Source organism: Dioscorea cayenensis, chromosome 2, assembly GCF_009730915.1.
Source record: "Dioscorea cayenensis subsp. rotundata cultivar TDr96_F1 chromosome 2, TDr96_F1_v2_PseudoChromosome.rev07_lg8_w22 25.fasta, whole genome shotgun sequence".
Lineage (NCBI taxonomy): Eukaryota > Viridiplantae > Streptophyta > Magnoliopsida > Dioscoreales > Dioscoreaceae > Dioscorea > Dioscorea cayenensis.
The window spans coordinates 20,744,517-20,816,605 of NC_052472.1; the positions used below are offsets into that span (position 1 = coordinate 20,744,517).

The window sequence follows — 72,089 nt, forward strand, 5'->3', positions numbered from 1 at the left end:
ATAGATAGTAGTGACTTATTCATTTCATGACGGCAATAAGCCACGCAACGCAATGACCAAATCACTCGGTCCAAAGTCATAATAAGAATGTTCCACTCCCGAAGGATGGAAACGATATATATATATATATATATATTTCTCTCCTAAGACCATAGTAAGAAAGACATTTCAAAAATGATAATGAAATATGCAATGTCCTGACAAAGCACAAGCAGTGGCGAATCTCAAGGCAATAACGAGATCTAAAAATGGCAATAAGGCATATGCAAACTGTGAGCAACGCAAATGTGAGACAGGCTGCAATGCATGATAATGATAAATATATATATATATATATATATATATGATGTAATAAATATTTTTTTACATAATAAAATAACAAGTTTCATAATTCGCGAATCTTCTTGCTTTTTACTTGTACTTTTTTTGCCCTTAATCGGAGGTTCCCAAGATTTCTAATCTAGGGGTAATTAATAATAGAAAGCTTGCCTCTATTAGGAATGAAAGAACCCACACAAAAACAAAATATGATATTTGTGCTCGATATCTGTCTCGAGTGTCTTTTTCATGATGCCGGACGCATATTTTCGATCCCACAAATTCGATCATATGCAAATAACTATAGTGGGGTGAGATTACCAAACTACCCTTCGTGTCCCACATGATTAGTTTGATCGCCTTGGCCAAGGTCTTCTAATCTCACATACTTATAGTCGCATGGGATCTTGACTCGCTTTACTCGAGAGAGCAGATTCCTTCTTGGTGATCACTCACAACCGCTACCGCCTCGACATGAGTCGCACTTCGAGGTCGGCCCTACCAAAAGGTGAGCCGAGCTTAACAACTCTAGTAATGGATCTAGAGCGTCACAAGTACATTGTGATCATGACACCTTAGGTCTAAGATCCACTCATATGATCATAACCAACAATCCCAATCATTGACTGTCAAAGAGTAAAACCCATGTGATTGGATTGTTGCGAGTCATGTTCGAATACACCAATTCCCAATGATGTATTTATGACATATGCTCCCCACTATTCCATAGTGTTCAACTAAGCACTCTTTGTCAAAGTATATGTCATACAAATCCTTACGAACCTTTAGCGTCGATTAAAGATTCTACGATTTGCGAACTATTTAAGTGTATAAGTACTCAAACTCTTCTAATGCTCTTCTCTTTTATCCCACAAAGAGTGAGAAGGTTTAACTTAATACACATGGACTATGATATTCAAAAACTAATTATAATGCCATCACAAGATTTATATGAATATCAAAATAAATACCTACTAAATAAGAATGTATAATACAAATGAAATGCCCTAATACAAGTATCCTCAGTTGGCATTCGAGGGCATAATCCTAACAGTAGCTATGAGGAAGCAGTCACTTCGGCAAAAGTTTGAGATGCTCCAGATCTAAGAAGGTGAAATGATAAAAGAGTGTCTCTCAAGAGTGGTCACTATTGTGAACCAAATCAAAGCTATTGGCCACAAACTAACAGAGGAGGAAGTTGTTGGAAAAGTTCTTCGAAGTTTCTCCTTTAGATGGGATTATGTTGATGTAGCTATTAAAGAGGCCAAGGATATCGCAAAGATGTTCGTGGATGAGCTTAGTGGATATCTCCAATCTTATGAGATTCACATCAACCGATCTTCTGAGAAGGGGACTGAGAAGGTTTCTGTATGAAAGGTGATGCATCTAATCTGAGAGATGTTGACAAACGAAGCAACAGAGGAGGGTTTAGAGGCTTTGGTCTGGGACGTGGTCGAGGTAGAGGCCATGGTGCAAGTCCTGAGCAGTGGAGTTCAGGAAACCAAGAAACAGAGGCAACAAGAGCTTAGTGCAATGTTATCATTGCAAAAAATACGGGTACGTCAAGGCAAACTACTGGCTTAAAGATGAACCAGTAAAGAAGGGCTCTACATTTGTTGCAGAGGAGAAAGAAGTGTCTAATCTTTTCATTGCCTGCTGCAGTGATCATTCTAGAGACGATACGGTGTGGTTGGTGAACAGCAGGTGTTCCAATCATGTGACCGGTGAGAAGAAATTGGTCTACTCATTTAGACGAGACTCACAAGCATTCGGTGAGGTTGGGAGGGGGAGGTGTTGAAAACATTGACTGAAAAATTAGCAAAGATGAGGCTTGCATAGAGTTGGGATGGCGCATAGTTTGAGGAGATTGAAAAGTAAAGGCGTGGAACCCAACCATTTCTTGGAATGATGAATTGATTTCTTAAAATGATGAATTGATAATGATTATGATTATGATTAGGTTGGTTTGAGAGTAAGAATGCAAAGTAGGCTGATTATATTAAGAAGGTGAAGTCAGAAAAGTGGAAACATGAAATTGATAGATTGGGGTGGGACACAAGAAATATTAAAAAGTATGGTTGAATTCAACTGTGCAGAAAGTTCTTGACGGTCTCATATTCCGCTTTGTTTCATGAATGTCCCCCGAAAATATAAAATTGAATTTGTGTGCTTTGGTGGGGCAGAGTCATGTGCAGCGGCGGAAGTAGAAATTATAGCCCATGGTACGAATTGGAAAAGAAATTTTTCAAATTTCTAAAAAGCTATTGTTACTTTATTAAACATAGAACCTGTAATTCATTTCAAAATTTAATATCGAATTTATAAAAAAAAATAAATTCGTTTTATAAATTCTGAAATAGTGGTTTCTACATGGATTTAAAATGGTCATAAACAATGATTGCATTTTAAATCCGTTGTTAAAACAAAAATATATAAAATAAATATTATTTTAAAATAGATTCATTTGTTGCCATTCCATTATTAAATTCTAATAAAAAAATAATTTTTTTTATATTTATATAAATAACATCTGTATCCAAGGGCATAAGGAGGGGTAGGGGGTGCTCAACCATCCCAAGGGATCCAAACCAATGATATATATATATAGGAAAAACATCATTCAGTGACGTCCTTGGGATTTCAAATCTGAGTGATGTTTTTAAATCTAGCTCGATTGATCATCATCCGAGTGATTGATTGATTATATAAACATGTCAGTACACCTTTTTCACTGCTCATCGATCGACTTTACATACACCGCAGAACCTGCGGTTTCATCTGTTCATAGCGATAAGAGTGCCGATACCATCCGACATTACTATGGACATCTCTAGATTTGAAATCAAGGGACGTCCCTAGATGATGGGTTCTCATATATATATATATATAGAAGTTGAGGATGGCATAGTTGAAAGCACCCCATCTCTCTTTACTTCTCTCTCTAACTCTCTCTCTCTCTCTATATATATATACATTGAATCTTTATTTTTTATTTTTAAATAACAAGATTATATAAATGAATACGGATAGTTAAAAAAATAAATGTGTGGAAAAAATAAAAAATTATTATTTTGATATTTTACATATTGGTTAATATAGTATAATTTTTTTTAAAAAAAAAATAATTGTTTTGACCCTTCCATTTATTACTAATCAATTTATATACAATAAAAATTATAATTTTAGAAAAAAATGGGTAAAAATGTATTGTTTCACCAAGTAATTTTATAAGCTTGGATATAGCATACAAATATATATATAGATGAATGTTTATAAAATTCTATTGTTTGGCCATTTATTTTTTTATTAAATTTTACATAAAAAAATTATTAACAGGAACCTATAGTCTCTTTTGTATTTTTTGTTTTTTAATCAGGCGCAAGGGCGTTTAGTCATTTAGTTCAAGGCTCAAGGTATAAAAGCGATTATTCCTTCTAAGAGCTACTGCGGTTGAGGAACAAGCCGTCATGGTTGCACGGGTCAAGTTACACGTTCAACTAATATGATTATATATATATATATATAGTTTTATTTTAAAAATCTTCGAAACTTATTTTTAATTTTTTGAGTGAGCACCCTTTTGTCTTTCTTCTGGTTCCAACTCTGTCTGTATCAATCAATTTGTTTAACAAACAAAGTGAACAAATTGCATAATTCCATTAATTTATATAAATGTTATTTGATCCACACTGTACATGTATGTGTCGTGCTTTTAAGGATCGCAAATAAAAGCATAATGAATTGCTATAGTCATCCTCACAATGATAAAAAATAACCCTCTCTAAATTGCCCGATGCCCACTATCACTCACCTTTACCCAAGGGACTCTCTTAAATTTCATAGCACAGTCTCTTATATAGATGTCTCCATGACCCAACCATAGTGGCTCCCTCATTTAGAATTTTGGCGGCTTTCTAACTTGAATACTTTCTAAAATTAGACGTTTCAACTCCTGTTGTAACCGAGCTTGCAACGTGGCTCACCTACTGATCCTGACTAACTTCTAGCTTCATTGCAACATGATCTTGTGATGCCCTCGCCTTCCTACTATGTACAGTCAAGTGCACCAACTCCTCCAAAGCATTCATTACCAGCAACTAGCTTGCCTCCTCACATCATATCAGTAAGTCCTTCTCCTAAGGGTCGCACCCACCTAGGTGCATTTCAATCTCATCAAAAATGGTTTCAAAGATCTTCAAAATCATCTTTCTAAACTTAATTTCCATTCATCCAAGTTTGGTCTTCACAATCTTCAAACAAGAACTTTATTCATCCAAGTTTGGTTTTCAATATTTTGTTACTAAACTTGATGTCCTTTCATTTAGCTCTTCAATATCTTCCAAGCATGATCTTCATTCATCCAAGCTTTGGCTTCAATCATCTCCAAATATATGCTTTTGCCCAAAGTAGCTTTATCCTTGAATAGCTTGGTCTTCAAATAGATATGGCCAAAAATAGCTTCATGTCTTCCTTTGGCTTTATCTTCATGGGGACATGATCTTAACTTGTTTGCACTTACCAAAAATAGCTTGTGCCCTTCTTTAGGCTATCGTCCACATGATCTTAAAGAAAGATTTTCTGAACAAGATATTATTGCCAAATATAAACTCTACAAAGATAGGCTTCAAGGCTTCTTGTCTTCATTTATCTTTGTTGCATCACATTTTGCCTTGTCACCTTGCCATGTCCTCTTGTTTGCCATATCATTTTTTTTTGCCACGTCGCTGTTGACACATATCAAATGATGCTAATCATAGAGTTTAGATCTAACAAAAATCAATCAAGATGTGCAGAACTAGGATATGAAAGAGGAGGGAAAAAAAGACAAAGAATAACATAAAAAAGGGGAAAAAATTAAAAAGAGATATGGGAAACTCTTACACAGCTACACAATTGATTTGTTTTTAAAAGGAAAAAATAATAGTATATTTCTTTATTGTTTCAATTTTTTTTTCTTTTACAATGGCGATAAGGGCCATCCCACAAGAAGGTGTCAAAGGATTTATTAATTTAACCAAACGTCACATGGGACTATTAAAGTGGGGTGATTAAAGTCCTATTATAAATTTTCTCTGTCATGCAATCTTGGAGGGGCGGAAAATGACATCCTCGCATATGATACCTGTAAACAATGAATAAACAGCATTGCTATAGTATTTATACAATAAGCTATAACTATGCATAGTGCTATAACAGCACTGCCGACCTAGAGATTTGACCTTGAATTTGCCCCTTCACTATTTTTAAACATACCACTGTACCGAGTAGTGGTTGTTTGTTTCGAGTATATATGCATGTGTATATAGATGGGTGAAATGGGCTTTAAATAAGATTTAAGAACATGATTCTAGCTGCTAAAATGTTTGAATAGGACTTTGATAATCATTGCATGGCATGAAAATCAGAAAAAAAAAATTGTTTAGCAGTGAGGTGAGGAGAAAAAAAAATCAGAAAAATTATAATCTAACAAGGAAAAAAAACAGAGTTTAAATTTTAAATGGGTTTATCTTAATATAAAAATTTGAATATCTGAATATAAGTAATTTATCTAGAAGATAACCTACTACTCTCAAACTTTATTAAAAAAAAAACTACTACTATACAACTAAAAAATGGATAAAAGCTTGAATTAATTAATCTTGTCCATTGAATGAATCTCAACACACGTAGTGTGGCCCTTCTCTTTGATAACTACGCCTTTCCTTTTAAAACAAGGGGAAAAAAGTACTGAATCGACAAGCATAACTTGGACAACCACTATAAGCAGAACATGTTATATATATACACATATAAATCATAGAACTGGAAAATAAAGAAATTACATGTCCACCAAATGGGGATAGTTTCATTGGTGGCCACAAATGTTTTTAAGTTATAACGTTATGGCCACAAATCTTTTTTTTGTAACATCATGGCCACTTATCTTATTTCCGAACACACTCATGCCCACAATGGCCGATTTCGAGGCTGTTTCTAGTGACTTTGATGAAGTGGAGGCCAGCGAGGTATATTAAATTTATAACTTGTTTGACATGGTAGTCCAACTAATGCTTATTTTAAACCTTGCGCCACATCAGCGCTGACGTGGCGCTCTTTCTCTCCTTCACCAACTCAAACTCATAGAACACTCCTTGCCTTCCCTTCTCTGATGATTTTCTCGACACTAACGATCACACCCACCTCCCTGACATCTCCTCTTTTTTTGCGTGGGACCCTCCTGTCTCTCCCCTCCCACTCCACTTCCGCCTTGGCCAAGAGCTCGGTCGTAATGAGTTCGACGTTACTCGCCTCTACTCTGATCCTGGCACCAGCGAGACCCTAGCGTGCAAATTCATCTCGAAACGCAAGCTCCACACCACCATTAACATTGAGGACGTCCGTAGCGAGGTCTCCATCATGCGCAGCCTCCCTAAGTGATCTTATTAAGATAGAAGGAATGCTTAACACACTCCCTGATAACCACCTCCACGTCTTTCCCTGCTTTCTTCATGGCTTACAATATGATGTCATATAACAAGTTAAATGAGTTTACATAATAATTTAGGGATTAAATGAGTTTTTTTTAATTTAAATATCATCATCATCATAATCATCACATCATCATCATCATCATCATCATCATCATCATCATCATCATCATCATCATCCATTTAATTTGGGTTAGGAGATAAATATATAAATCTAAAAAAGGTTGCCCAAAGTCTTTATTCACAACAACAACAACAACAACAACAACAACAACAACAACAACAAACAACAATAATAATGGCTAATGGGAACTCCAGCACAACAGAGAGCAAAGGGTTATGCATGCATAATGCTCAGCCACGACGGTAACCACACTGAGATTCCTGAGACCACACTACTGGTGTATGGTCAGATGCAACTACTCCACAGCCACAAGGAACTTCTCCGCTTGTTCCGCCAACAGTATCCCCCTCACCAGCTCATTCATCATCTCCAACCTCATCCTATCTGCCTTCTTCACTATCTCCCCATTACCTCTACATGCATACTCACCGCCTTTTCCACATCCCAATTCCCATTGTGTATCCTCCTCCCACCACCACCATCACCTCCGTCGTAACTACCCACACCAATCTCCTTCAAAATTGAAACAATGACTTATCCACCATACCCTCTTGCAAGTTCCCCATCTTGCTCGAAAGCTTGTCCTTTGCCTTGATTATCTTCATCTACTACTCATCTAGCATACAGAGTTGTATTGGTGAGAGAGCTGCCATACAGTTGATTGGTGTGGTAGCGCTAGCGAGAACCTGGTTGAAATGAGCTTAGATATCAACACCCGTAAAACATAAAACCAAACAGGCAGCCATGGATGGGCTGCGGTGGAGTCTTTGATACCCTATATTCTAGGGTTTCAGTGAGGTAGTGAAAGAGAGAAGGGGCACCACATTAACGTTGATGTGGCACAAGGTTTAAAATGAGGATGAGTTGGACTGCCATGTCAAACAAGCTATAAATTTAATATGCCTCGCTGGCCTCCACATCATCAAAATCGCCGGAAACAGCCTCAAAATCGGCCATTGTGGCCATGAGTGCATCCAGAGAAAAGATAAGTGGCCATGATGTTACAAAAAAAGACTTGTGGTTATAGCGTTATAACTTAAAAACATTTGTGGCCACCAATGAAACTACCCCCCATCAAATGTGGCAAAGAGAAGAAAACTACAAGACAACGGGGTTGGAATACTTGTAAAATAATAGAATCATTTGACTCACTTCGTGAATTGCTAGATAATTCAGTAGCAGAAACTAGGTGCCCAACAAAGTGAAGCCTTTTTTTGATTTGCAAAAGTGCTTCCTCCAACTTGGCTTTCTGAGAGGTTGACATTGTATTTATTTATGCAATAAACATATGATCGATTTTGCATATAAATGAAAAATGTGAAAGTGTTGTGCAAGAGAAAAGGTGATTGTTTCGTTCAATCTAGATTGTCCAACATATTGCCAGAATAATAAGGTTTCCCATACCATGTAAACTCAAAGAACTATTTAACCCTCCAAGAAGAAGATCAAATCTCCTTGAGGGAAGTCAAGCTGTTTAATATGTTGAACAATGCTAAGTAGTAAGCCTGAATTCTTAAAGTGAAAAGGCAATTTTGGAGCATATCGTCCACAGTTTCCACAGTTGTGTGGCAGCATACATAGGTGATCATAGAGTTTTTGTTGCAGATAAATTTTGCCAAACTTTTATCTTGTTATCCACGATAAGCATGTGAAAATTTCAACTTTGGTTGGGCACGCTCCTTCGAAAGTAGCAATCAGTTTCAAAAATTTTATTTTGTTATAAATCAAATTCTAAATTTAGAAACCAAGTTGAAACCAAAAATATTCTATTTTAAATTTAGTTTTATATTGGAAAGAGAAATGATTCCATTTTAAATCAGTTTCAAAAATTTTATTCTATTATAAATCTGTTTCTAAATTTAGAAACCGAGTTGAAACCAAAAATGTTCTATTTTAAATTTAGTTTTATATTGGAAAGAGAAATGATTCCCTTTTAAATATATTTCTAAAATTAAAATATAAAAAATTAAATTATATTTTAAACCAGATTTATCTATTACCAATCCATTGCTAAATCACCAATAATAATAATAATAATAATAATAATAATAATAATAATAATAATAATAATAACTAGGTTAATTCCCTCGCTTTGCTTCATTGGTTTTGCAAATTTGAAAGTTTTAAAATGCGTGTATTTGTGAGAAATAAATATTGATAATAATTTTCATAAAAAAATCAAAGAAATACAGAAATATTATTTACTTTATGTTCCTGTGAGTACAAAAAACACACAGTTAAGAGGATTGGATAATAAATTCTAAAAGTTTCTTATGGGAAGATCTTCATTGTCATGGCCTATGCCCATCAATGCTTATCTATTCAAAACAATTGTAGTTAGATATAAATTATATATGTACCACTTTGCAATTTGGAATTGTACAACATACATGTAGATATCCTGCTACATAACATTTGCATTAAATTTGTTAGCATATAATCAACCTTGAAGTAGCACATACAACCCTATTTAATAAACCGAAGTCCTCCATAAAGGACATGCAAGCCATCACCCTATGCATATTTTGACAATTAGTTACATCTAGTAAAAAAATTGAAATGAAAGGTTGTTTAATTCTGCTATATATATATATATATATATATATATAAAGGGATATACAATGTGAACTAGAAAGAATTTTGAATGTCAAATTTCTTCTCCTTTTCCAAAGGTTGAAGCTAATTGTCAATGAGCATCTAAAAAGGGGAAGATACTCTTTGATTGCATCATCTTCAATTATTTGTTATTTCTTTGACTTTTTCTAGAGCATGGAACAATTTCAACCATTCTAATTAATTCTGTGAATGAGAAAGCATTAATTCGGCCACTGTAGTTTACTTCCTTGAGTCCAATTACGTGTTAAGTGACAAATTAAATATCTACTTTGAATATACAACCTATTAAATTACTTGTCTAAATTAAGTAGTGATTAAATTCTTTCAATGGCCAAATAATTTGAAGTGAAATTCAACACATTACAGTAAGCCACTTACTAATGAAACAACCAATTTAACAAAAGCCTTCTTGTCTCGTGTTCCAATTGATTTCAAGGCATATTTATATTCCAAGAGCACATTTTCACCTTTAGAGTCATTTTGTAGAGCAAAAATACATATAAAATTTTTTACCTACTCAAAATAGTATGAGTTAGAAATATATTGTATGTGTCGACCATAATGCATTTTGGAATTATGAAACATACCTACAAATCTCTAAACTATATAACACCTTTACATATTTGAAATAACCTGAATTTAGAAAGCATTAAATTTGGTATATATTCAAAACAATTGGAGATACTTGGTTGCATTACACCTTTACATATTGTGTGTGTTGACCACAATGAAATTTAGAATTATGAAACATACTTGTAGAAATCTTGGTTGCATAACACCTATATCAAGTTGGTTAACATAGAATAAAGGTTTGAGTTTGGGGATGCAATCATTATCTGAGTGATGAGTATACAATGTTCATGTATTTAATATCATTTTGTACACTCATTCGGCTTATATGAGAAGTATATTATGGAATTTGATGCTAAATCTAGTGTGTTTCATATTCTTAGGCTTTGGGCAACACTTAACAGAAGAAATAGAACAAAAAAAAAAATTCCATATCCTAAATGAAGAAGTTAGAGCTCTCTCGGCATCATTTGAACAAGGACAAGGCAACCTGGGTGGCTTATACGCAGATTACGGCCTACCTTATAACCATAAGTACTTTCCAAAGAACCTTGCGGGCATGATTATGAATGTAAAGAGAATTCAGAGCCAAATCAGAGAACCTTATGGGCAAGGCTTATTGCTGTAAGGACCATCCTAAGGAGCTTACGACTATAACTTATGCCCGTAATAGGTGATTACAAGAAACAGAGCAGTGGAGCTTACGGTCCAGTGCTTACAGTCGTAAGCTAGATCGTAACACAAATAGAAGACCTTACGGACGTGACTTACGAGCGTAAGTGTTCCCTTATGACCACGTTCTTATGCCTGTAAGCAACCCATAAGTAGACGGGTATAAATATATCTGATGAGAATTTTTAGGGTATTCTTAGAGGTGAAGTTAGGGAAGAAAGGAGATGATTCTCCAAGGCTCAAGAGGCTATTTTACGAGAGATTTGGTTCCATATTCAAGGAGATTGAAGATTGTAGCCGTCAAGCTCACCTTGGCGGCGTGCATGGAAGCTTTTCTAGGGCTTCTCCGGCGATCCTCTTATAGCATGATTGAGAAGGGGATTTTCATATTTTCCATATTTCCTCCTCTATCTTGCATCATGAATGTTTGCTCTCCATTAATGGTGAGCTAATTTGTTAGATGTTTAGACATAGTTGAACTCTAGGGTTTATTTTATTAGTATTGGGTGTTGAATCTTATTATTTAATTATTTTTTCTAATTGCAATCATCTCTATTTGAATCTAATTGTATGTTTGAATGCTTGGTTGCTAATGAGGAGAAAGCCCTAGATATCATGCTTCATGTGCTTTGTGATGAGTAGAAATACCCACATAGCATAGGCGTGATTAAAGAGAATTGTGAGTAAGCCTGGGTATAGAGTATTTTAGAGACTCTGCATCCCTCAATTCTCCCGAGTGAGTTAATAATTGTTTCCCTGCTCTTTGCAATCATGTGGAGTATATTTTAGGAGAAATCGCATCTATACTCTGTGTTCGGATTAAGGGTAATCTCTCTTCATAAGAGAGACTATCAATCTAAGAGATTCTCATTATCCCACAGTGAAGTTTCATAGAATATTAATGCAATTGTGTGGATGTCTGTATCAGCTATGTTCCTATTCAGTTACTCTTCACCCTCTACGGAGGAGTTTAGTATAATTCTGGAAACCACTCAGTTCAAATAGGATTATATACATAGATAACCTTTGTCTTGTACAACAAAACCCTAGGGGGATGCTATGCCCGGATATCATTTCTTTCCCTGATTTCTCTTTTGCTTTTTATAATATTACTTGCTTTTGTTTTCTTTGATTCACACACTCATCACTTTCTTAATTAAGCTATTTTTTTGGAATTATGGCTGTTACTAGTATTCACTTTCTTTCTTGCATGTAAACCGACACTCTGCTTTACACACACTTATATTACGCAATTAGCATGTACACTTGAGTCCTTATCACCGAGGAAAACTGAGCCCTCCACAACACTTACAACCCATCATCCTGTGTGTTTTGACAGTAATTAACAATAATTAAAAAATTGAAATGAAAAATTCTTAAATTGGGATTAAAGAAATATACTCAGGGATATATATATGATGTGAATTGGAAATAACTTTGAATATTACTTAACAAATGTCTTCCCCTTATCCAAAGGTTGAATCTAATTGTCAATAAATAGTAACAAAAGGGAAGAAACTCTTTCACTACATCATCATCAATTGTCATTGCTTGGACTCTTTCCATAACATGACACAATTGTAAGCATTCCAATAGATCTTGAAATTGACAATGTATTAAATTTGGCCAGTATACTTACATAGTAGTCAGATATATATTGTGTTTTTCCAGCATAATCATGCAATTGGGAATTTTTTTAACATACGTGTAGATCTCCTAGTTGCGTAGATCTCCCATTCGATGAGTCCCAATCCCTCCATATCAGAAATTAACCTCATCATCTTATCCATATTCTGACAGGAAATAACAACAGGTTAAAAAATGTAAAATAATGTTCTAAAAAAAAATATATGTAGGGGAATACCATGTCAACCGGAAAGAACTTATATGAAATAATTTATATTTATATATATGTAAATATTTAACATATCATATATGTATATATATTGTTAACATTGTATACTTAGTTATAATCATTAAATTTATTATAATTATTATAATATTTATTATGCTCATTAAGGGGAAAACTTGTGAAATATATAAACTCTAAGTATTTAAAATGGGTGAGAAAATGTTTTTATCATAATATAATTTATATTTCTACACAGGAAGCTTGTGATATTATCATAAGTTAAAATTAAAAATTTGAATCCTCAGTACTTATAAATATTTTTTAAAAAATGTAACATATGTACAATCCATCTTTGGTAAACTTCAGAGTATTTAAACAAAGGAAGGAATTTTTTTCGTATTATTATTATTTAATTATCTCTATAGCTTGGTATGTTTGTGTGTGTATTTTTTTATTTTACAAAAATTCATAAAAGAAGAAAGTAAAAAAAAGTAATGATTTTTATTTATGGCATATATTATAGCAAGGCATGGATACATAAACATAAATACATAAACTTCATATGTTACTCTATTTTTATTTTTTTGGAAGGTGAATTTTTTATGAATAGATCTTTTGCAATTTTAGTTCGAGGTTGGAAATTTCGAACTTGCTCTTGATCATCATCAGAGTTTGATGAAGTTTTATTCATCCAAATATTTTTCCTAGATTGGTTTATGGAGGTATCAGCTGCTTCCATTTGAGGTTCTTTCATTGGAGAAGTGAAATTAGCTTTTCCTTTGATTACTTTGTAGTTAAATATTTTATACAACTTTAATTCTTGAGTAGCTGCTCTGTATGTCAATCCTATAGTAAAGCAAAATTCTTTCTCTTTCACTCGAAGGACTAATGGAGGTGGTTAAAAAGCGGTTGATTTCTTTAATTGTTGGCATTATTGATAAGAATGTCTTTGTCAACCTTTCTACTTGTTTGTAAAAAATGACTAAGTTCATTTCATTAGTTTCATCTTTCATCATCAGATTTACCCTCATACTACAATAACATATTTGTTCAAAGGTCATGTTCGTGGATGCTTTTAGCTGAAATCAGTCAGAAATAAAATCAAAGTACTAATGACATCTAATTTCTTACTTGATTAATGGAGTTTTAATTCCATGCTTATCACACCAAAATTCATCTCCCCATTTTTCCCCCACTTTTCCAAACTTGCATAGCAGACATTGCAGGTATTATAATACCATCCAAATGTTTTGTTTATGTCTGCGATAGTAGCTTGAACCTTGGACCTACTGTATTGGAAAATAAAATGTAAGGTAAGTTATTTCAAATGTAGATGTGAAGGTTTCAATGCAAGGCATTATGCAGAATGGAAATATGTAATTTATTCCCTACTCTTATCCCTTCTAAGTCAAAGTTGAGCAATTCGGATATGGTTACCGACACAATTGGTCCAATTTGGAGTTGTTGCTCCTTTTGTTGTGGGAGGAGTTGTGCATGTTCATTTTCAGCTTCATACTGGGTAAATTTTTCCAGTGAGTACCTAAGTTTGGCCTTATATTAGTTTGAGTACTAACTTTTAATTTGTATCAAAATGAATACTAAGTTTTAATTTCATTTCTTTGGCTAAATAATTGGGGATTTCCAATAGATTTTTGGTGATGTGGATGCCGGAAAGCTTACGAGGATGCCTTGGGTCCACATCACCGACTCGCCAGCTCAACTACTTAACTAATGTGGTGTTTTTTTTTGTCCATGTAGGATGTACACGTTAGCTATTGTATATCCTACGTGGACCAAATAAAGCCACATTGGTTAAATAGCTGAGTTGGTGAGTCGTTGACGTGGACCCAAGGCATTTATGCAAGTTTTTCGACGTCCACATCACCAAAAATCCATCGGAAAGCCCCAATTACTCTGCCTGAGAAATGAAATTAAAATTTGGTCCTCATTTTTATACAAATTGAAAATTAGTGCTCAAATTGATATAGGGTCAAACTTAGGTACTCACTGGAAAAATTTACTCGCTTAATACCTGTATCAAAATAGTAAATATTTAAATTTATCATATGTTTTTATCAATGTCTAAATTGAATATATCATTATATTTTGTACCTTAATTTGAACTCTTTTGTTTCTTGAATGCCGATGTTGATATAATTTTTTGATGCAATTAATATGTTTAGATATATGTTTCCTATTGAGAATGGCTAAATAAATTAGTTTTGTAAATGAGAAAAAAAGTTTGTAGACTTCATACTGTACCTCTAAAAGTTTTAGCAACCATATCAATGAAGACAATGATCGGCCTTGGTTGTAATTGTAGAATCTCAGGCACATTAAGTAATTGAGAACAATATTCCTAAAGAGTGACCCTGATTATTTATCCACTGTAAACAAAATGCAACAATTGTAATTTTGTAACAATTAGATTTAACTCTATAGTTAAATTGTTAAATAATAACTATTTTGAGGTAGTGAAGCTTACTTTAATTTTTGAATAATAACATCTCTTTTGTCTTTAGTCTTATCATGTTTTGGTAAATAAACGGGTGTCATAGGACCAATTTAAATTAGCATTCCAATAGTATCTGAAAATAAAAAATGATAATATATGGTCAATAGAATTAACTTCTATGAGTCAAATTAAATTAGCATTCCAATAGTATTTGCAACTTGGATCTTCATGAAAATATAAATTTGTCCTTTTGTGATTTTTTGGCAAAATTCTGGAGCATCTGTTTCTCGTATATGTATACAAATTGTAGAACCTATTAAAAGAAATAATGAAAGAAATAAGCAATGAAATAATATGGCATTCCAAATAAGTATAAACTAAGGGATGGTAAGGACATTTTTTTTTATATAATCACTTGCATCAAAATCTATTCCAATTTAAGCTAATATATGTTGAATTTGGAATCAAGCAATCCCAAAGTTTTACTATTCTCAGTTTCACTGCTTGATTTAGCATGCCTTCTACCAATTTTGAAATTTTCTTTGTACACATTCTTCAGCGGAATATAAATTAGAACAAAAAGTAGTTATTATGTTTTTAAATTTGAAAAAATAGATTTAAAAAACTTTTGGCAGAGCACTTACTTGCCTTTTCACTATCTAAAAATTAATCCAAATAAGAATATATCAAACAATTGTGATATCTGTAATAAAAATAACACAACCAAACAACAAATGATTGAACAATCAAATTTTAAAAAAATAATAAATAAATAACAAAACTATAATAAGCTAAATAGTATCATTATAGACACTTATGTGAAAAACAAACCTATACCAAGGTAGGAAATTGTTATTCATCTTGATTAGAATATGGGCAATATATATTAACACCATCATTTAATTTCTTTTATTTTAAAATTTTCATCTTCTTCCACAATTGTCTATTCATCTTTCCATAAACCCAGCCAATATCATTTAATAAATATGAAACTATTGATAATTTTTTTAAAAAAAAATCCATGTTGTAATTTAATGTAATACCAAATAAATGTTGTTAATTTTTTTATTAATTTAATAATAATATTTTTTTTTATTAATAACACAACTTTTTTTTTTTATTTTCCATATTTTATGTAACTCCAAATAAATGTTATTTAATTTTTTCTAAACAAATACTTCTTAATAAATTTATGAAAGATTTTAGTTTCCAAAGACCATCCATTTTCATGAGTAGGTCTTATTAAATGTTTAATATAAAGCCGACTTAATGCTCATGGTGAAATCAATTCCATTAAATCTTTTATGTTCATAATGCAATGGGAAAATACAACATTCCCAACATATTACCATTTGTTTCCATTAGAAGATCTTATTAAATATTTAATATAAAACCAATTTAATGCCCATGATGAAATCAATGCCACTTTAAATATATGGAAAAAAAAATTAAATCTTCCTTAAAACCCTCTCCAATCATATTACCATCCGTTTCCATTAGAAGATCCTATTAAATATTTAGTATAAAGCCGATTTAATGCCCATGATGAAATCAATGCCTATTATGCAATTAAAATTTTCAATTATTGATTCCATATTTAATATAAATAAAAATTAAAATATTATAAAAATGTTTAAAATTATTCTCCAATTAGTTACCATTCCTTTATCTTATAAATATTAAATATTTAATATAAAACCAATTTAATGGCCATTATCAAATCAATGCCACTTTAAATATATGAAATTTTTTTTTTAAAAGTCTTCCTTAAAACCCTCTCCAATCATATCATCATCCGTTTCCATTAGAAGATCCTATTAAATATTTAATATAAATTGATTTAAGCCCATGATGAAATCAATGCCTATTATGCAATTAAAATTTTCAATTATTAATACCATATTTAATATAAATGAAAATATTAAAATTATTCCTTGAATTACTCTCAAAGCAATTTATACTAGGACTGACGAAAAGGGTTGGCTTGTCGTGTTTGTATCGTGTTGACCTATGATTCTGACACGTTTACCCATGAGACGAACATGACACGATTATTGAATGGGTCATTTTTCAGATCATGATCACAACATATTTAAAAGCTGTGTCGACATGACACTACACATTTAAGTTAAATAGATCAGTGTGACACATTTACTTGTTTAAAACACAACAGGTGACATGACATGACAAGACAAGTGACATGACATGAATATTTAATCAAGACATTTCTTTTAGATTGAATTTATATTAAACACAAAATACTTAAACATCATTAAATCCATTAATTCATATGTGATAAAAGAAAATAGCCAAACAACATAAAAAATATGCAAATATAAAGATACATATTGTTTTACTTGTCTATATTAAAACAATCCATTACAAATATAATAAGCTATTATTTATCCAAATGCACCGAAGTAGAAGATGATGGTCATCCTTCTCTGTTGTTGGCATTAAGCTCTATCATGGTTGCCAATTCTTCCACCTCATTTTGCAAAACATCTACAAAACAATAAATTGATTGCAAACAAACATATACCAAGAATATATTGAAATAACATAAAAGTAAATAGAATATACATAAAAATATAATACATTTTAGTCCATATTTCCAATATCGAGTACAAACCAATGCTTTAACCATCTCAGGCTTCAATGCACTTCTATATGGGTCAAGAATCCTTTCTCCAGTACTAAAGGTGCTTTCAGAAGTAGCGGTCATGATAGGAATTATGAGAATATCATGAGCCATAGATGCAACACTAGGATACCTAAATTAATTCCCTTTCCAATATGTCAACACATCAAGTTCAATCTTCCTAACCAATCTAGGTTCATCTAAGTATAGCTCAAGTTCACATTTATGTAGAGTAGTCTCATCACTAGTAGCAGCATCAAACATCTTACAAAAAGAAATTAAAAACAATTCAAATTCAAATTCATATTCAAATAAAATACAGCAACAAAAAATATTAATAAGTACCTTCATCAAAGTCATGAAGTATTATCCAGGCAAGTTTCTGATGTCAATTGAGATACATCCACATAATGATAAAAAAGAGACTTAAGATCCCACCGAAAGTTTTCCACCTTAGTTCTTGCCCATTTCCACACCAATTATCATTTTATAGCTCTAATCCAAAAAATGAAACTTATATCTAGGATCCATAATTATAGCCATGGCTAGTAACTTATTGAAATCTTATTAATATTTCTTAAAGTTTTCAAGCATCACAGCAACCATAGAGCTCATGTACTCATCAAAGCCATCCACATCATCTTTCATTTTCAAGTAAGAAGTCACCACTAAAGGAAAATACATGTTGGCAAAATTTCTTAATTTTCTCCAATTTCTCCCATTCATCTCTCAACGGACAATGCTTGAAGTTCGATTCACTCAATTCTAAATGCATGAATGCACAATGATAATAAATGAGCACTTTCAAATGTGATGTAATTAAGTTGAGTTCCATCTAGTAGGAACATCTTGCCTTAATCTTTTTTCACTATCAAGAGAACTATGAGCAACACATTTAAGAAACTATTACTTCCTAACTTGAAAACCTTTCTTATACTTAACACATTCATGAATTTTAGTGACACAAGAATATATGCATTTCAATCCATCTTGAACCACTAAATTCATAATATGAGCCCAACTACGCATATGAAAATACTTTCCACCACATACAAGTCCATTTCTATTAAGTAACTGAGTTTTCAATAAACTAGCACAAGTATCATTTGCAGAAGCACAATGTCAATGTAAAACCCTTAAATCAATCACTCAATCACATAGAAAATTGTGAATTTTTCAGATAATGGTATCATATTATGAGGAGATGTTATATAACATAAGTTCAAAATTCATTTACGCAAAACCCAATCCTTATCAACAAAGTGAGTAGTTAAACATATGTAACCATTAGAAGTTAAAGATGACCAACAATCAGAAGTTAAACAAATCCTTCTAGGTGACACCTCTAGCATACTTTTAATATTCTATTTTTCCCTTTTAAACATCTTAAGACAATCAGTCTTACAAGTATTTCTAGTACCTATATGCAAATCAAGCTTTAAATATTTTAAAATAGCTAAAATTCCTTCAAACTCCATAAATTAAAAGGGCAAATCATACATAATAATTGCACTAGTCAACAAATCTCTAAAGGTTTCAACAACAAACTTATTACCAAATAAAGACATAGATCCAGAGCCAATGAGTAACTAACCTACATCAAGGATATCTTTTCTAACACAAGTGGAGATGTGTTGCTTCATGTTTCCTGCCCCATATTTTGGGTCAATGACATAAGTTAAAACCACTTCAAAGCAACAATGTACAAACTACAAACGACACACCATTACATAGAAGGCATAGCCATAATGGTGCCATTTGCCACCATTTCATAATTAATTGCTTGACACTACCCAACAAACCATATTATTGTTTACAAAATGGAAAAAAAATGCTTAGTCTTATCAGGACAATTCGATTATGCCAATTCCATGCAACCAAAGCAAAAAAATTAAATATAAAACCAAAAAAATAACAAGCTTCTAAGCTATAAAAACTTTCAACTTCAAAAAAACAAGTTGCCAAAAACAAATATGCTGCCCTTATCTATAAGACTACAACAACTAGCTCATTTTCTTCACAGTACTTTACCAAAAATTTCAACTTCAAAAATTCCAAATCGAAACCAAACACATTTACTATAACAATTTGCAATTTACTAATCAAATTCACAAAATTATCACAAACAAAATTAACCATTGCCAAATAGGTAGACCAATAAAAATCTCGCATTTACTAATAAAATTTCACAAAATTTCAACATCAAAACCAAAACTAACTTTGATCAAAGAGCCTAACTCTACTAGTTCAATAGTCTGGCAAGAACAAAACAGTGATAGTCCAAACCTTAAAAAGTAATGGAGAGGAGAAACCATGAGTGCAAACTGAAATGATAGAAAAGAGAGAAAAAGAGTTGCTATGAGGGAGAGAGAGAGAGAGAGAGAGAGAGAGAGAGAGAGAGAGAGGAAAGAGTGGGACCAGGAAAGAGAAGTAAGAGATGAAATGGGATCCTGAGAGTGGCTATGAGTGAAGGAAGGCTTACCATGAAGTGAAGGGCTACGCTAGACAAAATGGATAGCACCGGAGTAGCGTCAGAGTAATGGGCACTGTCGGAGTAGTGTTAGAGTGTTGGGTTGTGGCTATGGAGAAACGATGATTTGGTTGTGGAGAAGCTTGGAGAAATATGGCTATATTTTTAGAGAAGCGTAGCTGTGGTTGTGGAGAAGTGTCGGTTTGAAGAAGAGGAAGAGACGTGGTTGTGGCTGTGAGTGAAATGAAAGCCTGAACTCTGAAGAGAACCAAATGAATGAGTTATGAATTTAGGGTTTTGTTTTGATTAGAATTTAAAATAAAAATAATAAATTAATTGAATTATTTTCACGGGTCATATACAATATCATGTTGATACGGGACATGTTTACCCATTTATGTTAAACAGGTTAATCGTGTCATAAATGGGTCACATTTATCACATTAATTCATTTAATTTTGGCATGTCATAAACATGTCGACACTTTTATGACATGAACCTGTTTAATCCAAACCCAAAACCTGTTGTGTATGTGGAACCCTGATTGCTTGATACCCCTGAGGCGCGGATCCAATTGCGCGCTAAGTTGGCTAAGGGGTGAGAAGGAGCATCGGTTTTAGATTGGGGTGTGGGGCAATGCTCCGTGGTAGGATATAAGGATAATTTGTATCTGGTTAGGATTCTAGTTTGATAATCTTACAAATTGTATCCAGATAGGATCTATATCGGGATAGGTTTAGGATCTGAATAAGTTTAGGATCTCGTTTGGGTTAGTATCCATATATGATTTATCATCTTCCAGATATGCCTCAGAGTTCTAATCTAGATATGTCTCACAGTTCTAATCTAGATATGTGTCAGATATCCATAGGGAGTCCTTTGTAAGATGTAATTGTGCTTCTGATATTGAATAAAACCCTAATGCCGCCGTGGATGTAGGCAATCTTGGCGAACTACGTAAATCTTGTCTTGTCTTCTTATGATTGTTTTCTTGTTTTGCTTTCTCTTTTGATCCTTAGTGGGAATCGAATTCCCAATAATTTTTACCAGAGCCTAGATTTGAGAAGAAGAGTGGGAGCAATGGTGGAAGAAGGCAAGGACTTTAGATTTTGGAAGATGCAGATATAGGACTATCTCTACCAGAAGAGGTTGCAAAAACTACTATTAGGCAAGAAGCTAGAGAAAATAGAGCGGGCATACTGGGATTTGCTTGATTTCCAGGTGCTTGGAGTGGTTCATCTAGTATTTGTGAGAAACATGGCTTTCAACATCATCAAAGAGAAGACAAACTCTGATCTGATGAAGGAGCTAACAAATGCATGTGTACGAGAAACCATCCACCTTGAATAGGTCTATTTGATGTGTCATCTATTTAACTTGAAGATGTTGGAAAAAGTGTTTGTTCTAGATCACATCCATGAATTTAATATGATACAACTCAATTGAGTTCAGTGGAGATAACATTTGAGGATGAGGTAAAGGCACTGATTTTGCTATCATCCCTATCTGAGAGGTTATCTGTGACAGTAACTCCTGTGAATAGTTCATCAGGAAGTGCAAAATTGAAGATGAATGATATCCAAGATTTGATTTTGAGCAAGGATATTCGTAGAAAAGAATCAATAAAGTCGTTAGGATTAGCTTTGAATATATAAAGCAAAGGAAGAAGTCAACAGAAGGGTCAGAAAAAGGATCACAAAGATATTGTCTGTTGGAATTGCGATAAGAAGGGCCACTTCAGTAGTCAGTGCAAGGAACCAAATAAGAATGAGAAGTACCAATCAGAAGATGATGATTCTACAAATTTAACCAGTGAAAATGTTGATAATTCTCTTGTTTGTTGTGTTGACAATCCTATTAAGTCATGGATTCTAGACTCAGGTACATCGTTTCACTCAACACCTTGTAGAGAATTGCTACATAATTATGCTGTAGGAAAATATGGAAAGGTTTATCTTGCGAGTAATGAACCTTTAAAGATTGTAGGAAAGTGTGAAGTTCACATAAGAACTGCCAATGGAACATAGTAGAAGCTGCAAGAAGTTAGGCATGTCCTAGGCCTGAAAAGGAACTTGATTTCCATAAGTTAGATTGATAATTTTGTATACATTATTGTGTTTGGAGGAGGATCATGGAAAGTAACCAAGGGTACAATGACTGTGGCACGAGACAGGAAGATGGGAACATTATACATGACTGACTTTAAGGGCAGAGATACAATATCAGTTGCAAATTCTTCATTTGATTCAAAATTATGGTATAAAAGACTTGGGCACATGAGCGAGAAAGTTATGAAATTGTTAACATCAAAAGGAAAGTTACCAAATTTGAAGACGGTTGATGTAGGTCTTTGTGAAGATTGCATTTATGGATGTACTGTGTCAAGGAGGATGGGACAATTGCATTGAAGAAGGTACTTGGTGTAGAGAATCCAATAGACATGTTAACAAAATGTGTAACCATCCAAAAACTGCAGCTATGAATGGCCTCAGTTGGGCTCCGAGTTACTTAATGAAGAGGAGGCGCCGCAATAGGAGCATCATCTGAGCTATAGAGATGAAGGTTATGAGAGAGTTGCTTATATTAGAAGATCATCTGAGCCCTGATTGCTTGATACCCCTGAGGTGCGGATCAAACTCCACGCTACTTTGGCGAGGAGGTGTAAGGGAGCATTGGTTTTAGGATGGGGGTGTGAGGACAACATTCCATGGTAGGATATAAGGATAGTTTGTATATGGTTAGGATTATATTTTGATGATCTTGTAAATTGTATCCTAATAGGATCTGTATCCGATAGGTCTAAGATCTTGATAAGTTTAGGATCCAGATATGATTTATCCTCTTCCAAATATGTCTTAGAGTTCTAATCCAGATATGCCTCAGATTTCTTCTATATATAGGAAGTCCCTTGTAAGAAGTAATTGTGCTTCTGATATTGAAGTAAAACCCTAGTGCGGCCTTGGACGTAGGCAATCTTGTCGAACCATGTAAATCTTCGCTTGTTTTCTTGTGATTGTTTTCTGCTTTTGCTTTCTCTTTCGATCCTTGGTGGGAATCTGATTTCCAACAAACCTCCTAAGAAGATGTCGTTTCGTGTCATGTAAACATGTTGTGTCAAAAATTGCCACCCCCTAGAGTTTAAATATCTACTTTAATAGTATGTATAGATAATAATAATAATAATAATAATAATAATAATAATAATAATAATAATTTACATAAAATAATATCTCTATGAACAAATTTGCTCAACCAATGGTGCGGACAAATTACATTATTCCATTAATTCATATAAATGTTATTTGGTCCACACTGTACATCAGTACATGTATGTGTCTGTGCATGTGCGGGGGTATCTTGATGCAAAGGATCACATATAAAGTTATAAACACATGAATGGGGTAAATTTTTTCAGAGGATACCAAACTATAACCCGCTTTTATTTTGGGGACTAGACTTCAATTGGAATCAAAACGATTATCCAATTTTAATTTTGTTTCATTGGGTGGTCACCCGAGAGATTTTGGTCTATTTTTAATGATTTGATGTTAGAATTTTTTGTCAGAATGTGAGATAGAATTGTCATTTGGCAGATAGTATGTCATGCATTTGTTGACACAGAATTTTTGACATCTATATCATCAAAAAAATAGGTTGGAATATCTTGGGTAACCACTTTGTAAAACAAAAATTGAAGTTGGGTAATCATATTGATTCAAATTGAAGTTTGAAACCAAAAATGAAAAAAGGACCATAATTTGGTACCCTGCCAAGAAATTTACCTTGCATGAATGAGTTGCACGTTTGAATATATGTTCAGGATACATACATGCATGAACAAGTGGTTCATATACTTCCTTGCTTTAACAATTTGGTTGTGACACATTTTGCAACGTTCTTAGATGGTCTTTTTTTTCAACACAATTTTTTTTTTTGGCAAATGTTCTTGGTTTTTTGTTGTGCATTGTTGCAATTTGTGTCAGAAATTTGCAACACTTTTATACGTCGCAAATAGCATTTTTCTTGTAATGGTATGACTAAAAGTATTCAATTAAACATTGATATTTAACTACTGGCTAGTTGCATGGTTACTAATTTCATTCTAATCTCAAGGGATTGAAGATATTTGTAGGAGTTAATGCGTCATCATAATTTATAGACTGATTTGATTTATCTAATAATAATGACACCAATAATTGTACATGTGTTATATATGCCTAATATATATATATATATATATATATCTTAATGACTAAGCATTAGTATAATGACCCATGCATAATACATTTATGTTTGATTAACGATATACATGTGGCAATGAAAATTGAAAATAGGGACACTAATGTGCTTAAATTATGTATTAATTCATGCTTGTTATATTAACAAATAAAAGACTCTTGTTTTAGAATGAGTTTCATAACACATTAGACTGAGTTATTATTTATGAGTGCAGAGTGATGTTTAATGCTGTACAGAATGTAAAATGACGTGACGGAGATGTTTTTGTTTTTTCCTATTGTTAAATCATATAGTCAGTATTCTTAGTCACAATTGTGTATAAATATCCTTGACATTGCTCGCGGCTATTGCTAAGGAAAGCGGATGGTATCGAATAAATATCACTACAAGAAATACAGAAATAGGCAACAGATTTTTCCATCGCTAAGAACTACATTTCCGTTGCTATAAATATTTAGCAACGGACTTAGCAACGGAATCATTCCGACGGCTATTCCCAAGTCGCTATTCAAATTCCGTCGGTATGATAAAATTCCATCGTTATTTCTTATGTTGTTCCGACGGATAATTCCGTTGCCAAACACAAAAACTCCGTCATTATTATAATAATAAAATATTCATTCTTTTATGGTTCACAAAAATTCTGTTGCTATATTTCCGTCGCTAGTGTTGCATAACAACGGACTATTCCGTTACAATTATTGTTATAGCTACGAAAAAATTTAGTTTAGCAACAATATTTTTCTTATTTTAGCAATGAAATATTTATCGCTATTATCTTATTTCTAATGAAATCCGTTGGTATGCCCTCATTAACTACGGAATTCATTATATTTCCGTTGCAATTGTTTTTGTAGCAACGGAATGTTGGTTGTTATTTTCTTATTAGCAACGGAATTCCTTTTTTTCCGTTGCTATTTTCCTTGTAGCAACGGAAGTTTGGTGGTTGTTTTTCTTATTAGCAACGGATTGTTTTTCCATTGTTAATTTCTTGTAGCAACGGAATTACAGTTGTTTTTTTCTTAGCAACGTATATTTCTTTTTTCCGTTGTTAGTTTTTGTAGCAACGGAATATTGGTTGTTGTTTTCTTACACAATTGCAATATATGTATTAGCAACAGAATTTCTGATGCTATTTTTTATTTACAACGGAATTTCCATTATCATTTGTTATTTTGCAACGGAATATCCGTCACTATTCTTTATTATTAATTATCATAGCTATTAGCTACTAAATTTGTTTTTTACACAACCTGCACAATTTTCACAAATAAAAAAATTACCCATACAAACAAGAATAATACAAATGATCCACAAAAAAAATTATGTCATCAAGTATCCATAATCCATCATTTCAATCATATAAAAATTACAAAAATACAATTAATCCATACAAATGATCCAACATTCAATTCATAACAAAAATACAAATTATCCATACAAATGATCCAACTCTCCATCACAACCATAAATCCATCATCAACAATTCTCTAATCCAACAATACACTTGTCACCAACAAACAAAGTGACATAGGAAGTTATCATGAACATACATTGAATTACTTTGATTTTCTTTGTTCCCTCTTCTTGGCCATTGTATTCCTTTATTAAAATCATAAAAATTTAAAATCCATCAAATAAAATTGCTATAGAAATAAAATTGTGAACAATAAACAAAGTAAAAGTAATATATGAAGGTACATTTAATTACCTTGAGTTTTTTTTGTTGCTCTCTTCTTGCCTCCAAGATCTTCCTCTATGAAAATCATGAAATTTTAAAATCCATCAATTTAAATTGCAAATAGAAATTTATATGTAAAGCACTAAAACTTAAGAGAAGTAAGATTCAATTTATGTTTTAATTAAATAAATAATCAAATTTTAATAAAAACTTAAAACTAGATTATATATATATATAAAACAGAAAACCAGGGCCAAGCAAACCTTTAAACATGGTTTACTTTCCTTTTCTCCTCTACTCAATCTGAACACAATGGATGACAGAGTCTTAATACTAATTGAAAACATGCTTGAGAGTGGGCCTAGTTTAAGGAAATGGGCAGCATGAATTGATTGATTTCATTTTCCTAGCAAGTGGTCACCAAAAAATTCATAAAGGCACCTTCAAGATGGCCAAACAAGCATTCAATCCAAAGCGGCAGAGTTAAATGATGGTCAGGCTTATTGGTGATGCTTCATTCGTAAATGATCCATCAATCAATGTTATCATAAATTTTTTTCATCATCATAGCTATTAAACAAGTGTTGAGAAGTGTGTACCTTTACACAGAGGGCAGCTGCTGAACCTTTTATCAGAATTTATAAATGGATAGGTGCTGCAAGTTCAAACCAAAACACAATATTTAGATGAATCCACACGTTATTATTTGCAAGCACTGAAAAAGACTTCTCCTTACTGAAAATACTAAACGCTATTATGTGCACCAAAAATGTGACAGTAAATTAAGAATAGGGTTGCAGTACCTGAAAATAGTACAAAGCAATGGTTGGAGATAATAATTCAGAATCATATATGAGGTGCAATTGAATGCCAGATCATCAATAGAAGTGCAAAGTTTAGTCATTCATTATGTTTGTTTTGAATACAGTACAGAGAAGTAGCAGCTTACGAAGAAAAATATGGAAGAAGAGAGTAATCAACAATTTACTACACTTCCTCCAAGAGATACTATTAGAAGTTATCATAATAATATTTTAGGAACTGTCACAGATATTTAAAAAGAAAAAGACTTCAACAGAACCATTAAGTGATGGAGTAATTGAACAACTAGTCGACCCAGTTCAACAGCTAAAACAAATGCAAGATACTACGGCTGAATTAGTCCCAGCGGAAATCCTTTATAAACATGGAATTTGGGAAACAAAAGCCATGGTGTATCAACACAAGAGTAATGAAGTAATATCTTGTTGTGATTCTCCTCAACAGGTAACTTTAGATTTTATCAATAAAAGATCTAAAAAGAAATTACATGAGAGTAACTATAAACTCATCCATGTAGGACTAATTTTAATAGGAGTATATTCACTTCACAGACACAATATGGGTAGCAAAGTGATGGTTGCACTAGTAGATGCATCTAGTAGTGACCCAAAAATAGCTACTATAGGATCTATGGAGGTTGACATGTCAGGGCCAAGACAAATTTGTTATTTAGCCCCAAATATGCTGATCTCTATAAAAGATTTTAGTAAACATACAAAATAAGTAATAAAAACCAAAGGATATGACTCAATGTTAGACAGAGAAAATCTCCTAATTTCAAAAGCATTAGTAGGAAGAATTGGTGATGATCCTACCACAGCATATAATTTACAGATTAAGGGTGTCCTTGCCCATTTAAAATCAAAAGGAATTAAGGCTATTCCATGTTTAACAATTTCACAAGCCACATATCAACAAACTCCATGGTCTATAGACTCAACCCCAACGGTCAGTCACCCGACCAACATAGAATATTGGCCTAGTTCAGAAAATCAACATTCTGCATCTTTTAGGTTTATTGATTATCAAAACCAGCACAATGCATCTTCTTCAACATCAATTAGAGATGATGAAGAAGAAATTGCGCATATTTACACCTTATCCTCAGCTCCTCCAGAGGTTATTGAACAATGGACAGCTGAAGAATGGGAAGATTTTTGTGCAGAATTGGGATATAATGTCACAGACATAGAAACCCCAGTTAATATGGTAGGAGCAGTCAATCAGATAATAACATATGATCAATATAATGAAGCAGTGCACCAATATAATACTTTTATAAGCTTAGATCAAACAAAGACGTATACACCTGAAGAAGACAATGAGCTGCTTGATTTATTAGATGATTGTATCACTGACTTTTACCCAGTGTTACAAAAAGATAAAAATAAAATTATCCCAGAATTAAAATGTTCTGAAGTTTTATCTGACAGTATCCTCTTGAAGTTTATAGATTTTGATGAACTTCTTGAATTAGAAAATAAAAATATTAAACGCAACTATACATGAAAATCAAAATAGATTTCTTTCATGTGGTGGTAAAAGGACTAAAGGAAGGCATGGTAGCAACAAGGAAGCGCTCGTCGGTGTTGCGTCTCGCCGGAGATCCGAATGCCCACTCCAAACCCGATGAACAATAGCCCCAACCCAAGCAAGCACACGGCACCCAGGAGTCCCCGATGTAGGCCCCCAAGCACGCACTCCGATCGTTGCACCCACAAACCCCTAAGCACAGTGACGAGGACGAGAAAGAGAGAAGAGCTCTAGAAACCAAGACCGTGGCGCTGCGATTAGGGAATTGAGTGGGTGGAGCTTCACAGTGATGTGCTGGAGGACGCTAATGGCGGCGGAGTTGTAGATTGGTGCGCACTGGAGTTGTAGATCGGCACTGTGATTAGGATTAGGGTTGGGTATTAAACAATAATGAAGAGATTGAAGTTGGATCAAGGTGAAAGGAAATGGAGATAGAAGCAATTACCGAGAGGATGAGGGATGAGAAGCTGAGAGACGGAGAAGGGAAGCTCATTGATCTCACACTGAAGCCGATGAGAAGAGAAGAGAAGAGAATGGAAAAAGGGAAAGGACAACGATGCAGGGTTAAAAAGATGTTACTTTTAAGTTTTTTTTTAAAAAAAGAAATTTTCTTTAAAAAAAAAAAATTTTAATTAAGAAAATAATTTCAGATTTTATTAATTATTGTTTGATTAGAAATTAATTTCAAAGAAATTTTAATGCACATCAATTTAATAGCCAACCCAACTTCTTTTAATTTGATGTTTTTAATATCCGATCATATAGAAATTCAAAATAAAATATATAATAAATTTGGATTAAAATCTGAGGCTAGGAGTGAGCATTGAAAAGGCAAGATTTAATTGCTTTCATGCCCATTTATAGTTTATCAATTTCAGAAAATCTTGACAAAAATACAATAATTCAACTAATCATCCATAGGACTATTTTTAGATATAAATAACACTCAATATTTTGCACATAAAAGTATGACTAATAATATTCTACCAATTTTCTAGAACCCCTTATAATTATTAACTTTTAATTTATTTAAATATTTAATCATGTACAATTAAACAAATATATTAATTAATTAATATTATTTTTTTATAAAAAATAAACAAATTACATCAGGGCATACATTAATATGAAATTAATATTTTCTAATATATTTATATCATCAACTCCACTCGAGATTGAAATATACTGTTTATTACTTATTTGTTATTAATTTTAAAGTTTATTAAATATTTATTTTTTGTAAAAATAGATATATATATATATATATATAATTTTTTTTTAGAAAAAAAGGATAAACTCAATCAAACCTTTCATACCCCCTCTCTCTTTGTGACCCTTTATTTATTCCTTTCTTTCCTTGAAATTAATTATTGTTTGAAAAAAAATCCAAAGAATTAAGGTTTATTCTTATTTTTATTATTATATAGAAAAACAAACTCAATTTGAGACTTAAGTTTTTTTTTCCTTTTCATATATATATATATATATATATTGGATAATCACACATTATTAAAAAGTGAAAATGTATTAATGAATAATATATAAATTACAAATATTAATAAATAATATATATATATATATAAGTTTGGAATAGGAACGGACTTATTCCGTAGCAATATTTTAAAATTCCGTCGGTAATGTAATAAAAACAAGTTGAACTTCTGAAGCTTTATTCCGTCGGTAATCTAATGATGATTCCGTTTCCAATACTTACAAATAGCGACGGAATGAATCCGTAGCAATTTATTAGCAACAGAAATAGGCTGAAAAATTAGGGCGCGTAAGCTCTAGCAACGGAATAGCAATGGACTTATTTTGTTGCTACGTTTCTGTTGCTATTAATTACACTTCTGTTGCCATATTATACAATTCCGTTGGTAATGTAGTAAAAACAAGTTGAACTTCTAAAGTTTTATTTCGTCGGTAATCCGACGCTAATTCCGTCACTAATGTTTACAAATAGCAACGAAACAAATCCGTAGCAATATTTTCATTGCCTATTCCTGTATTTCTTGTAGTGTATTAGCTCTGTGATGCACGGGTTCTACCATTCTAAAAATAGGATGGGCTATATGTTATGATTTTTCAATTGTTATAGGAACCCTTCAAATTTATTTAACACTTTTACCTTTCTTCCCATCATGCATTGAGCAGATCATATCATATATATATATATATATATATATATATATATATATATATATATATATATATATATTTCATAAAGTTCTAATAATTTCATGAGCTCATCTTGCTCAGAACTCAACTATCGGGATGATACAAACCAAACATTAATTATTCTTCACAAAAATTTTAAAACGAACATATTACATAATTTTTGTGATTATATAAATAACAATATAATCACTACTTAAATCCACTAATATAATTAATAAAAGCCAAAAGTTGTTCATAAGATGATCCTCCTTCAATACTATCCCTTATTTTCTCTCCCAAATCCTTAGCCCTTCTCCTTATCTCCAAACCCTCCTTATCCACCATCACTTTCCGGATAGCCTCATCCACCTTCTCCCACTTCAAAACCTCATCTCTTTTGTCCCACTCCCTCACTATCACCCCCACCTTCAAATAGTCAGTTATCAGCAGTGCATTGCTTGGTTGGTCTGAATGAATGGGCCACGTCAGCATGGCTACTCCCATACTCATCCCTTCCATGCATGAGTTCCATCCACAGTGACTCATGAAAGCCGCTGTTGAACCATGGGCTAATATATCCAGTTGTGGTGCCCATCCTCTCACCACCATTCCCATCCCTTCAACTCTCTTATCAAAGTCCAACAACAAGCTCTTCTCTCTTGTAAGTTCCCCTTCCTTACTTATATCCCCTCTATCAGCTTCTCTTATAACCCATATAAACCTCTGCTTGCTTTTCTCCAAACCCAATGCTATCTCCTTTATCTGCTGATCTGACATTGTTGTTGTGCTTCCAAAAGCTACATACACCACTGACTTGAGGGGTTGCTTGTCCAACCATTCAAGACATGGATGACGAGGTCCAGATTTATAATCAGTTACAGTAAGTGGACTCACGGGACCCACTGCAAAAATCTTCTTACCAACAAAGCCATCTTCTTTGGCAAGAAGATCAATGAAATGTCCGTCAATGGTTCTTGACGTGTTGAATAGCATGCCTTCGGATGAGGTCTCATAGCAATACTTCTTGGTGAAGGTCCAAACCTCTTCAGGGACGATGTCCGGTAAGGGAGAGAAGAGGATATGGTTATCCGAATATGTTTTGGAGGTGCTTTCGTCGAGGTAGGAGAGTATAAAGTTGGCAGGGACGCACTGGAACTTGAAGGTGTGGATAGAGGGGATGGAGAAGGCGTCGTCGCTGACAAAGGACATGACAGGGTCGTGGACGAGGATGAGAGGGGAAGAGGAGGAGAGGGAGTGAAGGAGAGAGCAGATAGGAGAACGGAGGTGGTGGATGACAAATTCCCAAACAGGGACTAAGTGGGAAGGGAAGCTGTGAGTGGAGTTCGGGTTGGGGGTGGATGGAGGAAGAGAAGGGATGGGGATATCATGGAAGGTGATGTTATGGAGTGATGTGGAGGTCCAGCCTCGGAGACGGTAACGAGCTTGGTGGTTGTGGATGGAGGAGGAGGCGAAGTGAACGGGGAAGCCATGGGATGAGAGAAGGAGGGAGAAGTGGAGGAGTTGGTTGAGGTGGCCTTGTGCTGGAAATGGAACTACTAGAATTGTGATTTTGTTATCCTGCAGGTTTGGATATCCCATTGCTTGGGATTATTAAATGATGTTGTTTCTAGTGTGAGAATGCAGAGTGGTCTGATTATTTATATAAAGAACGTGATGCTTGGAAGAGAGGAAAGGTTAGGTTCATCAATTGGCTTGGGAAACAAGAAAGCTTAAACTATAGTGTTGAATTCAACTTTAATGTGCAGGTGATTGTATTTTGCATCTTTCAATTGCCGCTTTGTATTATGTATGTTACGTTGGATTTGTTGGTAGTGGAAGAGGATGGCCCGCCTATATATATATATTTCTATTATGAGGTGCATGGTGATGGTGATATATTTTATAGGATTATTATAAAATGAAAATCAAGATATATGCATAGTTATTAAAGATAGTTATTAAACCCGGTCCAGATAACGACCATTCATAGCTCCAGATCTTGGGTTTACTAGTTCAACTATTGGGTCAATCGGGTCAATGTCGGATCAATAAAATAAAATAATTTTTTTATATTTTTAAATTTTATATATTTTTTAAATTAAAATACTTATTTCCTTGAACATAATTATCAACTATCGGTTCATAGTTCATACTAATAATAATTTCAATAAATAAAATAAAAGCATAGCTATGTGATAGGAATTTTGTCATATAAATAAAAAATTGCAACCCACCAAGGTTATATAAACCCGTCCTGGTTAACGGGTTAAAATGGGTTAGATCGATTTTGATCGGGTTAATGTCTTAAAAGGGTTAAAAGCTAACCCAGCCCGATTTAGGCTCTGTGGCACTAGGTTGAGTGGTTGGACCACTGGGCCTGGCCGAGTTTATAACTATGATCCAGACAGATCTAGTGGTTGATGTTAACCTAGTGGTTAAACCTGTCCGGGTCTTTAATTAGACCATTTATGTAATTGACCTATTTTGACCCCGTCAAACTCTCGTGAACCAGCCGAGTTTCTATAACCCGGTCTGACCACCTTTTTTTTTTTAGCCTTAATTTTCATCCGTTGATTTTGTTTTGATTTTTTCCAATAAGTTGAAGGGTATATATGTAATTTTGTGAAGTTTAAGTTTTTTTTTCTGTTCTAGTTCTAAATAAGGGATTAACAATTGTTTTTTATTTTTTTCCCATCAAATTATTTATTTAATAATTAATAATTCATGAATATTATTATATACCATTATATAATTAAAAATAATTTCTAATTTTAAAAATAAAATTTTAAAATATTTTTATTAATCCAACAATGACCCAAATGACCCAACGGTTGAACTAATTGACCAAACACCCAGAGCCTTGACCGGGTCAATGCGTGATAGGGTCTAATAATTATGAATATATGTGTAATTAATATAGGTGCGATCAAGAGAATGATGGGTCTGTTATAGTTTGAATGCCTTTGTTCTTCTATTATTTTTTGTCCACATGAAATCCTAAATTCTTTGCTCTCTGCTTTTGTTCTAATCATTTTAATTGATATCAACCTTGTGAATCATCCATGCTTCTTATGTTAAGAATTGGATTTATTTGAGGATGAGATTCAGAAATTTGCTATTAGCATAGTAGAGATTTCTCTTTAATTTTGGGGAGATCTAGATACCAAATTTGTAGAAGATCAAAATACGGAATTCGTAGATTATAATCCTAGCTAGATTACTACAAAATTTCAGATTGTCTAATTGTTAGTAAAATATTACTGATTTTGGAATTGTAGGTTGAGAGATATGCACATTTGAAAGGGGTATGTCTAAATCATAACTCTGAAGAAATAGTTAGAGATTAAATTGAATGCTATAATTTGAGTAGTACTCTAAATTATATGACTTTCGGATATGTCATAGTCTTAGGTGTTTATGTTTCTCAAAATCTTGAAATCTGTGATTTGGAAAAGTATATGTGAAGTTATGAGGGATTTAGTACTCAATGGTCATGATGAAATTGTTCATATGCTTTTAGAGTGGGTAATTGCTATTGTACCCTTGCAATAATTAATTTTTGTTAGTGTAGAATAATAGCTTGAACTTTTTGCATTTGCACCCTTCTAAAAAGCTCATTTTGTAATACTATTGCTTATTAGCCTTTTAAGCTTTGTAGCATCATCAGATACTATTATTGAAACTAATAAAATCTCTTCCAAAATATAGGATATGCCAAAAGCTTTGATTTGATGCAAGATTTGGGAGTAGTTTTGGGCACTAATCAGGTAAGTAACGCCACATATAAATCTGTATATATATAAATGCAAAATTTTGGGTTATTGACAATTATTTAATTATTTAAGTTTTGTTTTAAAACTATTTATATACTATTTGAATGTTTTGGATTTGATTTCAATGCCAATTTCTGTTCATTGTACTCAGAAATTATAATTTTTTATTTATATATTTACTTATTCAGTTATCTGATTGATCATATTCAAGATTATTTATTTGATTAATTATTGGCTTATTAGTTGTGTTGATTTAATTATTTATTCATTTATTTTGTTTTACTAATTAAGTTATAGAAATATTTGTTCATTAATTATTAATTTAACAAGTATTATTTTTTGAATAATTGGATTATTTCACTATAAAAAATGGGATCGTTCGTACGTTTGTTTATTTGCACGACAAATTATCGTGCAAATCTTGGTTTGCAAATTCTGACATGTCAAAAATTCGGTTTAAAATTCTGAAATTATGTTTTTTTTTTCAGATAACAAAGTTATTTTGATATAAATACGTTTAATCTCCATTTATCTGGCTACTTACCCTGTTACTGATGGTTAAACACTAACAATGTTAGCATGAAACTTTAACTCTGTTAAGAAACTATAGTTTCGCACCGTTCTGTCGGTGAAGAATAACGGCCTCTAATATTCTAGCTCGGGTCACAGAGGGTAAAAAAATGAGCTCTGATATTCTGGCTCAGGTCACTGAGAGTAAACAAATGATCTATGATATTTTATTTTGGCCATATTGATTTAGAGACATTTTTGTCTATTTTTAAATTGTATTTTGTTGAACCACTTTCATTTTTTTAACTATATTTTTTATAAATACTTGTACTTACTAATATGATTTGTTTTGTTTCTAAATTGTTGAAATTTCACATGATCCCAATATTTTTAGTGGGTTATTTACTGGGCTATCAAACTCATAATTTGGTTGAATTTTTTTTTTTTTCAGGTCAAGAGTATAATAGCTACATAGAGTGAACAAGTGGCAAACCTACCCTTGGTGTTGTTTGAGCTCTAATTGTTGTCTGTATTGTAAACTGTGAGATTTGGATCTTGAAAATTTTGTATATTTAGGATTTTGACTTTTGGCTTTTACTATTTTGATAGATTATATGTTCTGTATTGAGATAGGTTCTAAGCCAATTATTATGCTATACACTATAGATGTGCGGTTGTTTGTCGGCGCACCGAGTCCGACGAGCAATTTGAAATTTATTCATCAACATGAGTTTGAAAGCACCATATCAAAGCCATGCCATCAACTAGATGATGAGTTGGAGTTTTAGAAATATGAAGGTATTGACTATTTTCATACACACCCCCTCTCTTTTTAAAAAATCACAAAATTGAGATTTTTTTAAACCTTTTTTAAGTTTTTATTTTTTAAAAAATTATATTTTTGTCAACAGTATTTATTTTGGAAAATATATCATTATTAAAATATGAATTATTTTGCAAGTTTTTATAAATGTATTTGTAATTTAAATTGTTTAAAACTATTTGTTTTAACTTTTTAAAATATATTTCGATGTGTATATTATTATTATTATTATTATTATTATTATTATTATTATTATTATTATTATTATTATTATCTTTGATATTGGATAGAGAATAGATTTGTTTATTGTAGATCTCTTAGTTATAAATTTATTTTGTACATATTTTATTTTTAATTTTGGGTTTTAATAAAAATGACATGCATGGCACACCAGGTTTGTTTCTAGTGTAGGAAGAATATGATTAGCTCTATAGAGTAGGTGTGTGCATACTTCCATGGGACACTATGTATGTGATAGGGGTGCAAGTGTACGTGCCAATCTTGTAATAATAGTTTTTGTAAAGCAAGATGTCAATCCACAAGAAAGAAAAAGAATACTTGTAATAGCCCTAAATTCAAAAGAAATAGCCTAAATGATTAAGTGATGTGTGTGTAAACAAGAGAGAATAAAAGAAAGTAATACTGAAATAAAGCAGGAGAAAAATTAAGGGAAGAAACGATGTTCGGACATAGTATCTGTCTAGGGTTATGAAGTACTGGACAAAGGTTGTCTAAATATGCATTCCTATTTGAACCAAGAGGTTTTCAGAATTATATTAAACCCCTCTTTCGAGGGTGAAGAGTAACTGAATCAGTGCAAAGCAAATACAGGTATCCACACAATCACGTTAACACTCTATGAAACCTCACTATGAGCTAACGATTATCTCTTGAGTAGATAATCACCCATGTGAAGAGAGATCACCTATAATTTGAATACAAAGTAGAGATACGATTTCTCCTAAAATCTACTCCACATGGTTGCAAAGAGCATGGAGATAATCATTAACTCACTCAGGAGAATTAAGGGAGATGGAGTCTCCAAAGAACCCTATACCCAAGCTTACTACAATTCCTTCTAATCATGGCATGTTTATGCTAAGTGTGTATTTCTACTCGTTACAAAGCACATCAACTATGATAGCTAGGACTTTCGCCTCATTAACAATCAAGCATTTAAACATGCAATTAGATTCAAATAAAATGGATTGCAATAAGGAAAACAAATAAATCACATAGATCCAACAACCAATGTCAAAGAGTAAACCCTAGAGTTCAACTATAACCAAACATCTAAAATATTAGTCCTTCATTAATGGAGGGCAAGCATCTAAGATATAAGACACAAAAGAAAAGATTGAAAACATGAAAACCCCCTTCTCCATCATATCGTAGGTGAATCACCAAAGATACCCTAGGAAAGCTTCCGCGCATGTCGCCAAGATAAGCTTGACGGCTATGATTTCCTATTCCCTTGAATGTGGATCAAAATCTCCTTTTTAATCATCCCTTCAGCACTGGAGATTTGTTTCTTTCCTTCTCTAACTTCACCTCCAAGAATAAAACAAAAGAAATCCAAAGAATACCCTAAAAATCCTCATCAAATATATTTATATCTAACATCTTACGGGCTGCTTACGGACGTAGGGATGTGACCATAAGGGAGCTGAAGAAGATGGTTGCGAGCTGACAGACACTAATGACTTGTGTGTGAATTATGAATATATAATCATGCAAGTATATAAACAATGTCACAATTTGTACATGAGTATCGCAAGAGTATAGGTCGTTAAGCAATACCTTGTGGGTAAGCACAATGGTCGTATTTCCCCAGGAACGGTGAAATGCACCTATTACTTTCTTTTCACTTAATCAATATCCTAAACGTTTACGTTGTTACTTAAATCTACTTTTACAACTTTTACATAATATAATTGGAGAATTGTTAAGCACAATTGGAAGGAGTTGGGAGGTTGTATGGTAGTTATCTTGATTATTACTTATGATAGGCGTTGAGTGTCACAATCGTGTCCTAGAATTGGAGAGGGGTAATTCAAAGGCCTACTAGTCCCAATCTCTTGGCAACTAGGTCTAAATCACCAGAAACATAAGGAGAATCTCTTCCTACCTCAGCCTCTGATGTTTGCCTTAAGTAGGAGAACTCCTCTAGAAGCGACAAATCAAACCCTAAGCCTAAGGACAATCAATCCTTAAACCACAAAACCTAGCTATACCTAATCTCTTAGCGCATACATAGATCTAACAAGGTAGGTGTGATCTCAATGTAGGGGCGTATCTTCCTCATCTATATTAACAAGCATATCATTCAAGAAACATGCAATGAATCACATAAACTATAAAGATTTATTGAATTAATTAATCGAGATTCATAAATAATAATCGAGGGACCTAGACATTCAATTCCTCTCGAATTAGGTTCTTGTAGATCATAGAATAATCAATTAACGCAAGAGAGAGCCACAAGACCAAAGAATAAATATGGGCTTAAAGAATTTCTAAACTAACTCCCTCCAATAGTTCTCTGAATGTTAAGGGTAAGAGGATCCCAGGATTAACAATATGATGTCGAACGCCTTCACGCGCCTTCCTTTAACGATAATCGTTAAATTACTCTTGAGAAACTCGCCAGAATATGTAGAAATATGTTTCAAAGTCATCTCTGGCCGCTTAGATCTCCTGAACTATGGTCGCCCTACCTTATTCAGCAAAAGAATCTCCCTAAATTTAGAGAAAATTAGGGTATTTATAGGATTGAATCCACCACGGCCTCACCACAGGCGTTGTAATGCCCGTGGTGAGTAAGTTATTGCTTGGGCTCCAAGTCACGTTCTCGTACAAATCTCTGGGTGTTGTGTGGATAGATCATGCCTGTGATAGTTTTCACAACAGCTGTAATAAGGCTGTTATGGCTTCTGTGTTGCTTCCAGTGGTTCCATGCTACTACAAGGTGATAACAACAGTGATGAGTGTAGATAACGGGCATGGTAACATGTCACACACCCGTTGTGAGCCGTGGTGAAGATTTAATTCAGTAACTTGGCCTATTTTCCTTCAAAACGTACCTGAATTCATTTTTTCCTTTAAAATAGAAACAAAGGTCATAGTGAACAAAAAAAAAAAAAGAAATTTCATACTAATTAAGTGCTAAACATATCTAATTCCATACTGAATGTAGTGTAAATGATATATAAAATATAAACTTTCTAGCACTTATCACGAGCCTTACGAGAACACTTACGGCTATAAGTCCCATACATAAGGTTTTCTTTCTATGTTATGGTCTAGTTTACGGCTGTAAGCGTTGAATCGTATGCTTCACTGTACTGCTTCTTGTAACCGCTCTTACGAGTATAAATTGTAGTCATATGCTCCTCTAGATTATCCTCAAGGATGTAAGCCTTGCCTATAAGGTCCCCTTGTTTGGCTCTGACTCCTTATGGGCATAAGCATGCCCGCAAGGTTTTTGAAAAGTGCTGCAGTTGTAAGCCATCCAGTTTGCCTTGTCCTTTGTCAATTGATGCCGAGAGAGGTCCAGCTTCTATGTTTAAGGTCTGGAATGCTTCTTTTTGTTCTCTTTTGCCTTTAAGTGCTACTCAATAACTGAGAATGTAAGATACACTAGGTTTAGCACTGAATTCCATATAATTCTAATACAAGACAAATGAGTATACAAAATGATATAAAATACATGAATGTTGTACACTTATCAAATTTCCTCACACTTAAGCTTTTGCTTGTACTCAAGCAAAATAAAACATTACAAACCAAGTGGATAAAGTGCAAGACCTCGAGTGCTCAAGAATTGGAGAGTTTCAAAAGTAGTTCGGGTTTCAACAATACAAGAATGCTAAAAATCTCAAGTCCCAAAAATAGTGAATGCTCTATTCAAGATTATCAATGTGTGTGTGTTACAACTCTCTACTTCACTTATTTTGACCTATAAGACTTCAGTAGCAAAAATTTCACAAACAACCTCTTATTTACAAGGTGGTAGCTTTACACAACTCCTAAGGTAGCCGTTTCCTGTGGAGCCTCGTCAAGCGGCTTTCACGCTTAAGAGAGATAGCTCTTTCCACATCTTTTAGTAAAATACGTAGCTTTCACTCTCTTAAAGAGGTAGTTCTTTCTATCATTATGACATACATAGTATCCGACTTATCGAGAGTGGCTTCACACTTCTACTAGCTTAGGGTAGCTCTTTCCATTTCCAGACTTGTTTTTTTTCTTTTTCTTTTTTTTTTTCAAACAAATTCTTTCGGATTTGCAAAAAGTTTTCTCAATTTAAACCACTTGAAGCAAAACTGAACTGAACTATTTGAAGTCATACAAGGTCTAAGTCATTCTAATAGAGAAGTTGTGTGCTCTAATTAGGCGAATAGCCAAGAATAGAGTGCAAATTAAAAAAATAAAAATAGAACTAAAAAACTAACAAACTCACATGTGTCCACCTTAATACTAAGAAATTCCCATACATTTCAAATGCACCATTATAAGTCAAATTTAGCATGTAAAAGAATTAATAATGAATCTTAACCCCCCTCTCTTTAAATCATTCATTGCCCTTAATTTTTGTGAAAGATAAATATGCAAGTAATGTAAACAAAAATATGAGGGGAGTGGAAAATGAGTACTTTCCCGGTTCAAATTTGAGAATAATTGATCCTTCGAACCGGCCTAGTGTGCCCGTTGAAGTGCCCTAGCAGTGGGAGTCACTCAAGGTCGACATATGAACGAGTGAACATCCCCTTTGTAATTAATTATGGTGGGTCTTGTAATTATGTTCTGCAAAGTATATGAGAAGGCATCAGGAGAAAAATAAAGGGAAGAAACGATGTTCGGGTATAGTATCCATCTAGGGTTATGAAGTACATGAAAAAGGTTGTTTAAATATACAATTCTATTTAAACAAAGAGGTTTCCAGAATTATACTAGACCCATATTTCAAGGGTGAAGAGTAACTAAATCGGTATAAAACTGATACAGACATCCATACAATCTCATTAACACTTTATGAAACCTCATTGTGAACTAATGATGATCTCTTGAGTAGATAATCTCCCATGTGAAGAGAGATCACCCCTATTCCAAATACAGAGTAAAGATGTTATTTCTTCTAAAATCTACTCCACATGATTGCAAAGAGCATGGAGATAATCATTAACTCACTCAGGAGAATTAAGAGAGATGGAATCTCCAAAATACCTTATGTTCAGGCTTTTTTTTCACAATTATGATAGCTAGGTGGGTATTTCTACTCATCACAAAGCACATCAAGTATGATAGCTATGGCATTCACCTCATTAACAATCAAGTATTCAAACACGCAATTAGATTCAAATAGAATGGATTGTAATAAGGAAAACAAATAAATCACATATATCCAACACTCAATGTCAAAGAGTAAACCCTAGAGTTCAACTATGCCCAAACATCTAATAAATTAGCCCTCCATTAATGGAGGGCAAGCATCCAAGATATAAGACACGAAAGGAAACATTGAAAACATGAAAAACCCCTTCTAAATTGTGTTGTAGGTGAATCGCTGAAGAAACCCTAAGAAATCTTCCGTGCACGCAGCCAAGATAAGCTTGATGGCTATGATCTCCTATCCCCTTAAATGTAAATCAAAATCTTCTTTTTAATTGCCCCTTGAGCACTGGGGTTTCGTCTCCTACCTTCCATAATTCGCCTCCAAGAATATAACAAAAGAAATCCAAACAATGCCCTAAAAATCCTCATCAAATCTATTTCTACCCGATGACTTTTGGGCTGGCGTAAGGAAGTGGCCGTAAGGGAGCTAGAGGAAATGGTCACAAGCCTTACAGGAACACTTGCAGCCATAAGTCCCATCCTTAAGGTCTTCTGTTTGTGTTACGGTCTAGCTTACTATCATAAGCACTGGACCGTAAGCTTCACTGTGCTGCTTTTTGCGATAGCCTTTACGGGCATAAGTTATGGTCATAAGCTCCTCTGGATGGTCCTTGCGGGCACCCCTATGAGCATAAGCCCTGCCCATAAGGTCCTTTGGTTTGACTTTGATTCCTCCTTATGGACATAAACATGCCCGTAAGGTTTTCTGGAAAGTGCTTAAGCCATAAGCCAAGCTATAAGCTGCCCGTAAACCATTCAGGTTGCCTTGTCCTTAGCTAGTTAATGCCGAAAAAGCTCCTGCTTCCTTATTTAAGATTTGGAATGCTTCTTTTGGTTCTTTCTCGCCTATAAATGCTGCCCAAACCTAAGAATGTAAGATACACTAGGTTTAGCACCGAATTCCACAATATAATTCTAATACAAGAAAAATGAGTATACATAATGATATAAAATACATTAATGTTGTATACTCATCAGTATGTTTCAGATATACTTGAATGAAACTATTGTTATTTAAACTACAAACAAATTGTTGAACCAAAATAATAATAATAATAATAATAATAATAATAATAATTCTTTTCAAAAGAATTACCATTACAAAAATAATAACTTAAAAAGATTTTTAAATATTTCACTTTTGTGATTTTTTAAAAAAAATTATGTTAATAATAACAATTTTTTTAAAATGGCTTCAAAAAACAAGACGATATAATAATAATAATAATAATAATAATAATAATAATAATAATAATAATAATAAGAACAACAACAACATATTTTTTTTCAAAATAAATACGGTCAAAAATATATTTTTTAAAAAACAATGACTTAAAAATGGTTTAAAAGTAAAAAAAAATATCATTTTGTATTTTTAAAAAAGGAGGGTGTGCATGAAAAATAATCAATATTTTAATATTTTTAAAAGGCCAATGCATCACCTAGTTTATGACATGGCTTGATGTGATGTTTTCAAACCGATGTTGGTGAATAAATTTCACATAGGCCATTTTGATAATTTTAAAAAAATAAAAAGAAAGGTTAAAAGCCCTTTATTAAATTATTATTTTATTTGAAATATTTTGAAATTTTTAATACCCTTTTAATATTTTTTTAATTTTTTTAGAATTTTTAATAATGTTTAAATATTATTTTAATATTTAGAAAAATATTTCATAAAATTTCTAAATAGACAAATTAAAACGATGAAACAACTTTAAAATGAGATAAGTAAAAATGACCGAATGGAGTATTATTTAATACCACATCAGTAACTCTAACGAAAAAAAAAACCCTAACTGTTGTTAGAGAAAGGGATGAACTTTCCAAAAATAGATAATAGAGGGATCATTTGTGGACAATAAAATTAAAAAGACCAGAGACTATTTCACTGCAATAGAAGGGACTAAACTAGGCATTATACATAATTTTCTCGATGTAATTGTTTTCATGAGTGATAGTTTATGCCTAGTAAATTATATATTGGTTTAATTACAAAAATAATCCATCAACTTTTCTTTTCTTTTGTCTATCTCTTTTTTTCTACCTCTGCACTTGTCTTTTGTTATTTTCAGTCGGTCTATTTTTAGATTTATTAAAACAAGCCCAAAATGCGGCAGTCCTTATTTCTACCATCTAATTATGTTTCACTAACATAACATATTTAGAATTAGAAATATTATTAAATAATTAAACAAAAATAATGATAATAATAATTTAATCATGAAAAGACCTTTAAATTTTCTCCCTATCCCTTTTTACTTTTTAGTGGGGATTTTGGTATTTGAGGTTTTCTATTTTTAAAATTTAGTGAATTAAGTTCACTTAGCTAATAGGAATTATCTCGGTTGTTTAATGCTGTTGATGTGGCATTTTGTGTTAAAATATTATTAAAAAATAAAAAAAAATTCTATTTCTTCCTCTTCTCTCCTCTCTCTTCGTTCTTCTCCACAACGGTATTAGCATCCTCTTTTGTTAAGGCTCCACCACCACCTTTGTTCCTCGACTTCAACTCTTTTCATCTCACCGGTAACTCAACGAGTGGAGCGTGGTGGGTGTGCCTAGTAACCCACTAAATGTATATATATAATATTAATAATTATATTTTATATATGAAAAGTGATTTTTTTTTTAAATTCTACCCACAATATTAAACAATAAAATTATTATATTAAATAAAATTGATGTTGGAAAGTAATAATAAATAATATGACTAACTAAATCTTCAAATATTTTTGTTTTTAAATCTTCATTTCCCTTGGATGAGAAAAACCAATACCTAGATATCCTCCATTTCACTTGTGTTGGAAGGCTCATTCTTCATCTCATCTTTTCCGTAGTGCTTAGAAAGGTATGCCATCCTCCTCCTTGTTCTCCATGCTTTGGTATAAATTTGGATTTCTAGACCTTAGTTATGGTGGATGAGCATTAGAGCTTGATTTTTGGTCTCCATTCTTATATGTTGAGTGTTAGGAGTGGATGGAGAGTATATATTTCCATGTATTCCTTCAATTTTGTTAAATCCATGAACCCTCTTCTTCTTTGAAATCGGTGTCACTACAGCACTGGTAAACCTTGGTTGTTTACTTGATTTCTTTATTGGATTGAAGCTAATCATCCCTAGAAACTCTTTGGAAACCTTGGAATCTAGATTTCATGAGCTAACTCTAGGCCTGGTTAAGGTTGCTTTGCATGTTTGTAACCTAGGGTTTCATGCTTGCCTTCTTTGTGTAATTCTTGGTACTTGTTTGTGCTTTTGTTGGTTGTTTAGGTGGTGAGAGCTTGGCTTGAGGCAAGAAGCCAACAGAGGAGTAGCGCACCCGAGGTTTTCTCACCTAAGTAGTGAGTGGGGTTTTGTGTTTCATAATTCTCTTGGAATATCACTCGTGGATCTTCATGGTTTTAATTGTGACCTTTTCATGGCCTTGTCCTTTTAAAATGATGATTTGATCAATTTAGAAATGAATTCCTATATTATTGAATTATGACCAAGAGTCTTTATATTTGATGAATATGAATATGGACATATATTGAATTATGTAGAAACGATACTCATTTTCGGTATATGGAACATCGTCCTAGACATGGGCAACTGATATATTTTTGTGATTTATATTTAACACACCTACAGATGGTTTTGATGGTGATGGGGTTATAACCCTCTTGCTGCATAAGGGGTCCCCATTGGCAAGCCTATAGGGTGGTGTAGAGGACCCGGTTCTATTAATCCATCTTCGATGGCACATAGAGTCTTGACTGGATGATACATCAGGATTTTGGAGTCACCATATAGAACCGGTGGGTCAACATCAAGGACATGATGGCCTTGATGGCTCTGAACATAGCTATGGTCACGGCTATAGTTTAGAGGGTTTCTAGACCATTTATCGACTTACTGAGATGTAGTATAGTATTTGAGACTTTATAATTCTTATGTTAAACTCACTTGCATTGACTCTAATGAGTGTACAACATTCCTGCATTTCATATCTTTTTGTATACTCATTTGGCTTGTATTAGAATCATATTGTGGAATTTAATGCTAAATCTAGTGTGTTTCACATTCTCAGGCTTTGGGTAGCACTCAAAGATGAGAAAGAACCAAAAGAAGCATTCCAGATCCAAAATAAAGAAGATGGAGTTCTCTTAGCATCATTTGACTAAGGATAAGATAAATTGGGTGGCTTACAGGCAGCTTACGGCCAGGCTCACGGCCATAATCACTTTCCAAAATACCTTATGGGAATGCTTATGCCCGTAAGGAAGAGTCATAGTTAAACCAAAGGACCTTATGGGCCCTGCTTACACTCTTAAGGATCATCTAGATGGGTTTACGACCAGAACTTGCGCCCGTAAGGGAAGTCACAAGAAGAAGCACAATGAAGCTTACGGTCTAACGCTTATGGCCATAAGATGGATCATAACACAAATGGAAGACCTTACAGATGGGACTTACGGCCATAAGTTTTCCCATAAGGCTTGTGACCATCTTTTCCACCTCCCTTAAGGCCATGTCCTTACACTTGTAAGCAACTCGTAAGGAGACAAATATAAATAGATCTGATGAGGATTTTTAAGGTAATCTTTAGATTTCTTGGGGGCTATTCTTTGAGGCGAAATTAGAGAAGAAAGAAGATGAATCTCTAGGGCTCAAGGAGTGATTCTAAGGGAGATTTAGATCCACATTCAAGTAGATAGGAGATTGTAGCCATCAAGTTTACCTTGGCGGCATGCGTGGAGGGTTTTCATGTTTTCAATGTTTCCTTCCGTGTCTTGTATCTTGAATGCTTGCCCTCCATTAATGGAGGGCTAATTTGTTAGATGTTTGGGTATGGTTGAACTCTAGGGTTTATATTTTGACATTTGTTGTTGGATCTTCATGATTTGATTGTTTTCATTATTGTAGTCCATTCTATTTGAATCTAATTTCATGTTTGAATGCTTGATTGCTAACGTGGCGAAAGCCCTAACTATCATACTTGATGTGCTTTGTGACAAGTAGAAATACCCACCTAGAATAGGCATGTTGTGATTAGAAAGAATTATGAGTAGGCCTAGGCATAGGGTACTTGGAGACTCCATATCCCTCAATTTCTCTGAGTGAGTTAATTATCTCGGTGCTCTTTGCAATCATGTGGAGTAGGTTTTAGGAGAAATCACATCTTTATTCTGTATTCGGATTAAGGGTAATCTCTCTTCATAATGATGATTATCCACTTAAGAGATCATCATTAGCTCATAGTGAGGTTTCATAGAGTGTTAATGTGATTGTGTGGATGTATGTATCATTTCTGCACCAATTTACTTACTCTTCACCCTCAAAAGGGCAGTTTAGTATAAGTATGAAAACCACTCGGTTCAAATAGGATTGCATACATAGGCAACCTTTGTCCTATTCTTTAGAACCCAAGATGGATACTATGCCCAGACATCTTTTCTTCCCTTGATTTCTCACCTACTTTTTCCCATATTTTTTGTTTTCACTTTCTTTGATTCACAAACACATCACTTAATCACTTAGGTTGATTTTCGGAATTATGGCTATTACTAGTATTCACTTTCTTCCTTGTGGACCGGCATCCTACTTTATGCACACTATTATTATGTGATCGGCACGTACACTGTGTCCTTATTAGACTCCTCGTATGATTGGAAAAGAACTTGTTTTTATGGTAGGTTTTATAGTTTGATATTCTAAAAAAACATATTGCTCTTGAAGATGATTTGTACAAGGGAAACATTGGTTTGAAGCAAATATATCATTTATAATGATAGTTGGATTTCACCTACAAATATATATGTTATGCAAGTTATTGTATCATTCAAAGCTTTTATATTTATGTAAAGGCTTAATTGTTGATGTTTCTTCAAATGACCTTGATATTCTTTAGAAGTGTGTTAACCCACTCACTGAGTGACCTAGGTTACTCACTCTCTCCTTTCCTTCAAGATTCTAGCAGCTAGTAGCATGGTTTCGAGGCAGAGTGCTTATCCTATTTATTTCCAAGCTGTTGTATGTTTCTTTAAACATGTTATATTGTTTAGAACATGGATCCACTAATGTGTTTGAAACTCCTTATACATGATTTGTTTATCTGTTCTTTTTGGAAAACCTTGTATACCTGTGATAGATATATATCTTAAACTTTATTATCAAGTTTTGGTTTATTGCTTCCTCTGTGCTAATATTGTATTTTATTCCTTGCATATTGTGTATTCTTGTTATTTGTGTTTAGAAATGTTGAATTTTAGGGATTTTGTTAGCCTTGCGGTAACTCGAGGGTCAAGTGGTGTGTGTTTCCCTTCTTGAGTTGCCGCGGTGGTTGTTGCCCCCGAGGTACGGTATAGAGGTATTTTAGTAAAATTGTATAGGGTAGGGTTTGAATATATATTCATGTAATTTGTAACCCTAATTTTTCTAATAAGAGAATTGACAACCGCTCCACTCTTGAGGATGTAGGTATACTTTGCCGAATCTTATTAAATCTCTTGTGTTAGTGTGATTGCTTTCCTTTTTCTCTTTCATCTATGGGACTTTTTGGTACTTTACATGGAAACACTTTCCTTGCATTTGTTTTCTCTATATTTAATTTTCCTACCAAATAACACTATAGTGTTTGGTATGAACCTTGAAAATTGTAATTGAAATACATGCGAAATGAATTCCTTTGTTTGGTATAAAGAAGCTCTCCATGCAAAGTTATGTTTATTCTCAACTTTACACTTCAATAATAATGAAGTAAAAAAAAAAAAACATACCTTAAATACATGTTGTAATAACAATAATGTCACTTCTTCAATAAACAGCATTCACACAACAAGTAGTTCATTGTATTGTTAAACAACCATAACCCAAAATCAAAATTAAAACAAATTGAAAACAATACCATTTGCAAAAGTCCACAAATGAAACTTGCACACATACAAAGTAAAAAAAAAGTAAAGGCTAACTGAACTACTATATAAGTCCAGCGAGTACAAACTTTACATAAATCAACTTGGCTTTGTCATCTGGAAATAAAAAGTATGATTCAATCTTGCCTTTGTCAACAAAAATTATGCCAATCAAGCAAACTGCCTCTTCTTTGGTTAAACCATTGAGTTTTATTATGCTCTTATAAAGAAGTGTCATTTTTTCAACATTTGCATTCAAATGTTGGAGATAGGTTGGCACTTTACATATCTCTTGCTTTGTTCCATCAATATCATAAAATCTTTCCATATGCTTGGAGAAGAAATCATCAACTTGATCCTTGGCCAATCCCTTTTTCTTCCATTTCTTCAAAGACACACTTGACTCATCTTACTTTTGCAATGGAACCTTCCTCCTTTTATAAGAATCATTCAAGGGATCATTGCATGCATTCTCAAAGATAAAGACACCATTTAAGCAAGTGTTGAATTCTCTCTTTCTATAGCTTCAACTGATTCACCTACAAATTCTGCTCCATCTCCTATTGCTTGGTCTTTTCCAAATATGATTTCTAGCTCATCAAAATAAGGGAATACCTTATTTCTAAGACCAGAAGCATCTTGTGACTCTGCATATATAAGTTGTTATCACTACACCAAAATAAGACTTTAGCGGTGTTTATAAACGACGCTAAATATTGAAAGGGTGTTTTCAAAAAATATGGGTAAAAACGCCGGCGAAGATGGTGTCAGCAATATTCCAGCAATTTGACGCGTTTTTTCAAAAAAATAATAAAAAAACTAAATTAGCGTCATTTTAAAAAAAAAAGCCATTATTTTAGCAACGGTTTTGTGACCTTTAGTGGCTTTTTTTAAAAATAAAATTTCTAAAAAATTAAATTAAAATAAGGCTAATTTAAACTGTTTTTTTTTAAATGTAAATCATCTCCTCTAATTTTTTTATTATTTTTTTTCTTATTTAGATTATTTTATTTTTTGATTATTTTCTCTTTTCTTCTTCCTCCTTTTTCTTTTTCTTCTTCTTTTTCCATTTTTTCTTCTTCTAGTTTTTTATTCTACTTTCTTCTTTTTCTTCTAGTTTCTTCTTCTTCTTCGTATCCTAGCTTTATCGTAATTATCATCATCATCATCTTCATCTTTGCTTCTTACAATTTCCTCTTCTCCTTCTTCCACTTTCTTTCTCTATTCATTATCTTACAATTGAAGGATATTTATAGAAAATAAAAAATGATGGTATATAGTGGCCTTGTTTAAGAAAAATGCCACAAAATCAAAAATTTAAAATAAATGGCACCAAATTTAGGTTTTTTTAAAATAGATGGCGCTATTATTGAAATTTCAAATTTTGCCGCATTTCTCAGGATAATCACAACTAAATTTTGAATTTATAAATTTTAAATTAAAAAATCTATAATTTAGCGTCGTTTATTTGTGAAAACGCCACTAAATTTAATATTATAAATTTAAAATTAGAAAAATACTGTAATTTAGTAGCGTTTATTTGAACAAACACCGCTAAATATAATTATATAAATTTTAAATTGAAAAAATCTATAAATTAGCTGCGTTTATTTTAATAAACGCCGCAAAAGTTAATTTTATGAATTTTAAATTTTAAAATTTATTGACGTTGATTTCTGGAAGGCCCCAAAATTTAATATTATAAATTTAAAATTAGAAAAATACTATAATTTAGCAGTGTGTATTGAACAAACGTTGCTAAATGTTTAATTTTATAAATTTTAAAGTAAAACATATGTAATTTAGCGGCGGTTTGTTGAACAAATGCCGCTAAAGGAAAAACAAATGATGGCATTTTATCTAGAAATGCCGCTAACTTGTAATTTTTTGAGCTTTAATTTAAAAATATAGTGCCATTTATTAAGAATGCCGCTAAAGACCAAAAACGCCGCAAAAGTTCAAATTTACTGGTGTTTCGATAAAGCGCCATTAAAATTCTCAAAACTCGCATGAAAAGATAGTAGTATCTTCAAGCTCGTCCCTTTGCTATCGGACCTGTAAGGGACTGTTTGTTGGATTATTGAAGTGGACTACTCAATCCACAACAAAAAGGCAATAATAGCCAACTTTGTCATTGTCTTTGCTTAAATATATGAATATAAATATATAATTAACCCTTTATGGTGTAGTGTATTAGTAACATTATACATAAAAACATAATTTTATAAAATAATTAGCATAGTCCTATTTCATATTACCTTAAGCCATGAAAACCACACATCATCATCACAAGTTACACTTTCATTAGCTTCATCACATACAAACCCAGACTAACTCGGCATTTTTTTAAGTTCTCTAAATTGTGCTTTAAGTGTCCTCATCCTAGATTTAATATGAGGTCGCCTATAATATTGCAGTTAGGTATCTTTTCAGCCATCCATTTTTGTAGTTAAGTCAAATACCCAGTTTTGAAGCCATTATTTGCTCTCCAACCTTGGTTTACAAGCTTTAAGCAATATTCAATCAAAACTTTATCCTCAGCTGGAGTCCATTGATGGTTGTTCCTTTTGTTGGTCTTTGCACCTGTTGCACTTGTTAAATTCTCCATCTAACATCAAAGGTAAAAGTAAAGGGTAAACAACTAAAATGGTCCCTTAACTTTTGGTGTGTTTCTATTTCGGTCCCCCAATTTTAAAAAGTTACAATTTCATCCATTATCTTTACTTTTCATTACAATGTACTCACCATATTGCACACCGTTAACGAAGAACAAACGTGGCCCATGACATGTCACATTTCATCCATGTCAGCAACCTAATAATGGCAACTTGGACTCCAGCGAGGATGCCAAGTCATCATCTTCAAGCCTTGGAAACCGTCTCCTACCTTTTCCCACCATTGAAACCCTACTCAGAAACCCTCACTTAAAAATCCTGTGGTGGCTTCACCATTACCTCAAGGAAAAAGAAGGCCAGTGCCCACGTGGATGCCAAGTTAGTAATCTTCAAGCTCTAAATTTCCTTGAAGCGCCTCCATGGACATCCTTCCAAGCTACTCCATTTTCTCCCTTGCTCTCTTCCCCTTCTCTCCCACCATTAATTGTCTCACTCCCTCCTTTATCTCTTCCATCTTCACCACCCATCTGCACCCACTTTCCTCAGCCTCAAACTAGCTTTGAGCTCATAAATGATCATCCTCTCATTGAGTGTTTGCTCAACGATCATCGGCCACATCAACATCGGCACGATGGCGACCATGCTCTTTAGCACTAAGATCCACCTAAAGTGACTCACAAATCATCCCACTGCTATCTTTCCTCTCTCTTTTCGGTTATCCTCTCCAATAGTTGCCATGAAGCATATTTCACCACCCAACGATATTCACACTCCTCCAACTACTCCGCTATTAAGTGTGTTTGCATCCCGAACACCATGTAAACCATAGAATTCATTTCTTGTCATTTAGCCATTAGACACAGTCACCTTTGTTAGCAAGAGTCTCCAAAGAAAAATTGAGATAAATGAGCCAAGCACGATCTCCATTCTAGAAGAATGATTCAAAGAGTTTAGTGTACTCACATTCAATGAAGGAGAAGTTGTTGATGATGCCTCCGCTGTTGATGCCGCTTGTGTTGTGTTCGGTGAGAAAGAAAGCTGTAGGGTCATTAGGGTTATTGAAGTTAAGAAAAATACCTGGGACTTGGTGGCCAGAGATGAGAAGAGAAAGAGGAGCACTAGGGACGTGGATAAGCTCGTTGGAGAAGGTGAAAGACTTGGTGGCCAAAAAGATGTTAGAGCTTGAAGAGGACTGACTTTGCATCCATATGGGCATCCAAGATGGGCTATGAGGTTACTGACTTGGAATAAATGTGACACATCATAGGCCATTTCTGTTCGCAGTTAACAACGTTCACTTGGGTGACTAAATCATAATGAAAAATAAAATTAAGGGACCGAATCGTAACTTTTTAAAACTGGGGGGACTGAAATAGAAACACACCTAGAGGTAAAGGGCCATTTTAGTTGTTTACCCAAAAGTAAATATTGTTATTACCAAGGCAAAGAAGCAAAGGATCTCATTAAATATACACATATCCAAAATGAGAGTATATTAGCATAACAAATGAGAGTTTAATTGTTATAAGAGAGTTTTTTTCTATTATCAAAAATAACATAAATTGTCCAAAAAATACATTTAACTTGGGCTAATAATTGCCACTGGAAAGTGAAAACCAAAATAATAATAATAATAATAATAATAATAATAATAATAATAATAATAATAATAATAATAATAACAACCTCCAGTTTCTTGATTTCTAGAAGCTTGCCATTCATTCCACATTTCCTGATCCATGTTATCTCTAAAAGTTGTCCATACATTGGAGGTCTCAATGTACTAGATACTTTGTGCATCAAAAATAGGTCAAAATCCACATATGACTCATCTAATTTAGCCTCCAGTGGATCAAGAGTCATCTCCCTCCTAATATGATTGTGTAATAATGCACATGCACTTATAATTCGGCAATGTGTTTTAACAGGATACCAAGATCTGTCCCTAAGCATTCCCCATCTCATTTTAAAAAGGCCAAAACATCTTTCCATGACATTGGGCTCACTTGAGTGTTTGTAGTTAAATAATTCTTCTTGTGATCAAGGGAGATTGTTTTGTCTCCAGTAATTTAAATGGTGACCTATATATGGAACTAAGAATCCTTCTTCATTCGTATAACCAACATTATAGGGATAGGAAAAACCTGAAAATAGAAAGTCTTTTCAAGTTTTTAATTTATTTTGATAAAACTAAGATTTTACTAGTTTATGAACATTTGATATTATTGCCTTAAGAAACTTTTTATCCATTTGGCCTAGAAATTGCATTTCGCAACACCCTAGAATCTGCTACATAGCCTTACCAACCAAGTAATATGTATATAAATTGCAAATCCTGTAAACACACACCAAGAACATTAGTGGCAATTTCTCATTTTCTTGTCCTGTATTTAGGCTTTCCACTTCTAGGACATTGACTTTAATGTATGTCCCATCTAAGGCACCTAAACAATTCTGAAATTTAACATAAAACACATTAATTAGTATATTAACTAGTTCAAATGAATAAAAGTTAAATTAGAGACATTTATATAAATATTTTTTATACCTTAAACCATTTCCATCAAAAGTCTATGGAATTCAGAGGTACAGGATCTAGCTTCTTAAATAGTTCTTCGTGTAACCTCAACACAGAGAGTAAGACAAGACCAAATTGCCTACTTATTGTCTCTCCACTCCTTACAAATTCTCTTTTTCACAATTTTATTCTTAGCATGATGAGAAATGATGTAGAGAAACAAGGCAACCATTTCTTCAATGTTCATATTTTTCGTTGGGGCAAGCCTACCAATGCTTTCAAGCATATCACATAATTTGTAAAAGGCTACCCTATTCATTGTAAAGTTCCCCATATAAGTCAAATCTTAACCAACACCATTCTTCTAAAATTAACTTGCCTAATGAGATGTCTCTCATAAGTATAAGGTATCCTTCTTTTTCTCTTTCTATTTTTCAATCTTAAGCAGTTGAATTCCAACATTGAACTAATGAAAAAAAGTAGGTTATTGAGATGGAGAGCAACAATATAAACAACCAAGACTATTGCATGTTCTTCTTCTAAGAATTCACCCATTTCAACCACGATAATAAAAAAATATACCTATAAAAATGTATGACAAAATCAAAGCCTTTAAAAAGATTGATGAAATCAAAGCATATAAAATAATCTCAAATAAACAAAAAAAAATATAAAAGCATATAAATGTCATGTTGGTCATTGCTAAGTTGATGAAATCAAATATTGTCATGTTGATATATAGAGGGTTCAGGAAATATATTGTGCTTACTAGAAGCACACTATTTAATCATGTAATTATGTGGTTGTAAAATATGTTTGCATCTTTATTAATACTTGTTTTCTCATATCTATTATGCATATAGTCATTTAAATACTACTTCATATTGCACCCTTTAATTTAATAAGTTTTAACATTAATTGAATTTTTCATGAATTATTGTGTTTGAAAAACTACATTAATTTGTATTTTAATTAAGTTTTGCAACTGGTAAATAGGTAGGCTTTGTATTTCTAGTTCTATTTTGGTTTGAGAATCATCAGTTTTGTGAAATATATATATATATATATATATATAATTGGTGTGGAGTGAATTGCATTAAAATCTATTACAGTAGTAGTTGATGTTGTATCTATTTTTCACTTCAATTTTCTTATGACTTTCTTGAGTTAGGCAGTCTAAATATTATATTTTTGGTTAACTCTATAGTAGGATTATACATAACTTCTATCTACAATGATTTAACAGCATAAAAAAAATATGACAAACCCAATAAACCTAATGAACATCAATTATTTTAATTTTCACATCCTCAAAAATAACAAGCTAATAGTTTAAACAATCAAGAAACGATGGACCTAATGAACATCACTGAACATCAATTATTTTAATTTTAACTATGTTTTAACTTTCACATTAATCAATGGTTTATATATAAATAAATTAAGAAAGTTACTTATATACCCGGCAAAAGTAGATATTTAACTCATGCTCTTCTATTATGAGAAATATAATTACTCGAAATTGATGATCCAAGAGGCATGCTTCCCCATATGAATTATGACAGTCTCTTTGAGGATAGATCTCACCTAAAGAAGAGGTATTGTGCATGTTTCGTTCAATGACTTTTAAATAAAAATCAGCTATCAAATCAAACAACATCAAAGGCAATATGAAAAGATTCTTAAAAAAATACAAAAAATTATAGGTCATACCAATAGAGATTGTCTTGCACTAGGGTTTTCAAAAGGACAAAATGGTGGAGAAGTTCTTCGCTAAAGCTAGGGTTCTTAAAAGGAATACAGGACAAAAGAGAATAATTTTTATGTTACAAAAGGGTAAAATTGTAATTTTACATGTCTCATATTTTTCTAACCCATGATGTAATCTGTTTCACACACCTTCCCCTTGTGAATCCTTTTCCTTGGTCAAAGGGAAAGTAATTGGAAGTTCACCATTACTTTACATGGTTTTTTTTTCAATCAAACAAATGAAAACATTTCACAACCTTAACTTTCCAGAGAAAGTTGTTACTTTCCTCAATTCCAAACGGACCCCTTGCTCTGTTTCTCAACACCTTCCATGTATGAGCTCTATCCATAGTGGCTCATGAAAGCTGCTGTTGAACCATGAGCCCGTTTGTCCAATTGTGGTGCCCATCCTCTCACCACTATCCCTCCCTTCAACTCTTTCATTAAAGTCCAACAACAGGCACTTCTCCCTTGCAAGTTATTCTTCCTTACTTGCATCCCCTCTATCAGCATCCCATAAAATCCATATAAACCTTTGCTTGTTTTTCTCTAGCTAATTTCATTGTTATCTCCTTTATCTGCTCATCTGACATTAATTTTGTTGTGATTCCAAAAGTTACATATATACACCTGTCACGCTTCGAGCCCAAAGCGTCGACAAATGGCCACATACCTACAAGGCCGTAACCAAGTAGGCACGCAAGGCCATGATATCTGTCTTATACTAGACAACATCTAACAAAGGCACTAACTTTCAAAAGCAAAGGAAAGCTACAATGTTCAAAATACAATGAAATCAAATAACAATGTTTTACATAACAATTAAACAAAAACAAGAAGATTTAAGTCCATATTAAAGGGAATTTATTAACTCGCTAAACAACTAGACGGCGACTTGCTCAACGACCCCTCCCGATCACTCAACCCTACTCCCGATCTGAAAGAGAAAGAGAACAACTTAATGAGCTTGAGAGCCCAGTAAGCAACCACTAAAAATATCGGTATCACATAAAACATAGCAACTTCCAAATAAAACTCAAGTGTGGCATTGTACAATAAATATAAAAAATAAAACCCAAAAATCATAACATTTCATACAAAAATAAATTATCAAATGAACGAGCATATATATCCCCTAAATAACAAATGCCAAAACAAAATATCAAAATTCATTTTTTTTAAACTCGATGACCCAAGTCAGATTTTCTAGCTCATTTATTTTCCCTTGGTGACTTAAGCCAAAATGTCAGATATCGTTATTCTGCACCAACAAAATGGTATAAAACTAAAGTTTTAATGTCAAAAGTACAGGTCAACACGGTCAGTGTTTAACCTCCAATGACCGAGTTAGTATATAGTCACTTGGAGACTAATTTCTATGTTAAAATATTTCATATTTGTAAAATAATAAACTATCAAAGTTAATACCTATCAAATACAAAGAAATCCACCAAGCAAAATATCCATATTCATATGATGCCCTTTTTTTATAATACCAAAATCATCCATTATTTCTGATCTAAACTTGAAAGGTAATTCATAAAAAAGTCTTAAAATAATTGTCACTTTTAAAATACTGGAGGAAAATATGGTAACCATAATTTGATAAAAAAAATCAACTAAAAAAAAATTGATAACGATCACATACATGAGAAAGTATTTATTATCAAAGCTTTAATAACTATTAAATAAATCATATAAATAATCAAAACTTAAATAATTATTAAATAAACCATAAATTAAAACTAAATAATTAAATAACTAATGAAAATGGAAACAATGAGAAGTTTAATAAATATTAAATAAAAACTAACTCAATGAATAACAAAAAAATGTAATTACCAAAACAAATAAGTGAATAAATTAAAATGATAATTTACCAAAAGTCAAAATATATATACATATGCGGGTATTTATATGATGTTTACTTATCTGGAGAAATCCCGAGTTATAGAATCCACTTGGACACTATAATCAGAATTCAAACGAAGACCCTAAAACATGAACATTACATCTTGACTTGGTATCCAAAGCCTAAACACATACAACAACCATTGATCAAACCAAGCTAGCTGCTTAGAAAATAAATCAGATACACACCACACACTTAGTCCTTAATCAGACAAAGATAAATAAACAAATATATAAATAAAATAAATAAAGAAAGAACTTGGCTAATATGGATGGTCAACCAATCTAACCCACATATTCAAGTGCCTATAAAATGGATGGAAATATTTCCAAACTAGAATAATAGAGATCCTGATCAAGAAAGCTATAATTACAATAAAAGTATTTTGCAAAATATTAAGCTTAAATCATAAGCCTGATGGTTTGGAAGAAAATCATCTTAGTCTATTAACCGATTTACCACAAGCTTGAGCAATACAAGTAACTAGCCAGTAAGATGTGGGGTTATGCAACACATTAATTGTATATTCTTAGAAGAAAACTAATATCCAATATAAATAAGCAAATAACAGCATAACAGATCAAGAAGATTACTAAAGCAGACCAATCCATCTATAGGAACATAATTTTAAAGGGGTTTTTTTTTAAAGGAATCACAAGTGGTTTCACATGGACGGGATCCCATTAACAAGAGATACTGAAGTTGATACCCAACAAGTTGCCAATCAACTATCATGCAATTGTGCCACATATAGTCAGTGTCATGCCTTGAACCCGCTCAATGGGTCTAGAACGCCGACAAATGGCCGTACACCTACAAGGCCGAAACCAAATAGACATACAAGTCCTCGAAACCTGATCCAAAACAAAACAAACATTCTACAAAATTTCAAATATTTAAAATCAAAATACAATGAAGTTTGAAAAACTGAAAATTTTCTAAATACAAAGTTTTAGGTTAAAACAAGTTTTAAAAAAAATAGGAACCTAAACTACACCACAAATACCCCTACTGCTCGACAATTATGGCTAAGCTATCCACCAATCAATCTTATCCTTGATCAGGAAAAAAAAACCAACAACAATAACAACAAGATAATGAGCTTTCCAAGCCAGTAAGTACCCACTAAAAATATACAAAGTATAATAAAATACAAGTTTATCAAAATCAAATTCAGAAGTCAAGATAAAACATAACTAATAAAAAAGCCAAGCATATATGTCCCACAAATAACTATTGCTAAAACAAAAATGTCAGAGGTCATATGTTTACCCTCGGTAACCCGAGCTAAAATATCAGAGGCTATATATTTACCCTCAGTGACTCAAGCCAATGTTATCCAAGGCTATTATTTTTTACCGACAGAATGGTGGGAAACTATAGTTTCTATTTCATAGGTACATGTTGATACGGTCAGTGTTTATTCCCAAATGACAGGGTTATTGCAAAGTTAGTTAGGGACTATAAGTTGCTATGTCAAAAAATGTTGTGTCCAAACATTTATCAAAGCATAATACAGAAATTTTATGATCATGTTTGCAGATAGAAAATAATTCCAATTCATTTTGAAATCTAAATACTTACATATGAATTTCAAATAACAAATAAATTAGTAATTAAAAATATAAAATCAAAATAATCAGTATTTTTCTCAAAAATTCCAGCAGTTCAGAAAACTAAAATTTTCTAGTATATACATATAATATGATTTATATATGGGATACTTACCAGTCTAACGCCCAAATTTCGAATTCACATCAATTGAGTTTTCTCAGAAAGTCCTATATTTGGGAATAACCCATCAAAATTACAGACAAAACAAATTCTAAAATGCAAAAACATTTTCATGATACTAACAAAGCTACAAAATTCGAGACTAATAACCAATTCCCCTGCGACCATTAAAATTAAAATCAACATAGCTTTGCGAATTCTAACCCAAATAAAAAATTTCAATCTTCTGAGAAAACTAGACATCTATACATCTATAACATATCCAAATCTTACAATGATTTGAGATCTATAGAATTTAAATGATCACTTTTAAAAATCATAAACATGCAAACCAACAATTTCAGATATGCCCTTTCTAATAAAAAATATCTCACAACATACAACTTCAAATAAGAATAAACTTTAGGAGCATATAACTAACTTAAAATTTAACAACTTTCTAATTAAACATGAGTACTGATTCAACTTCTAACACCCTCAAATCTCTGATCAATCTTCATGTTTCTTGTAGAAATGCCATTAAGCATATCCACAGAAATCTGATCATATCTCACAAATTACAAGGGTAACAATTCTAAAATTTGGCAGAGCCATAGATAAAATCATCTTCTACAACTTTTGTAAATATATTTATGTTGAAATTAGACTCAAAAATCATAAAACAAATCAAAAACTCTTAAAGGCCTGCACATAAATCTTACCGGAGGCACTTGAATTCAAAGGCTATATCGTACATGATACAACTGCAAAAATTCTGAAATTTTGCAATAAACTAGTTAAGATTAAGATCTACAAATGTCATATTTTTATCTCCTCCAAATTCAACCTCTAGGTCTCCCAAAATTAAAAAGGGATCTCTGCTATGCTAAAAAGAAATTCTTGAATGTTATCCTCAAATTAATTCAAATCAATTCTCACCAAACCCTAACTAGTATCATATCACAACAATCATAAGAAAGAGCATAAAAAGGAGCAGAAACAAATAAATCCAAACCTTACCTCAACAATAATAGTAAAACTAAACCCTTGATAGGTGACCCTTCCCTCGTCCTCACCACCGGCACTATACGTAACCAGGGAAAGACTTTTCTTAAAAGACAAACTATATCAGAAGAAGGTGAATAGATGCTAGGGTTTTTAGAAAAAAAGTAACTGAAATATAAAAAAAAAACTAATATTAAAAAACTAAACATAACCTCTCGTTTAACATTAAATTTTAAAAAAATATGTAGTGGGGCCCACAGTCAGCATCCAGGCATCAAATACAATATTTAACTAAATTGGATTAGTTTCATACTTGAGATAATACTAAACAAATCAACGAGAAAAATAAAATAAAGTAAAAAATAAGAAATAATGGTTAGGCAAATAGATATTCCAATGAGGACAATGAGGGACCAAATTAAAGGTAAATTCAAGTTGCAAGAGTAATTTTTTACACACCATTAATCTAAAACATTAACAATACCATATCAAGATCTAGAAGAAAACAATGACAATTCTACAACCTGACCAAAGATCTAAGGAAGGGAATGTTTATCTCAATAATAAAAGTGACACAAAACCCTTGATGATGAGGTCTTTCTTCCGTCTTCGTTGCAGATACCACACGCAACCAAAGAGAGAATAAAAAAAATGAGACTAAGTCTCTTTTTTTTCTCTAAATGACAATCTAAAACAAAAGAAGACCAAGAAACGGTTGGTATTTCAAAAATTGAAAATAAAATATGAAAAGGTTTTTATAACATAACAGCATAGCATTAAATTTAAAATTAAAATAGAAATTAATTTCTTCATGGGGCCCACAACACTGCTGACTTCCCTTGGGCGGTTGGTTGTCCAAGGGTAAACCCTTGGATGGCGAGGTCCAAAGTCGCTTAGAATTGTGAATAGATATTATTGAAGTTCTTGGAGACTATTGCTTGTTAATTATATTAACCAATAAAAAACTCTTATTTTGGAATTTCATGGCACATAAGACTAAGTTATTATTTATGAGAGTGATGTTTAGTGCTCTATAAATTATAGAATGACTTGGGTGAGAAATTTTTGTTTTTTCCCATTGTCAAAACATGTAGTCAATATTTTTAGTTATAATTGTGGATAGAAATCATTGAACTTCCTGAAAGCTATTGCTGAGGAAACATGCGGTAGCAAATTGAAATCGAATACTGACGAAAGGATTCTACCATTCCAAAAAATAGGGTAGGCTATATGTTATGATTTTTCAATTGTTATATAGTCCTTCCCAATTTATTTAACACTTTTATCTTACTCTCAATCTTGCATTGATCAAACCTAATAATATATATATTTCATAATATAAAATTCTAATTAATAATTTCATGTGCTCATCTTTCTCAGAACTCAACATTATTATATTGGGATGGTACAAACCAAACATTAGTTATTCTTCATAAAAATTTCAAAATGAACATATTACATAATTTTAGTGATTATATAAATAACAATATAATCACTACTTAAATCCACTAATATAATTAATAAAAGCCAAAAGTTGTTCATAAGATGATCCTCCTTCAATACTATCCCTTATTTTCTCTCCCAACTCCTTAGCCCTTCTCCTTATCTCAAAACCCTCTTCATCCACCATCACTTTCCGGATAGCCCCATCCACCTTCTCCCACTTCAAAACCTCATGTCTTTTCTCCCACTCCCTCACCATCGCTCCCACCTTCAAATATTCAGTTATCAGCAGTGCATTCCTTGGTTGTTCCGAATGAATGGGCCACGTCAACATGGCAACTCCCATGCTCATCCCTTCCATGCATGAATTCCATCCACAGTGACTCATGAAAGCTGCTGTTGAACCATGAGCTAGTATATCCAGTTGTGGTGCCCATCCTCTCACCACCATTCCCATCCCTTCAACTCTCTTCTCAAAGTCCAACAGCAAACTCTTCACCCTCTCATGATCAGGCTCTGCTTCCTGACTTACATCCCCTCTATCAGCATCCCTTACAACCCATATAAACCTCTGCTTGCTTTTCTCCAATCCCAATGCTATCTGCTCTATCTGCTCAACCTGAATTGTTGTTGAGCTTCCAAAAGCTACATACACCACTGACTTGGGCGGTTGCTTGTCCAACCATTCAAGACATGGATGACAAGGTCCAGATTTATGATCAGTACTTACAGCAAGTGGACTCACAGGTCCCACTGCAAAAATCTTCTTACCAACAAAGTCATCTTGTTTGGCAAGAAGATCAATGAAAGCTCCTTCAATGGCGAGTGACGTGTTGAAGAGCATACCTTCGCATGGGGTCTCATAGTAATGTTTTTTACAGAAGGTAATTACCTCTTCAGGGACGCTGTCTTGTAAGGGAGGGGGAGGGGGAGAGGGAGAGGGAGAGAAGAGGATGTGGTTATCCGACCATGTTTTGGAGGTGCTTTCGTAGTGGTAGGAGAGTATAAAGTTGGCAGGGACGCACTGGAAATTGAAGGTGTGGATGGAGGGAATAGAGGCGGCGTCATTGCTGACGAAGGACATGAGAGTGTCGTAGATGAGGATGAGAGGGGAGGAGGAGGAGAGGGAGTGAAGGAGAGAGGAAAGAGGAGAACGGAGGTGGTGGATGACGAACTCCCAAATGGGGACTAAGTGGGAAGGGAAGTTGTGAGTGGAGTTGGGGTTGGGGGTGGATGGAGGAAGAGAAGGGATGGGGATATCATGGAAGGTGATGTTGTGGAGTGATGCAGAGGTCCAGCCTCGGAGACGGTGGCGAGCTTGGTTGTTGTGGATGGAGGAGGAGGCGAAGTGGACGGGAAGGCCATGGGATGAGAGAAGGAGGGAGAAATGAAGGAGTGTATTAAGGTGGCCTTGTGCTGGGAATGGAACTACTAGAATTGGGACTTTGTTATCCCGGTTTGGGAATTCCATTTCTTGGGATAATGATGATGATGCTTTGAGTGGAGGGATGCAGAGTGATCTGATTATATAAAGAAGGTGGCGGCTGTGTAACCGGGCAGTCGGGCCAGAGTTTTTTTGTAGGGCCTGGACCCGGTGATTTTTGCCTGGTGGACTAAGCGCTTGGCGCCTTTTTCTTGGGCAAGAGGAAAGACATGGTTGACTGGATTGGCTTGGGAAACAAGGTAGCTTACAGAATAGTGTTGAAAATTCAAGTTTGCCGTGCTTGTGTTTCAAGCTTTTGTATTATATGTATATGATTATACAGTATGTTGGAATTTATATTTAAAAAAAAAATGTTGGAATTTATTGGTTGAGACTTGAGAGGAAGTGGACGGACAGGCTACATAGATATATTATTTTCTATTATGAGGTGCATGATGGTGATGGTGATATATATATTTTGGGGTTATTAAATGAAAATAAATATATAGTTCTATGTATTATAATGTTATGAATTATTGCATGAAAAACCTATAACAATTTATTATTACAATGATAGTGTCATTTAAGTCTAACATAAAAATATATATATATATATATATTCAACCATTTTTTTTCAATGATTGAGGTTTATTTGAAGTGGTTTGTTAAAATATGTAAAAATTTTCATGTGTGATTGTTTGCAACTACTTGATAAATTATTTTTTAAAAAAATTTGAAAATATGTTAATATTTGGAATATATATATATATATATATTTAAATGTATTTAAAATTTTAAGAGCCATGAATAGAAAATGGTATATTTATCAAGGTTGTCAGACCCGGCTCAGAACGACCCTGGGCTAAGCCTTTAGGGGTCGGTCAATGGGTTCGGCTGGGTCAAACGGGGGTTGAACCGGGGTCAATAATTAAATATAAAAAAATATTATAATAATTAATAATGAACAAATATAATATTAAACCCATAATTATATTATAAAAACCTACTCAAATTTGATATTTAAATTGATAAATGACTTTATATACAGTAGACTTTTCTAATTATGTCATTTATTTTTACAATTTTTAAATATTTACAAATTTAATATATTAATATATAATTATCGAACTTCTCTCGGTGTTATTTATTTATTTATTTATTGGTTGATTTTGTTAAAATAAACAATAAATTAATTCACTAATTCTTATATCTCAATTGAGTTTTTATTTTGTTTTAAATATTCTTATATTTTTTATTTAATTAGAATACTTTTAATTTTATATTTTTTTATAATAAAAATTACCCCTCATTTATTGTTTTTATTTTTCTTAATAAATTAAATTTTTTTAGAAAAGTATTTATATAACACATTAATATATTTTTATTTTTTTAAATGTTAATTTTTTATTAGTATGTTTATGATATATATATATTGTAATTCTATTTATCGATTATAAATTATAAATTAATATTAATAAATATACACGATTTTTGTGTTTCTAATGAGAAAATAATAATAAATTATTGAAATATTGTATTAAACATTGTGACCCGGATTGACCCTGCAGGTCAACCGACTTCCTGTTGAACCGCCTTGGGATCACCGGGTTAGCAACGATTTTTAATACCGGGTCAATGGGGATATACTCGAGCGCTACTGGCGTTCCCTGTTTTTCCAGTTAAACTGGCCGGACTGGTCCGAGTCTAACAACCTTGATATTTATGTAAAAGATGATAAGTAATTATCTGTCTTCGGTAAATATCTTGAGTGGGTATCGAACTTTGGTCAAATTTTTCTTTGAGTATTGAACTTTGATTTGCATAATTTTAGTCATTCAATTTCAATTTCATTTCATTGGGAGGGTACCGAGAACTCTCCGGCATGATTTTACCAACATGGTTGTCAGAAATGTTATGTAATCTACCCTCCATGCCACGTCAGAAGCCACTTAAGCCCTTTAAAAATCTCCATCGTCCCCACCGTCTTCCCTCTTTTCCCCCTTCTTCTCCGTCCTAACAAAACCCCAGTGGCCTTAGCCAGCCTAGTACATATGCCTTCTTTTTTCAAGTGGAGATCTCGACGTTGGAGTCCAACAATGCTTGAAGTCGGCGATGAAAGTGAAGTATTTTTTTGGTAAAAGATCCAAAAAACAAGAAGTTGAGTCTGTCTTCTAGCTTCTATTTTCATCATCTATAAGCCTTCTCTATAGTAACCATGTTGTAGTGATTTTCATGCATGAGAGAGAATGTTCAAAGGATGTAATAAGTTGTATGATAGTTTCTTTTTCTTTGATTACCAAAAGGCATTGTAATGTTTGTTGTTGTGCATAACATGGGCTAAGAAAGTGTAAATTTTTATCATAACGAAGTTATTGGTCACACAGGATGGATAGACCCATGGGTCTTTCTGTAACAATATGAACTTGAAGAATATAAAGGTCTAGGAAATTCACCACAGGAATTTCATAGGAAAAATATAAAGGTACAACATGATCCTACATGCAATTTGCACAATTACCAGTTACCATTCAATATGCAGATAATGAATCCATAGGAAATTCATTTAATAAATGTTCCTAGCTGTCTCAGAGGATTGCAGAATCTTGCTTCTAGTATAATACAAGTTTATCCATTAAAAAAACCATGCTAATTCAAAGAAACATCTTGACAAACCTGCAAATTTATTTAACATTTTAAAGTTGAGACACAAAAAATTCCATCGATGAAGCAACTTTACAAAACTTTACATTTCATGTAACATATTTGAGAATTAAAGCATATTTAAAAAAAGATTCAGACAATGAAGACATCAACATTTACATCAAATACAAAAAATAATAATAATAATAATAACATAGTATGCCAAAGTCTAACTTTTGAAAAACACCAAAATAATACATAACATCTTTCATTTTGCTCTCCCAGTAATAGAACCTCCAGCTTCTCCAGAACCTATTGGACCCATACATTTCTTTTCTTTACTGTTTATCCTTGGGTGGAGGCCTTATCCCAGGTGTTGTTAAGGCTACAGGTGGCTTTTTGGCAAGGATCTTTCTTATTTTAAACTCCACAGTGAGTTGTTGAAAAAGTGGATAAATCACGATAATTAAAAAGAAAGAAAAGAGCTACAACAGTCTCCCACAGAACCCCTGTGGGAAAAACAAAATACAGAAACAACAACAACAGCCACGAGAAGTGGTGGAACAGGGGACAAAAAACATAACCAAAAAAACACGGCACACAAGAAGTAACGACACAACAGAGCCGCTACAGCGCTCCAGACATCACCCTGCTACTCTCCCAAATGCTGGGTCCCCGCAAAAGGCTAATCACCCCCTGTCTCCTCCACCCTTGGACCTAAGAAGTCCAGACTTCGACGGATCGTAGAAATGGAATCCTCCAACTTTACTCTAGTTCCTTCATCAGCTAAAGAGAACCAAGTCAAACGCATGTGAGCAATTTTAATGATGAGAGCATGCGCAGAAATGCAATTAGCATTAAAAATGCAATCATTTCTAATCAACCAAATATTCCACACAATGGCTTTCACCACAAAGTCCCCCATAACCCTACAAGCAGGTCGCACTGATGTTCTCCAGGTACCCCAGCCGAGGTAATAGACAAAGGAGGGTCCGGCAGCTGAAACAACTGAACTAAGTATCCCCAAATCTGTCTAACGAAAGAACATTGAAAAAACAAGTGATCCACTTACTCTAAATCCGCATGACACAGTACACAGGTGGCATGAGGTAACCCATTCATAGATCTTTTGCCGATTCTCGAGTGAGAGGATTTTATTTTTCCATGCAAGCCAGTTGAATAAATTAACTTTTTTAGGGCACAAATTTCGCCAGAAGAACCCCGCCACTAGACAACGAAGTCCACCATCATTGAGGAAATTGTAAAAAGATTTGATCGAGAACGAACCATTTCCTGTCAATCTCCACCATCTTTTATCCCCCAACTTCCCCGATGACACCCGCAGATGGTCACGTAGATTAGCAAGGACTGGATTCGCAATAAAAGGCATCCCCTCAAAAAGAGGGAGCATCTCACGCACAGTGCTGTCAGGAGTCCGCGACCTCCTAAACTCGTCCGGCCAGATGTATATAGGCGCTTGTCCATTGACCCATCGATCTTTCCAGAAGAGAGTTTCTGAGCCCGAATTAACATCTTGGAGGATACAACCTCTTAACGCTGGCAGGCAACTCATAACCCCTTTCCAGAAGAAGGAAATCCTCCCCGCTTGCCTAGGGAATAGGTTCCAACGCTGTAATCCATAATTAAACTTAACAATATTTGCACCACACCAGGTTGGATCCGATAAGAATTTCCACCACCATTTTCCTAACAGGGCCAAGTTAAAGTTCTGGAGCTCTAAAATACCCTACCCTCCCTGGTCGCGCAATCGACAGAGGCTCTCCCACCCAATTAGCCTACACTTAGGATGGTCAATGTCAGGACCCGACCAAAGGAAATCCCTTCGGATACGGTTAATCTGTTTGATAACCCAACAGGGCAGATAGAAAAGAGACATCCAATACGTAAAAATAGCCGAGAGGACGGAATTAACCAAGGTTAGCCTACCACCTAACGACAAGTAATGCACCTTCCACGTAGAGAGTCGCCTTCTTATTTTAACAATCAGCTCCTCCCAGTCTTGCCTTCTTGGCCTTCGCCCCGAGATCGGAATATCCAGATATGTTACAGGAAGAACCCCCCTGTCACAAGATAACGTGTCTGCAGCAGCCTGGTCAGGAAGCATGTCCCGGGAAGTAGAGTACAAGCAAGTTTTGGAAAAGTTTGTTGCTAGCCCTGACATCCCCTCAAAGACTAACAAAATAAGCTTGACCACCCTCAAATCTTTGAGCCCTCCCGTAGTCAAAACTAGTAAGTCGTCAGCATAATGGAGGTTGCACATGCTGCCAATTTCACCTAATGGCACCCCAATCAAAACCTTCGAGCGGAGAGCATGAAAGAACATCGAGCATAATGCATCCGTAACAAGCACAAAAAGTAAAGGAGATAAAGGATCGCCTTGCCTTAATCCCCTCTGATAGCGCACATAGCCATTAGGTGAACCATTGACCAGAATAGAGGCCTTCGAAGATGACAGAATGTTCGATATCCACCTAATCCACCGTTCTCCAAAGGCCCTGGCTCTAAGTAAATCAACAAGAAAGTCCTAGTCAACCAGATCAAAAGCCTTCAAGAAATCAACTTTCAAGATATGCCCCGGTAATCTCCTCTTGTGGAGACTAAAGATCAATTCTTCCGCAATAGCAATGTTATCCAGGATGCAACGATCTTTTAAAAAAGTATATTGCTCAGAACTCACTAAGGAGTTAATGACCTTACTTAGGCGTGAAGCCAACAGTTTCGAAATAATCTTCAAGGAAGAATTGATCAAACTAATGGGTCTATAGTCTCCAGGGGTTTTAGGCGAATCAACCTTAGGGATTAGAGCAATAGACGCCAAGTTGATTCTTTCCAAGTTAGCTTGATGAGAGTAGAAATCATCACAGAGTCGGAGGAGATCCGTGTTAATAATATCCCAGAATTGTTTGAAGAAATGCAAGGGAAATCCGTCCGGCCCCGGCGCCTTATCTCCTCCTAAGTCAAAGATAGCTTTTTTTTATTTCCTCCTCAGTGAACGATCTCTCCAAAACAGTCAGATCAAGAGAATCTTTGTGAGCAAACAAATTATGCAGATCAACTTGAAGCCTTCTAGAACGCCTTTGCCCAAACTGAAGTTTAAAGTGATCAGTGAAAGTTTTTCCAATGTCCCGGGGGTTCTCATACGTGACACCATCCTTGAGCAACCGAGGGATGAAATTACGGGTTTTACGACCATTCGCCACAGCATGGAAGAACTTGGTGTTTTCATCCCCTTGTTTTAGCCATTGAAGTCTAGATCTCTGTTTCCAATAAATCTCTTCTTAATTGCGAATATCCTTTAAATTGTCTAACATGTCTCTCTCCTGTCGGACCTCATCCAAGGATAAACAACGCCCTTCCTTAGCCAAATCCAAAACTTCTAAATCATGAAGGAGGGCAAGCTTTTTTAGTTTAATAGAACCGAAATCGTGCTTGGCCCAATGTCTAAGTCACGCCCTAACCCCAGCAATCTTCTTAGAGAAGATGAAGGCACCACAACCCACAGGTGCAATTTCAGTCCACCAACGCAGTACCAAATCCTGAAACCCCTCCTTCGTAGTCCAAGCCAATTCAAACCGAAAAGGCCTAGGGTTAAAAGAATGGTAGCCCACTTCAAGCCTAAGTGGTACATGATCAGATCCAAGCCTGGGAAGGCTAGCCTGCACCACCCTAGGAAAGTAAGTTAACCAATCGTTGTTGATAAAAAAACAATCAAGTTTAACCCAGATAGGGTCTGCTTGGCCATTAGTCCAGGTAAATCTTCTACCCACCGAAGGAGGTTCCAAAAGGCCCATCTCCTGCAGGAAAGAGTTGGCACAACGGATATCTTCCAAATTGGGATTACTAGAGGGTTTATCCTCGACTGAAAAGATCGCATTAAAGTCCCCACAGACAACCCACGGTCCAGATCCCACACCTCTGTTGTCTTTTAACTCCTCCCAGAAGGCCTGTTTGCGAGACCGCTCATGCGGGCCCTACACAACAGTACAACGCCAGCAAAGCTCACTGGACTTAGAAATAAAGTCCACCGACAAACTTAACTCTCCCACTCGTGCCAGATTCCCACTGAACAGCATGTTGTTCCAGCCGATAGTAATACCTCCCGCCGACCCCTTAGCCGGCACAAAAGTGAAGCGATCGAGGTGGCCCCTGCCAATCTCCCGCCAAATGGACTGGGTAATCACCTCTAGTTTTGTTTCTTGCAAACAACAAATCTCCGCATGGCGGATCTTAAGAAAGTCTTTAACTAAAAACTGCTTAGATGTCCTACCTAGCCCGCTAACGTTCTAATTAATTAAGTTCATAAATAACCTATGAACGACCTCGAGCCTCCAAGGAGGTCGACGCTGCTTCAGCCTAGCAGGAAGCACGTGATGTCTCTAACAAACGAATGTGATTTGAACATTAGACCAATCTGAAACAAATAACGGTTTGGCACACATACCTGTGTCGCCACCGCCTCCAGAGCCTTTTTTCTTTGCTGATTTAGGTGGCTCCACAATGTATCCCGCCTCCTCTGTGAACCTAGTAGAAGGTTTCTTCTGCCTTTCACTTTTCCTAGTTCCGGCCTGTTACCCCACCACTATAGCATCACTCTCTTTGTGTAAATCCGGCAACAGTTTCCTAAGGTTCAATTCAAATTCAGAAATTGAGTCATTTGAATCGATGTCCTGGTCTGGTGATAAATCCTCAGCAATATCATTATCGGACTGATCCGTCTCAATGGTCACACCCTTGTTAACCTCCATCTCAGTTGGCAACAGCTCTGGGACCAACGCCCAAGTCCCAGCCAAGAACTACCAAGTGAAGCCTTCTGGAGTTGCCAAAGTAGGAACCGCCGACTCATCTTTGAAATTCACCTTTGTAGCTGAAGAAGTAGTAGCACCCCCCCACCCCTTCACCAGATTCCTATCAATTTCCACAGCAGACCACTGCCCAATTTCCTGCGCATCACCCGACCCTTTAACCGGCCCCACTTCCTTGCAGCCCACCAACTTCTCAGATGAGGACGGAGGCCCATTTTGGTGATCCACATCGCTTAGTAATAACGGGTCCAACGTGTCCAACCCATTCGTAGGCTGATAATGCTAACCCAAATTAAGGCTAAGCCCAACAACATGTGCTACAGGATCCTCGTTATCCACTAACGCACGAGAGGGCATCCCATGTTCCACCGCACTATCAATCTCACACGAGGGCTTAACATGATCCAGCGCACTATCAAACTCACGAACTGGCTTAACCTGCTCCAGCGCACACACGTTCCGAGATCCCGCAGGCACACCATGCAGATCATTAACGTGCACCGGCGCCATCTCGTTACGAGAACCCGCAGGTACCCCATGCAATACTTTATCGTGTTCCAGCGGCCTCGTGACCTCGAGCCCCATCCCTATACTATTCCTTTTCCCATCCTTAACATGAACCTCCCCAACCTTAATGTGTTCCCCCTCCCACCACGACGTATCCTCGGCCGCCACCTGTCCCCTGCTTATCCTGGACCAGCGCATGTAACGGGCGAGAACGCCAACGTTCGACACGTCTCCCCATCGTACCCTGCAGAGCTCCACCAACCACCTTGTCAGAACGTCTCTCGGGAGACCGAGCCAAGGACCGACCATCAGTCTGTTCCTGTTCCGCAGTCACTTTACCCGGTCACCGTTCCGGCACCCTGGTACGAAGGAGACGAACCTCGGCGTTATCATAGGAGCAAGGCTCAACCACCACCGATGACTCCTTTGTTCGAACAACAGATGCACCACCTACCCTTTTCTCCTTCCCTGAAAGGCGTACCGGCACCGCGGGATAACGCCGATGATCTGAGTGGGAGCTAAGCCCACCACCCCCAAGATATTAGAGCTAGCAGCAGTACCCACGTTCGAGCATATCTCCTTATCTCTCTCTATCCCAAACCACGCCAGAGATCCCGCACCATGATCCGAGCCATTATCCACTAAAGCATAACGGCCCAAATCCCGGAGATAAGTCGGAAGCACCCCACGATCCTCAGTGAACAAGACCACATATCTTCGCTTACCCATATTGAAGATGAGCTCCAATGGCAGCGCCACACCGGCCCGACGCCGCACCAGCACGAAAACAAAGTGTTTATGAGAGAGCTCAGCCTGAGAAAGAGCGACCAGCTCTCCCACTGGTCTCGTCACCTCTGTGAGGATGCTCCAGCACCAGGCGTGGAGTGGCAAATTCCAAATTAAGATCCAACGGCCCTCCCCCGACACTCTGCCGATGGCTCCAATTTCAGCCGACCAAGGGGCGATTTTCAGCACGCATTGACCGTCTTTGGTCATCGCCTTGAACTTCCCCATTTTACACAGCTCCTTAACTTCCTCCCTGTTCATCAAAGGAAGAAGAAAGATGCAATCATTGAGTGGCGATATGGGTCCGGCCAGTGAGACATTAATGAGAGAGGGGATCACTGCTAGCAAGCTCGATTCATTGACAAATCCCTCTTCCAGAGTAAGCACCGCCACCTTTGTCAATTCTTCACGTAAATCTGAGGACTCAGGAGATAATGGGATTGAAAGCGAGTCACGATTGATCTTCGGACCTCTTGGAACTTCATGAGCGGGACCCTTCACAGCAGTAATCAACGTCTCCGGAGAGGATCCCGGCTGGCCAGCGTGTTTAGAAGGACGTGAACCTTCTTACGGTGTGGGCTTCGCTTTGGCACCACCGGACAGCGAGCAGCCATGTGCCAACGCACGCGCACCTCAAACACACTATTTGATGACGATAATCAGCCATTTTGTGAGTATTCCTAAAGCATCGGCCACAAGAGGAGTCCTTCGGTGATCGCGGTCGCTTGGCCCCGGAAAGCTTAGGACGATCTGTGGAGCCTCTACTCTCCACTTTTTTGCTCACTGGAAGCTCTCCCGAAGATGAAGAACTGGCTGCTTGAGCATAAGTCATCCCTATCTGCGTCAGTGAAGGACCTCCCTGCGGAAGAGCACTACTGAGAAGAGAAGATGAAGAAGTCTTGTCCGCCGCACTAAGGTCAAAACCCCCTCCACCACCGTCACCAGAG

At 34.4% G+C, this 72,089-nt stretch overlaps 2 protein-coding genes and 1 long non-coding RNA gene across 3 annotated transcripts; all 3 read right to left on the reverse strand.

Moving 5' to 3' along the window:
* Nucleotides 1–28,367: 28,367 nt before the first annotated feature.
* On the reverse strand, nucleotides 28,368–28,993 carry LOC120279869. Its single transcript, XR_005542175.1, has 2 exons — nucleotides 28,906–28,993; nucleotides 28,368–28,815 (listed from the first exon to the last, which is right to left on the reverse strand). It is a non-coding gene; the product is annotated as an uncharacterized LOC120279869 (long non-coding RNA).
* Nucleotides 28,994–30,827: 1,834 nt separating this feature from the next.
* On the reverse strand, nucleotides 30,828–32,216 carry LOC120274593 (cis-zeatin O-glucosyltransferase 2-like). Its single transcript, XM_039281144.1, has one exon. It carries the CDS (start codon nucleotides 32,214–32,216, stop codon nucleotides 30,828–30,830), a length of 1,389 nt encoding a protein of 462 aa, XP_039137078.1.
* Nucleotides 32,217–61,015: 28,799 nt separating this feature from the next.
* On the reverse strand, nucleotides 61,016–62,434 carry LOC120274603 (cis-zeatin O-glucosyltransferase 2-like). Its single transcript, XM_039281150.1, has one exon. The coding sequence runs from the start codon at nucleotides 62,432–62,434 to the stop codon at nucleotides 61,016–61,018; it is 1,419 nt and encodes a 472-aa protein (XP_039137084.1).
* Between the last annotated feature and the right edge of the window lie 9,655 nt (nucleotides 62,435–72,089).

Excerpts from the sequence above, each read along its gene's own strand:
- LOC120274593 (XM_039281144.1), bottom strand. The coding sequence starts at position 32,216 with ATGGGATATCCAAACCTGCAGGATAACAAAATCACAATTCTAGTAGTT.
- LOC120274603 (XM_039281150.1), bottom strand. The coding sequence starts at position 62,434 with ATGGAATTCCCAAACCGGGATAACAAAGTCCCAATTCTAGTAGTTCCA.